The sequence below is a fragment of the Lacerta agilis genome, chromosome 14 (assembly GCF_009819535.1).
Source record: "Lacerta agilis isolate rLacAgi1 chromosome 14, rLacAgi1.pri, whole genome shotgun sequence".
Taxonomy (NCBI): domain Eukaryota; kingdom Metazoa; phylum Chordata; class Lepidosauria; order Squamata; family Lacertidae; genus Lacerta; species Lacerta agilis.
This window is the reverse complement of record NC_046325.1, coordinates 15,991,631-16,062,239: the sequence shown is the minus strand read 5'-3', so window position 1 is coordinate 16,062,239 and position 70,609 is coordinate 15,991,631. Positions and strand designations below refer to the sequence as shown.

Here is a 70,609-nt window from a genome sequence, read left to right as displayed (position 1 = left end):
ACTCCAAAATGCCAGCTCACCCTGCCGCTTTGTTTCTGATGAATTGCCACCACATGCTCATTGGAGCAGTGGAGGCTAAATATATCCCAGTGCAAATCTACAGAGGGAGAAACCAAAGGGCCTCATCTTACCATGCGTAGGTCTTTGCGGTAGTTGTTCTTGCGGATGATGTGGCGGAGGCTGCTAAGAGTGGCACGGGCGTTTTTGTTGATGGTGATCTTCTCGTAAGAGGTGGCTGGCTTCCGCTGGCCTGCGAGAGTGAAAGGTTAGGTAGCATGGATGGAACAAGAACCTTGAATCTCCAAGATGGAAGCAGCAATAGCAAATGACACACCAGTGCACTTAGGAGAAAAATACAATAGTTTGGAAGTCCTTACCATCAGCCCCAGTCAGCGTGGTCAATAATTAGAATAAAGCTAAAACGGTAAATGTCCCCTGGACAGTTAAGTCAAGTCAAAGGCAACTATGGGGTGTGGCGCTCAGCTTGCTGAGGGAGCCGGCTTTCCAGGTCACGTGGCCAGCATGACTAAACCGCTTCTGGCGCAACTTAACACTGTTACAGAAGCCAGAGCGCACGGAAATGCCCTTTACCTTCCTGCCGCAGCAGTACCTATTTATCTACTTGTACTGATGTGCTTTCGAATTGCTAGGTTGGCAGGAGCTGGGACAGAGCAACAGGAGCTCACCCAGTTGCATGGATTTGAACTGCCGACCTTCCTATGAGCAAGCCCAAGAGGCACAGTGTTTTAGACCACAGCACCACCTGCGTCCCTTCAAAATAAGGAGATGTAGTCCAGTAACATCTGGAGGTTCTCAGGTTCCCACATTATAGTCACCACACAAGGTAGGCCAGTATTTTCACCCCATATTGCAGCTGAAGTTGAGAGACACAGTGGCCTGCCTAAGACCTATCTAGTAAGCTCAGCTGTATTTTTCAGCTCGAGACTTGCAGTCCAAACTCACGTTCTAGATGGCAGCAGACACAAGTGAGGGGCAATGGGTGATCTTAAAGGATGGGAAGATTTACAAAAGAGGAGATTGTCCTTCAAAGAGTTTGGTCCCAAGCAGAATAGGGTTTTATATGTAATAATCAGCACCTTGTATTGCATGGGGAAACAGACTGAGATAGATGGTGTTATTTATTTTCCGCCTTTTCCCTTGATAGGACTCAAGGCGGCTTACAGATAAAAACAAGAACCGCTAAAAACACAGAAATATCGAACATTAAAATACAATTAAACATTGACAGAATTAAACCTATATACATCATAAAGGGGGGAGGGGTGTGTGCCACACGATCCCAACAGCTTGCCCCAGTCAAGATTTCCGCAGCAGCCTTCTGCACCTATTGGTTTCTCTGTGGTTTTCAAAGGCAGCACCGCACAAATCACATAGCAATAGCAAAACTGAGATACGCACGTAGGACCATAGCCAGGACTGACTATCAGGTAGGGTACACCTGGCAAAGCAGCTGAACTTTGGCAAAAGTACTCCTAGCCACAGCAGATTTGTGAACATCCAACAAACCAGATCCAGGAGGTCTTGCAAAGTGCAACACCATCCAAAACAGGACAACCTCCTATTCCTGAACCAGCTCCTACCCAATAGCACTGCTGTCTTGTCCCGATTTAAATTTCAGTTTGTTTACCATCATCCAGTCTGCCACTGGCTCCAGACACAGATTCAGAACTGTCTGACCTCCCCAGAATAGGGTGGCATGGAACTATAGAGCTGAGTCTCATCAGCATACCAAAGTAAACCCACTCCCTGGCTCCAGATGATCTATCTCCAAGTGATATCATGTAGATATTGAAGAGCATTGGTGATTTTATGACCCCACAGAGAAATATGCAGACCTTAATTTTCGATAACATTTCCTGTCCCCCAAATCCGTATTTCCAAGCATTTAGAATTTCATTTTTAAACAATGGCTGGAATGAATATGGGCACTTGGGACAGCCAGGCAGTGTGGGCAAAAGGGGTAAGGGTATTAGAACGCCCCTCCCCCTCCAGCCACAAAACTGCATCCCTCTGGCTCTCTACCAAATGCTGCACTATCCATGCACAAATTTTCTATGGCTCCAGAACTAGAAACTTAGTTTTTTAAAGAAACACATCTACACACAGCTTACTTGCTATCTGGTGGGGCTGCTTCCACTACCCTATTGTAATGCTTATTCACTAAACAGATATTTTACACCCTGCTCCCGTCTCTTCCCTCCAACCCCCACCCCACTCACTCCATTCAGCATCATTTTGCTCTAAACTAAGCCAACCCACCTGCACGCTTCTTGAGGACCACAACAATGCCCTTCCCATCAGCTGCAGGTTCCACCCCAACAGTCTTGCGATGAATCAGTCCATTGTAGCGGAAAGAGTTGCGGGCTTTGAGGTTGTTTGGTTCCTTTGAAGAAACAAGAAACGGTGTTACTAGGACTCCTGGGTTCCAAGAGGAAAAGAGGAGAGCTTAAGAGGTCTGGAACAATGGGTTTGAAAGTGAGGGATTTCTCTTTCTTTTTTTTTTTGCTTCACAAAGGGAAATAGAATTGTTGGAAAATAAAACCTAGGACAGCAAAGTTCTTTAGGAAGAAAATAAGCATTAGAATTTTCAACAAAGAGGATAGAAAGTCAAGGCTCCTGGTTTTTATTTTTTAATTGAGGGCAGCTCACCGTGCTATATATTTGCTTGTTCCTTTTGATAAGGAAACTTGAGCAGTTGCGCACTATCATCCATTGCAGATGGGCAGACATCGTGAAGAATCCTAGGGATGAGAAGACCAAGCAATGAGAATGTAAGTAAAAGAAATATGACGTGGTCAGAAGCCCAGTGCATATCCTTCTATGTCCTCACACTCTGCTGCTTTAGGTATTTCCCCTCTAATGTTATGTTCCTTTACACATTATTCCAGTCTTGACATCCTGGTACCTCTAAACGTCACACTCCTCTGCCAACACAATGTGCTGTTGTGGTTGAATGATTGAATTTATTATTTCGGTCACATACCAGTTCCAGCTCACACAGAAAATCAGGGAAGTCATAAAACACAATAGAGATAATTTGGCTGTTGTGGTTAGAATGCTGGACTAGGACCTGGCAGATCAGGGCCCAAGTCCCCACTCAAGCAATGAGCTCACCTTGTCAGTCATTCTCTCTCTCTCGCGCTCTCTCTCTAACCTCACCCACTTGTAAAGATGAAATGGAGATGGGAGAGGTGTGTATGCCACCTTGATCTCGTTGGAGAAAAAGTGGGATATAAATGTAGTAACAAAGAGGGGGCTATGCTCATCAGATTCCTAATACAGCACACTACAATACAGTAGACAAAAGGGAATTATTAGGCGTCAACCTCAAGAATAGGCTATTTGTTTAAATACCACATCTTCTATCAGTGAGTGGTAGTAGTAGTAGAATCCTGTCGTATCTGCTTCCCCCTGATATGTCACAGCAATGAAGGAAAGGGAAATATAAACTTAAAACTTAAAAGGAGGACAATAACACAGGTATGGTATTATCGGAGAAGAGATCATGTGATTAGGAAGATGCCTGCAATTGAGTTGCTGTTTACCATCAGACATAATCTACATCGTTAAACCAGGGTTTCTCAAAGTGGTGGATACTGAGCACGATGGGGTCAATGGGACTAGAAGATAAATAAAGACCTTGGGGTTGAAATGAAGTTCACAAGGGATAGTGCAAAATGAACAAACAACAAATTTCTTAGGAATTTTGAGCCTCAGATAAAAAGGGTGTGGGCATATAGAGTGCACTCCCCTTGCCATTGAGAAGACCCTGTACTTAATAAGATATCTAATTTTTACATTTTGTGAATCCTAGAGATGGCAATTGATGGTTACTAAATGTTGATTATATACCATTCATGCTTGATTCTATTTCATTTACATTTCTAAGAATTTGGGTTTGGGTGAATGACATCTTTCAAAGCTCATCAATGGGCCAATGAACCCTGCATTAATTCTCCTTACCATACAAGATTAACACAGAGTCATATTACACCTTTGTAACATGCCACACATTCATTCTAACCTCACACACACACACAAACTGGTCTCAGGAGCTGACAAGCATCCTCAACACAGTAAGGGAGGGAGAGAGAATCCCTTAACTGTTAAAAATTTAGCCCAATCTTAGCGCATACCAAAAGCAAAATGAACCTGCGCGCTGCCTGCCGGAATAAGGGTGAGAATTGGGCGACCCACAACCCCTTTTTGTGCCCAGACAATTGAAATCAACCTACAAGACTGAAATGGAGGGATTGGCCACGTGACAGCCCCGTCCAAACCAACCTCCCTTCCCCACCATCTGGTAGGCCTCAGACCCATACACTGCGGTAGAGGACCCCGAACCTGCTCTCACTACCCCCAATTCTCTTCCCTTCCCTCCAACCGGGATTCTCCCACTTCCCCTGTCCAGGACAAACACGAGGCCCACTCCTTACCTTCTTCTCGCGACGACGGCCGGAAACGGAAAAGGAGGTCTGGTGCCGGCGCGAGGGGGTTTTATACCAGCTCCCTCCCACCTCTTGGTGTCGCCCGCCTCTTCCGCTTAGCGGCGCAGGTAGTCTCGCGGGCAGTTCCGGCCCACGTCCGAACAGCTTTTCCATCCCGACTGTGGATGCAAAGCTGTAGAGGCGCGGGGGAGAGAGGGCGGTTTCGCCACAGAGATGTCGAGGGATAGAGCGGCGCCATCATGGCCAATGGTGGCTTTCACTTTTGAACGGCAGCCTTCCGGGGGCCTTTCGCGAAGCCTTCGGAAAATGGCGGCGTTCCTATGAGGAGAGCTTCGGAAATGCTCGGCGGCATCTCGGAAGCGCTCGGTTTTCCCTTCGGGCGGTTCTGCATGACGTCAGGAGCGTTCCGAAAAGGCGGCAGTGGACGATCGAGCGAGAAGCCGGAGCCAATCGGAAACCGCCGGGAGCGCCTTTCGGAGGCTCTGCTCGGGCTGCTCAGTTCTGCCGTTGCTGCCTCTGGCGGAGGGTGGCGAGAGCCTGACTCATTTTTGCGCATTCTACACTAGCGTGATGGGGAAAGGGGGGGGGGAATTGAGTTTTGAGGGACGCCTGTGCCGCCCCATTTGTTTTAAGTATTCATATACCACTTTTTAGTTATACAAAACGTAAAAAGTGTGAGTGGGAAAGGGGATTTTTAAAAAACACACGCACACCATAACTTAATAAACACAATTTGGGACAAAATAGAGACTTGCGGCACATCAGGAGATTAACAAATGTATTCTGGCATAATCTTTCCGTGGATCAGATGTGAAGTGACAAAATGGGTTGGGGTGTGTATATTTTTGCACATACCCTAGTAACTGTAACAAAGCTTAAGTACATGTACCTGAAATAACACAAAGGACCCCCCTTTTCTTCTGTTGTCTTACCTGTGATGAATTTTGTATTGCAGACTCCTTGCTGCAAGGACCTCTCCTTTTATCTTTTGAAAAGCAACGTGCATGAAGAAGGCAGATTGTGTTTTGATTTAAAAAAATCGTATTTCTTGAGCCTGAGGCATCCACCATCTGAGCAAGAGAAAGTGCACACACTGAACTGAATGCATGAGTTGACGCTGAATCCCAGAAGATGGGAAACCCTTTGGGTAGGCAGTTCCCACGTTGGGGAATTGAGCAGTTTGCTTGTTCTGGACAGATGTGTAGTATTGGGTGGAGGGGGTGCTTATTGAGCCATTGTTGTCAGTGGATGGTTCAATAAGTTTCTGCAGTGGCTCACTGCATCCCTTTTCCAGCTTGGGCTGGTGTTCGAGACACAGCCATTACCCGGACTGGGATGGCTTGATGACAGTAACCCATGTGTTGGTTAATCTCAAGATTTGACTCCTGGGTTGTGCACTGTGTAAGGCTGCCTTAAGGTTGGCTCGGAAAGTGCCACTTGTGCAAAACTCCACCGTTTAGGTTGTTAACGGAACAGCCTCCTGTAATCACGAAACACTTCTGTCGATGGAGCAACGTGATCTGCCTGTTTATTTATTTAAGACATTTATATGCCGCTTAAATAGTTACTTTTCTAAGCAGCTGTGCATAAAAAACCCCAATCCAGTGAAAACTGGGACAATAAAACAAACAAACAAAATCAGCATAAATCCAAACACTACCTTAAAGGTTCTGTTTGCTGACTTATAAAGCCCTGAACAATTTGGGACCTGGTTACCAGAGGTAACACCTGCACTGTCCTGTCTTCTGAAACCTCAGGATGAAGCCCTCGGTTGATCTCATGGCAACCACGGGAGGGCCTTCTCTGCCGTGGCCCCCAGTTGCAAGCGGTCTGATGACTTTTGTGTGTGGGTTCAACCATGTTTTTAGCAAAGGCTCATCCTCAGGGCCCAACAAATTCCACACTATCAAAGTTATGGCAGTTTGTGATGGGGGGGCGGGACAGGAAATAAGAGCCAATGTGGTGTAGTGGTTAGAGTGTTGGACTAGGACCTGGGAGACCAGGGTTCAAATATCTACTTAGCCATGAAGCTCATTGGGCGAATTTGGGCCGGTCACTGCCACTCTGCCTAACCTACCCCACAGGGTTGTGGTGGGGATTAAATGAGGAGGAGGAAAACCATGTGCCCCACATTGAGCTCCTTGGAGTAAAAGGTGGGATTAAAAACACAATAAATGTTTGAAGCGCAAGCAAATAACAGCAATATGTTCTTCATTAGTTGACTTAAGGTTCTGCTCCAACCTGTTAACTCATTGCCGTATCTCTTATTCTCTGAGAATGAAGCAGCAACAACAGCCTATAATGGGATATTTCCATCCCTCCATACACGTTAGAAGTGACTGGTTACCCCCCCCCCCCACAGCACTTTGCAGCACCCGCCCTCCCACTGCTTTGTCCCCCCCCTCCAGAACTCTTCTGTGATTTATTTTCCTGCCTCTTGTGACTTTTGTTCTGCCATGGACTTGTTCTCCCCTTGTTTCTTTTATGCCACCTTGTGACTTCTTTTCTCTCTCTCTTTCTGTGTAATCTTTCACACCTCCCAATGACTCTGTGTGTGCTTCCTTGCGGTCTCACGCCCTCCTCCTCTGTTTTCTATTTATTTTCTCCTCTCATGCAACCACTTCATGCTGCGATTTTTATTTTAAAACAAAATAAATCCCCCTCGCCCCCTAGAAACTAATTTCACACTTTCTTCTGCAATCCTTGCTCTGCAAATTGCTTATTTGCTGCTCCTTTGGGACAGGTCCCGACAGGGACTAAGACTGGCAAGGGGCACCCAGAAGGGGCACCTCTGCGCCCTCTGCTGCAAGGGAAGCTCTGCCGCTGACCCATGGGTAGATAGGCAAGCAGCTAGGAGACTTCATGATGGACAGCTGCCCATTAGAGATAATGGGGCACTGCCACACCAACCTCGCTTGCCATCGATGGGGCCCCACCTGCCTGCCTTCTGACTTGCAGGCATGCCAGGTGGTAGTCCTAGCTGTTGGCTTCCTCCTCCTTATTCTCAGTGCCTCCCAGAGTGGTTCCACCTACTGCTGCCCTCTCTGCCTTCTGCCCTGCCAGTCCTGCTGTGGCTTAGCAGATCCTGGAGGGAAGGAGAATGGCAGAGGGTGTGTGTGGGGGGGTTATGGGCCAAACTGGCAGCAGGCAGAGTGGTGGGCTCTGGAGGTATAAGACTCTGCTGAGCATCTCTGAGCCAGCATGATGTAGAACAGGGTTCAGCAACTTTTTTCAGCTGTGGGCCGGTCCACCATCCCTCAGACCATGTGGTGGGCCGGACTATATTTTGAAAAAAATAAAAAATGAACGAATTCCTATGCCCCACAAATAACCCAGAGATGCATTTTAAATAAAAGGACACATTCTACTCATGTTAAAACATGCTGATTCCCAGGCCAGATTGAGAAGGTGATTGGGCCGCATCCGGCCCACGGGCCTTAGGTTGCCTACCCCTGATGTACAAGTTAGAGAGCTTGGACAAGCACCTACCGGTAGGAGACCAGAGTTCAAATCCCCACTCGGCCATGAATTTCACAGGTGCAGCCACAATCTCTCAGCCTAACCAGAACAGGATTGTTCTGTGGATGAAATGGGGAGGAAGAGAACCATGTCTTGAGCTCAGAGGAAAGGTGGGATATAATTCGATAAGTAAATGATTTTGAAATTAACCTCAGCAGAGCTCCCAGCTGAAATGCTTGAAAGCCCTGTATCCAACCACTGCCCCATCAATCAATTCATCCCTTGTGCTGGCAAGCCACTGCAGCATCACAGGGAAAGAGGACCATTTGACCCTTCCAGTGGGTATGCGGGTATGCCTGGTGATGGGGTGGCTGTAATTATTGTTATTTTCATTTTTATTATTCATATCCTACCCATCAGGCTGGGTTTCCCCAGCCGCTCTGGGCGCTCCCAACAGAATATTAAAAACAATGATAAAACATCAAACATTAAAAATTTCCCAAAACAGGGTTGCCTTCAGATGTCTTCCAAAAGCCAGATAGTTCTTTATTTCCTTGATATCTGATGGGAGGATGTCCCACAGGGCAGGTGCCACTACCAAGAAGGCCCTCTGCCTGGTTCCCTGTAACTTCACTTCTTGCTGTGAGGGAACCGCCAGAAGGCCCTCGGAGCTGGACCTCAGTGTCCGGGCAGAACGATGGGGGTTGAGACGCTCGTTCAGGTACACTGGGCCATTTAGCCAGATCATCCTCCCTACCAGGGAACAGATTAAAACTACAAGTGAGGCACTAGCACAACCAGAGCCATTTCAAAGCAATTTATCCCACTGTGATACACACCCCATTCTCTTGAGTTCTGCGACATTCTAGGGGTGCATCAGGGCTTACCAATGTTTGGCTTCCTTTGGAAGGAAGCCACTGGGGGCTGACTGGTGTTATGTAATGTTTGAGTTTATTTACAAAAGTATAGGTAGAGCATAGGTGGTTTCATGGACTGGTTGGTCACAGAGGGATGCTGGGGTGAACTATCTGGGGAACCACCAAGGGAAGAAGGTTCAGAGCCCAGGGAGTGGTGGTGGGACAACCATGAGTAGTCAGAGGAAGGACTGGGAAGAGGTGTCAGAAGCTTAGGGGACTTAGACGGATGTAGGGAGGCAGGGACTTTCAGTCTCAGCAACGGAGACTCAGCAAGACTTCCAGGGATGAGCTGCTGTGCTCATTAAGCCTGTCACTCAGCCAAGTCTGTGCAGATCATGTTCTTGCTAATAAAGAGTTAACTCCAACTGGCCTGGTGTGATTTACTGCTGGCTGGTGCCTGGCAGATTGATACTGACTGGTGGAAAGGCACACATCTTAAAAAGGGGTAACATGCCTATGGGCTGCATTTAGCTCCCCACGTTTTTTTGTGGCCCCCCAACCCCTACCAATTTGTCATTTTATTTTTTTTAAAATGTGGCTGTCAACTGCTTCTACTGTCGTGTGAATGTGGCCCCAGTTGCACTGGCTTGACTGGGGGACAGGAAGTCCCCCCAGTAAATGAATGCAGTTGATCAAACCTTGGTAGATCTGGTGGGTTAGCTGGCAGGACTGCTCAGCTTCACCCTTTGATCTCGGATCTGAATTCATCTGTGGTCCTCTGAGACTTCAGGGCTGGAATTGCGCACATTTTTATTTTTATTTTAAGAGAGAGGGAGAGAGAGTTTGGGTCAGGAAGGACGGGGTAATTAACAAGCTATTGATTGCCCAGACGGGCTGATCGATTGGGAAGGAAGTGAGGTTGTGCTGAGCACGGGCCGCACAGTGCGAGGTTGTTGGAGGGGGTGCAACAGCGGCGCAGATGGCATTGATGCTCTGGCTGCTGCTGCCCCTGCTTTGGGGTGGGGGGCTCCCGTTTGAACTGCATGAGGCCATTGAGGAGCTGCAGAGCGAGAACACACAGCTCCAGGGCAAGATCCAGAATCTCACGGAAGCCCTAAGTGAACTCAGGCTCTTCATATGGAACCGATCGCAGGGTGAGACCCCCCAAATCTGGATCATGACCTTTCCTGCCCTTTCCTGGCAGCACCAACACTCCTCTATTCCAACCTGTGTTCCCAGCGTTATCCTCTCCTCTTTTATCTGATCCCATTCTTTTCAATATAGGTAAATTTGTAGTAGCTCTCTGTTAGCTGCATGCAAAGCAAGTTACTAGTCCTTACTGGTATGTGGAGGAGCTTGAAAAGCACTGAGCAGTTTCTGGTGAAAGATCGGAAGCGGGTACAGTGTGGGAGCCGATTGAGATATCTTGTGGTCAAGAGGACATGTGCATGCTCCTTGGGACAAGCAGAGATATTTTATTCTCTTAAGTGTGCCACATTTGGGGGAAATGTCAGAAATGTGCTTCTTCAAACAGAACATTTTACCAGTGGCAAGAAAGCAACAACTCTGTGCTGTGTTTAGATCCCATGCTGAGCCAATAAACTATGCGAAGCAAGAATATATATGTTTATTAATAGGCTTAAAAATTTTTATTGCAGAACTGAGGTGACCTTGAGATGGAAACTCTGCTGTGCTCATAATTAACAGCACTGATTTTGCTCACTAGGGAGGTGGATTCACCTGCCTGCTGCAACTATCCAAAGGGCCTCACCTTTGTTGACAGCAGATCTTAATAACTCCAGTGTTTACAGTGATTTTGAAATCCTGAAAATGTTCCCGTTTGGGAGAGTGCTGCTGCATGTGATGATAAAGGCAACCCAATGTATAAATATCAGAATGCAGCTCCTGTCAACTGTCTGCTATGATTAAGACTAGGTAATGACCAAGCTACGATGCCTTTCCTGGCTGATTGGAAAGCAATTTACTCTTTATTGAATAAGAGCAATCTATATGAAAATCTGTGCCCTCAAATATTTTCCATGTTGTTGATGTTTGAGCGATCCATATACATTAGGTCGCAGTGTGTGGGTACTGTAAATCAGTCCTTGGCTCTAGTTATGGGTTGGACGAGGGCCAACAAACTGAAGCTAAACCCAGACGCAGAGAGGAGGAGTGTGTGGGTACGCTATTGGTCTTCCCAAGGGAGTGGTGCTCACAGCGCAGGGGGCTGGTGCACAATGGAACTGGTTGGGTGGGAGGCCCAACAGTAGGTGGCGCCAGAGAGCCAATGACTGGCAGAACCAGAGTTGTAGTTCTGCCCCATTCTCTTCCCTGCTGAGTCCTACTAGTGAGTGCAACACTGAGACTAAGGAAGAGGGAGCTGGCAGGCGGGGCTTGGGGGCTGGCTGCAAGCAGACTGAGTTTGATGGAGCAGGGCCCCATCCGCCCCCATAGGCCAGCCTTCACTGCATTCTTATTGATCCACAGCTGCACCTGCATGTAAACAGATATAGCCTGGCCATGTTATCCCTGTGCTGGTAATCTCCAGTCTAGACTACTGTACATTGGGCTGCCATTGTAGGTTGTTCAGAATCTACACTTGGTGCAGAATGCAGATGCTACATTACTAAGTGGGCGTTGTTTTCATATTAAGTACAATGTTATGCCCACAACACTGCTCCTAGTCTGTTTCCAAGCCCAATTTGACGTTAAGCTGTTCGACAGAGGATTTCCTGTGAGGGGCTTCTTTGTGGTGGTGCCCCAGTTGTGGAATACACTCCCTGCAGAGACCCACCTGGTCCTTTCAGCCCCAGACATACATATTTTATTTTCCTGAGATTGTTTTCCTCAATCCTGCTTACTTTTTATGATTATTTTGTGGCCTTTTAGCTTATCATCTTTAGTTATATTTTACTTTTTATGAACCATCCTGGGAATACAATGGAAGGATGCTATTAAAATGCTTAAAAATATTATGCCTTATTAGTAATTGAGCGACTGTATCTAGTTCAGTTCACCATTAGCCATAAGAAACGCCAAGGAAATTAAATGTTAAGTATCAAACAAGGGAGCGGCTTTAATATTAATAGTTATGTTCTTCTTAGTCAAATCTGTTTGTGACTCAGCTAGTGGTATTAAAAATGTAGCAGTGTTCCTCATAACTTTGAAATCATTATTAAAAAGTATAAAAGCATAATTAAAAAGTATAAAACCTATCATTTGAAGGATAGATCAGATATAGAATTCTCTTAAATATATGTGAGGTATGCATTTATCCTTACAGCCTGGGATTGTATATAATGGCCCAGTTATTTGGTATTTGTCTTTTTTTCTTCTTTTTAAAGTATGCTAAAATAAATGATCAAAAAGAAAGAAAAGATCTGAGTCCCAGTTGTTGAGGAAGGAAGGAAATGCATGGAGAATGGGAATGTGGGAAGCAAAACGCTTTGTACTCCAATGCCAGAAATGTACTTTTCCAAACTAAAGACCATTCAGATCTCATCCACAGAAGCTGGATACTCTGAAGTGACGTCTTAAAGACCTGGGCCAAACATAGTTTGATCTCAGTCAGATCATACCCTCCAACATTTCTCTGGTGAAAATAGGGATATCCCGTTCCGCAATGATAATTTTACTATTTATACCCCACGCATCTTATTGGGTTGCCCCAGCACTCTGAAGAGCTTCCAACATATATAAAAACATAAAACAGTAAACTTTTTTTTTTTTAAACTTCCCTATACAGGATTGCCTTCAGACTGCTGGGGGGGGGAGAGAACTCCATACATTTCTCCAATGAAAATAGGGACATCCTAAGGAAAATCGGGATCAAATCAGAAACTGGGACTCTAAATCACGGATGTCCCTGGAAAATAGAGGGTCTGTCAGCTCCCTAACCTCTTTCTGATGTATTAGCCCTTGAAGTAATAAAGAAAAGCAGCTTAATGCTCTGTGTGTGTGGGTGTGTGGGTGTGTTTGTGCATGCCTGAAGAATGGTTAATTTCAAAACATGTCCTTTCCTTCAGGTTCTCATTCCACGGCTGAACACCTTCTCCGTGAGCACCTGCCTTGCCGCCCAGATGCCCACTGGCGAAACACAGCTGCCCCCCGCCTTCCTGAGCCTTCCTCGTGGCTCCTTGCTGCTATGCTCTTTATGGCAATGTTGTCAAAAGTCATGGGCTGAAAAAAACAACAACAAACCACTTTGATTTTCAGCATTGGTCCGCGCGCGTCTGTGCACAGTGCTCCTCTGCCTCTGCAGGGGGAGCTCTGATGTTTCTTGGGGCTTCCTTTTCCACTTTCTAGAAAGGAGATAACGCTTTCTGACCTTTTCTTGGACTTTGGCTCCTGCACCCGAGGGTTGCGGCGGGTACAAATTTTATTTGTGCTATCTTGCCTGTTGATTCTGTATTGCTTCTAACCCAGCCAGATGGGCAGGGTATAAATAATAAAAGTATTATTATTATTATTATTATTATTATATTATTATTATTAACAAAGGATGACTTAATGACTGTGAACAGGTAGTTGAATGGGTATAACGTAAAAGCTCAGTGATTGCTGAGCAGCCCTAAGTGATCGGGGGTGGGGGCCTATGAAGGGTACTTTGAATAGTAAGTTTAAGATGTTTCAGTGGATATTATCAGTAAGTGCAGGCTTGAGTGTTGATCAAAATGCTTTGGATACATTGGCTCAGGTTTTGACCAAAAGGAGCTAACTTGGGGAGGGGGGGGTCATTAGAAAGGGGTTGGAGTCCTTGATTTCTTGCAGTTTCTAAGCCTGGGGCTTAGATTGTAGATTTCTTGGCAATTATATTTTAATGCATCATTTCCCCCCCACCCCGGCTAACTCTCAGGATTTGCTATTTAAATGGGAATTATGTAGAAGACGCCCCACCAGACGTTGCTTCTTCTTCTTTTCTTTCCCCCAGGAAGAGGCTAATGGTAATCACATTTGGGCAATTTCAGGTTGGCACAGTTCAAGTTGATTCGGAACGAAAATGCTTCTCTCTATGTCACATTGGATTTTTTTTTTTTTAATGATAAGCAACTGGATGCGAAAATGGGCCAGATTTCCTGATGCAACTTGGTAGGACCTGCCGACAAACAATTCGGAATGAATGCTCAATAAACAGGCAGCATTCCATGGAGAGGAATGCTCCATGGAAGATGTCTGGAAGCGACCTTACAGAACAGACACCGAAAGCAGCTTCAGGTTCACTGGGGATAATTCTGGAACCTGACCTTATGACTGAGATAAAGCAAGACAGAAATGAAGCTGCATACCCTTTTACTAAAGTGGGCTTATTTGTGGTGTTCACAATTACTAAATTTATTGTGGAGGGGATGTTTGTGTGTGTGTTTCTGCCTGCCTGCCTATCTATCTATCTATCTATCTATCTATCTATCTATCTATCTATCCTTCTATCCTTCTATCCTCCTTTTCCAAGGAACTCAATACAGCAGAAACCATTCTGCCCACCACCACCACTTTTTATCATTACAACAACCTTGCAAGGTAGGTTAGGATGAGAGACAGTGGCAGGTCCAAAGCCATACAGTAAAGCTTCATGACTGAGTGGGTATTTCAAGCTGGGGTGCTAAAAGTCCTACTCTGACACTCTAACCACTGCCCCACTCTTCCTCCCTCTCTCCCTCCCTCAGATTCTAAGGGTTACCTTTTAAGAATCCATGCCAATGCCTGCTTGGAAGGAAAATTGTGGACTTTTAAAGCATGTCTTTAATAACAACCTGTTAACTGGAATTTTAGCAGCTCAAGCTTTCTCCTTATTTTATCTTCATTCCAGGAAAAGCACCATCCTGCTAAGTATTTGCTGGATGAAGCTGATCTTAAAAAACCAAGAGCCTAGAAGTTTCCCTCCTGGCCAGTTCTGAGATGTATGTGGGAGCTTCTCAGTGCCATGGTAGAAATCCCCAGCTTGGAGGTCTTGACTTGCCTGGGGATGGGCCTGAGCTTTGAAGTGGTGAATTTCTTACAGTGGGTGTGATTTCCTTAGGAAATGGCTGCTGTGGTCACAAAGCACAAATTTACAGCTTTCCTCAATCCTGGAACTGTAGTTTTTACGGGTGCTTGGAAATTATAGTTCTGTGATGGTAAACTACAGTTCCCAGGGTTCTTTTTGGGGGATGCATGTGGAAACAGCCGGGCTCTCAATACCCGAGAGCCAGTTTGCGTTACAGCAGCAAAGAAAGGGATCCCTATATGAACAGCTCCTTGATTTTCCTCCCCATCACATATGAGTAGCACCATCGGGGCAGGACCCTCACTCAGCAGAGGGAGCAGAACAACTGGGTTGGCTAAGCACATTTTGAAGAATACACATCACCAGCTGAAGAGGGTCCTCTCTTCCCCCTCCATAACATTAAATCCAGAGCATACACTCCTCTGTCCTTGAAACAATTTATTAGTGATTAGGAGCATCATACCTGAGTTGCTTGGGAATTCTAATAATTCTAATAATCCAAAATCAGCGCTGTGAAATCAGTGGATGAAATAAGTGCTATTTCGAAAGCACTATTTCCGTCTTGATTCAAATGGCATCCAATTGTATCCAGAGCTATGCCTTGATTGTCAGGAGCAAGTCAGCAGTAAAACGCCCGGTGTCAGAGAAGCTAACTCTTTATTCAAGGAACCAAAACAACACAGGCTAGTGATCGCAGCGACTCTTCCCAGTAGGTCTTGCCCCAATGAGGCAGTTGTGAGGACTGAAGGTCCCCACATTATTATTATTATATTATTATTATATTATTATTATTATTATTTATATACCCGGGGGTCTCAGGGCAGTTCACAGAATAAAATCAAGATACAAAACCACAAAATACACCGCTCTATAAGACTCCTCCCCAGGTTCCTTCCGCAGCAGCCTAAGGCTCTGTTGTCTTGTCTCTCTTTGCTCTGCCCTCTTCATTCATCTGTGTTCTGGGAGACCAGAGGTGGGGAGGAGCTGGGTGACAGGAGGAGGAGGACGATTCCCTGGCTTCTTCAGCAGCCTGCCTGCACTATGCCTCTTGACCCGGCTCTGTTTCTGAACTGCTCTCTGCCACAGCCTCTTCCTGCCCACTAAACCCTGTTACCTCTTCAGCTTCCGACATCTCCTTCTCCCAGTCTGCTCCCTCTTCTTCCTCTGACCGCGCATCGAGACCCACCACCAATCCGCTGGCACAGAGCCTTCTTCCCATGGGGGCTCCTCAGCTGGTCCTCTCCCCACTCCTCTGCATCTAGCCAGTCCATGGCATTGATCTCGGGAACCATCATGCCAGATTTGGTTGTGGTCTCTTGAGACGTGCCCAGATGCATAGAGAACTGAAGATCAACTTTCCAAAATACATATAGTAGATTATTACTACTTGTGCCTTCCAAAGGGGAGAGGCTGAAGCTGCTGGTGGGGCATTTGGTGGGTTTCCCACCATCATGTGGCACCTGTCTCCAAAACTGTTTTTCTTCTGCAGGTCATGCCTACAGTCCCCTCCCTGTTCAACCCCCAAAAAAAGCCCAGGGCAGGGAAGAAGAAGAATAGTGACCCATAATCACAACTAGTAATGTCATTAGACATTGGAGTTAACAGTAAGGAAGTGTCTTTTCCTGTGATAATTATAAGGTGTCTTGAGAACTTGAAGGTCCTTCTGGCCCCCAGCTCCTCCTTATTCTCTTAAACTCCCTGTCAAAACAACAACAACCCAGGAATGTGGACTTCCAGCTGAAGTGACCAAACAGCTGTACTGTATAAAAAAGGGAATTCATGCAGGGGAGAGTCATAACCAATGAGACTTGGTAGGGTGAAAGGCAAGGAGACAACCAGTAGAGGGGGCTAGAGCCAATGACAAGGGGAACCAGCTATTTTTTGTCCCCATCCTCCTTCCTATTGGCCCCTACCAGGGCAACACAGAAGAGAAGGAAGTCAAGAGTCGGGTGCTACCCTCTGGACTGGTTGTAAGTTGGTGGCTGACTGGGGGAGGGAGGAACTTTGGTTGGTGGGGCAGTGCGCCAATTACCCTAATGGACCAGTCTCCAGCGGCCATAACAGAGTGCATGCTTTGCAGGCAGAACTGGACAGTAGATGGTCTGGCTTCTTAAGGCAGCTTTTTTACGCTGCAGATGTTTCTCAGCCCTGCTACATGCACAGAAACGCCTTCTTCACACAGCACCATTAAAGATACAGAAGTGTCCGTCTGGTCATCGAGTTGCTGCCTCTAGATTATATTCCCACAACAACCTTGGGAGCCCCCAGCCCACACATCCCTGTTTTCTGCTTGTTTTCTGCTGTTATTTCAGCAGGCGTGTGTACTTCTCTCTCTCTCTCTCTCTACCCTGGAGACTGGAGTTCTGGCTCCCAGCCCATCCTGCTAGATCCTCTGTGTCCTAATTACTTTGCTGTGTTTTAAGTCCGTGCCGGCTGTGGTGCAAGTGGTTTGATTCTCTGTGTTGCTCTTAATGAAGGGGACACACAAAAAATCTCCTTATTGCCAGCTGGGAGTTAATCCCAAGAGACACAGGGTCCCAAATAGAAAGACTGTGAACCCAGGGCAGGGTGACACAGCAGGACGGGTGTGCGAGATGGGGAGATGGGGCCACACAGGGCACAAAGACACACAGGAATTGTACACGCAAAGGGGAAAACAGAATGTGCTGGGCAGACTGAAATTCTCTTTCTCTCTCCCTCTTTCCAAGGGATCTTCATACCTCCTGCCTGCCTATCCACTAATCCACACCTCTTTCTCTCTCATGTATTGACAGACAACGTCTACACCCACCTGTAACATAAAGCATTTCTCTGTATTGGCCTGTCCACTGGTCAGTCTTTCTCTACCCTTCCACACCTTCCTCTCCACACCCACAATCCTTCCGTGCCAATAGATAATTGTCTGTGGAGTGAAATATGACGGTGAAAAGCAAATTAATGAAAAGCTACAACAGCGGTGAAAACTATGAACTTTCTGCATTTCTTTGGTACCCTCTGCCCACAATATTTGTTTTGTTTGCTTAAATACATTAATACACACATGCAAGTGCTGAAGATCCAGATTTTGTTGTGGTGGTGGGGGAATATTTCACTTCTGAAATAATGATCTCTCTCTGTGTGTGTGTGTGACATCGATCAATCCACCCATTAACGTGCACGTCTTCTACTGTTGATCGATCCGTGCCCCATTATCCTCCACCATCATCTCCATACAATTTGCCTTCCTGTTGGCTTCCGTTCCCCTCTCTCCCCTCTTAACAAGCCCCTGTCAGCCTTTCAGCTCTTTGTCTCTCTCTGCCTCCATGTCCACTCCATCCCCTCTGACCCCAGCTGTTCCTTCATCTCCGCATCCAATTTTTCATCCTCTCCTCCTGGCAGCCGGGCGATTGCAGAAAGGGAAGACCAAAGCGGAGATGCTCCCCCTCCCTCCCCTTGCCCTCCCCCTTTATTAGATGCTAATCCCTGCCACTTGGCACTGGTGCCCCCTTGGCACTAATGAAGAGGTTTTTTAATCAGCCGCCACCGCACTTCTCCGCCTGATTCCTATCCCCCCGGGGATGGTGCCGCGCTGGAGGGTGCCGGAGCTCTTCGCTGCTTGCTCATTTATCACACTGCTTATGCCACCTCTCCACTCTGCACAGCCGGATTGGAGAGCAACTCCTGATTCTTCCCTCTGAGCAGCAACTGGGGAGCATTTTCTCACAAGCTGCACACTGCGCCCTTGGGAGCGGCACTTTCCTTCGCCTCTCCCTGCAGAGGGCTCCTTGGCTCCTTTGAAACCTTTGGGGTGGACATGCGCTCTGCGCCGTCTCTTTGCTGAGGAAAGAACTCCAGACCTTCTCTCCAATGACCGTGCAAGTGTGGGCCCCAAATCTGATGTTTTGGGGGTTGATCTCCAGCCATCAGGTCAGCTGAAGGACTCGGGGCAACAACCATACGCCAGCGAAACCTTCTTTGCGAATGATGTTCTTTTGAATCGGTTTGGCAGCCTATCCTGGGGGAAGAAAGTGGATCAAAATACTTGGGTGTTGAACATCAGGTCTTTTCTTCCGCTTGGGTGATTTGGGACTGAAGTGGACACTGTCTCCTTCTGTTGCTGCCGGATGGCATTTTGAGCTTTCCTCAGAGCGCACTTTTTCAACTCCCTCAAGCGACAGACTGAAAGGCCCTGTTCCATTTGAACCCACTGCTGCTTTTGCTCCGGGGTTGAGATTCACCAGACTACTTTGACAAAAGTACCTCCAGAAAGAACCTTTCCTCTCTTCCTTTTCTCTTCTCAGCCTGTTATTCTTCAGCTTTGCACAAACTTTGGGTTTTGTCATCCCTTTCCAGGCAACTGTTTGGCCAGGCAGATCTCAAGACCCTGAAGAGAATCGGCACGGCAAACTTTCGTCTTCTTGCAATTGTAGTGTGTATTTGAACAATAATCACCCTGCTAACTTGCAAGCGTGAACTGGAGGATATTTTTGAAGGAAAAGCGGCGATGGAGTCAGGACAGAAGGGAAGAGATTGGATTCCTTCGTGCCTGAGGGAAAGTGGATTAGAAAATAATTCTTAGACGAACAAACAGCCCTTGGAGCTGTCTGATCCCAAAGAGACACAGCTGACTGACTGGGTGTAGGGGGCAGAGACAGACAGGCTGGATCTGAAGACAGTTTCTAACAGAATTGGAGGGCCAGAAGGAAACTCTTCACAGGAGTGATTGGGATGAAAAATAAGGGACATTTCAGAGGGCTAGTTGGATTTTTGAGTGAGCAGAACCTAGAACTCTAAGCATCGCCCCTTCACCACAAGTGACAGGCATTGTGGGTTGTGAAGACTGCACCTTAATCTGGCTACTCCCAAAAATACCACTGAGGGGTACCAATCTAGAGGGGGGGAAGGGGTGTGAGGTGAGAGGTGCTCGAGACAACAGAACTTGCTAGTAGTAAGTCGTTTTTGGGGAGTCAGGGTTGCAGGCTGGGTCTTCCACACCTTTTTCCCTTCTCAGGGGCTTGAATTTGAGGGGTGGACGAGGCCTTTGAAAGCTCACAGAGCCTTTTCCTCTTAGCAGACAAGCAGAACTGGCAAACCTCAAATCACTTCATGCCTTGTGACAAACTGTAGAGTTGTTTATACAGTCCTCTCTGAGCTGCTAGAAAAGGGGCGAGCTGGGCGTCCACATTTCTTGACACCCCAACCCTAATGGGGAGGTTTTCACTCTTTAAAACTATTTCAGAACGGCTACTGTGCAGCATTTAGACTGCAGCAATTAGACTAAAGTTTAGACTATTTCCACTCTGTCTGTTTAGAAGAGACTTTGTTAGTCAAGGACATGTGAGGGAAAAATCCCAGATGGTTTGCAATTATTTGTGGACTCTAAAAGACTTATTGCACTGACTTTGAACCCATCACTTAAAAAACAAAACAAAAAAACAAAAACCTTAAGGGATTTAAGATTTTAATTTGGAATATTGTTTAATCGGGGCAATGGCCTACAACAGCTTTTTAACAAGACTTGGAAAGGGGTGCTGTTAATAATTAATTAATATAGCTATAAAAAGGGGGAAGGTTAGCAGTAGGAAAATTATGTGTGTGTTTTAAAGTTCTTTTTAAAATACTCAGCATAAACTAGCCAACCTGCTAATAATTACTTTATACACAGATCATTAATTAAAATCTGGAAGGTCTAGGTAGGAATCATGCTGCCTAGCTCCTTCTGTGTTCCTTAGTTCAAACTAATTTCTTTCTGAGGTATCTTGGGTCCCAGGACCCGCCTGGTTCTTAAGCACGACTCAAGTAACTAGTCCCTAAGAGCAAAACGCCAGGCTGAGTTCAAATTATGATTACACCATTTTGTGGTGTAGTGCTTCATAGTGGGCATATTGGATGGGCCACAGCATATGAATAAGGAGGAGAAAATCATGATCAAAAGTGACGCATTCTCTGTAAACGGAGGTTTGTTCAGAATTGGCTTCTCTCCACTAAAACAAGGAACCAGCAGATTTATCCAACAGTAGAACATAGTTTTCGGGGAATTGTGAGCGAATTGGGTGCGGCTTTGGGCCGCAAGACAGACAGACCCTCACATCTCTTGGGAAAACAGGGACGATGATTAAACTGAGCCGAAGGTCCCGCTCAATGCTCTCCTTGGGCCTCAACTCTTTGGCCCTCTGCTTTTCCGTTTCGGCCTTCTGCACCAGCTATTGGTGTGAGGGGACCCACAAGGTGGTTAAGCCCCCCTGCCTCTCGGCCGTCAAGAAGGGGAACTGCGTGCCCATCAACAGCAACGAGACGATGGATGGGAACGTGACCATGGACCCCCACGTGGTCCAGTACATCTGGGAAACGGGCGAAGACAAGTACGCTTTCCGGTATTTCCACACGGGCTTCTGGCTCTCGTGTGAGGAGCATCATGGAGGTATGAAACCAGCCTACATCTCAGAGGAGCAGATTCCATGACAACTGCTATTACTTTGACAGCTAGGTCCCAAGGCCCTCTCCTGTTAGATGGACGAGAGAGGGAGAGGGGGAAGAGGCTTAGGGAGCTGGCAGTGGGGATGTGGAAGGTGGCTGTCAAAGGCCAGCAGAGTTGCAGAATGAGATGAGGTCTCCACCTCTTGTGATCTAGGGCCAGTGGGCATGCATAACAGGCTGCCTGCATTGCACACCATGCAGTTAAAGCACACAACTTTCCCCGAAGAATCCTGGCAACTGTAGTTTGCTCATGACACTTGGCATTGTGGATTCTTTGTAGGGGAAATGTGCTTTAAAATAGTGGTGTAGATGTGGATTCCTAGGCCACCCCATATGTAGTTGGGTTTGTCCTACTCACCTCCCCACTGCCCTGCGGGTTCTTGGGCTGCATCCTGGCTCAAATGAAGCCACCTGCAGTTTAAAAGACAAGTGCGTTCCAAGCCTGGATGGGCAGTAAAGAGTGGGAAGTCCTCTTTCGCTGTGAGGGGAGAGAGAAATCTTGACAAACACAGAAGAATGACATAATTGTCGTGATCCGCACCAGCCTTTGGATAAACTGACGTCGTCTTCTTCCATTGTTCCACCCTTTTAGAGGAGAAGTGCCGGAGCTTCATTGAGCTGCCCCCCGAGTCGGAGAAAGGTGAGATTTGGGGAGGGCAAAACAGGCCATCTTGTTTAAGGGCGCAAACACAAACGGGAAATGGCAGAATTAATAATGCTGTTTTATGTTGAGATGTACCGGTGGCTCATCCGGCTGAGTCCCGTCTGCTGCGGACATCCAAGATGGTGGCTGTCCCTACCTCCTCTTGTGGGAGTGGGTGCCATAGTTTAACTGAGGTATTTATTCACACAGGGCATAGTTTTACTATGGAATCCGCTTCTATAAGAAGCAGCAGAGATGGCTGCCAGCTCTGAACCTTTCCTAAGAGGAGAGGGCTAGACTTATGTACAGCAAAGAGCTACCCACTTCCTGGAAATGACTGGCTTTTGTAATAGAATTTGACACCCCTCCCCCCAAATAAAACCCCACCATAGTGGAAATGCATAGGGCAGAAACATTCTGGACATTGCTAGTCAGCACAATATTTTTAAAACTTCTGTGCATTAGGTTTTCCTCTTGACCTCCTATTATTTATTTTAAATTATGTTCACCCCATAGTGCCTATAAAATATTATGATGTAGTATTGCATCTGTTGCCCGCTGCTAGATGTATGTTTCACAAACACTCGGAAATCACAGGTGGAACCTTTGACACGGGAGTGTTATTTAAAGCCTGGGAGCTAATTAAGTTATCGAAATTAATAACTCAGGCCGAACAATCCTATACTCCAGATACGGCAGGGGGCCACTTAGGTCACCATAATAACACGGGCATAACTCTCACCATACCCTGCAGTACTGGAGCAAAGGGTGACATCTTTAAAAGATCTTACAATATTGGCAACCAGTTGCAGTTTTGGAATATGAGCTTAATGCTAAATGCTTGCATTGGATCTATTTGTTATGCATGAACATTTTACTCCAGCATTGAATATTTTACATTAATTTCAATGACAATGGGAAAACCCCGTGCTCTTTGTTTACCACATTTAAACAAATATGCAGTGTTCCACAGCCCTTTAATTCGCAGGGAAGGAGTACAGCTCTGTGGTAGAGCATGCAGGTTCAATCGCTGGTGTCCCAGGTAGGGCTGGGAAGCCCTGCATAAGCTACTGCCAATCTGTGCAAACAATACTGGCCTGGATGGACCAACAAGTCTGATTCAGCATAAGGCGGTTTCCTGTGTTCCTTGTTTCTCTTCTCTTCTATACAAAAGTTGGCTTTATACCAACTCAGTGGGGTAAGGAACGACCATGAAATCAATTAAAGGTCCTCAGTTAAATGTGCCTACAAAACAGGTCACTGTGATACTCATTATTGCTGAGCACTATTCCCCCCCCCCCCCGTTATTTATTATGTATGAACCGATTCATTGTAGAGTTAACTCCATCCCAAAGGCTTTGCGATGTGTATCAACATGTTAAAAACATCACAAATGTTATAAACAGGAATTTAGGAAGCTGCTGCCATTTGTTGAGCAGGTTTTCACAGGGAAAGCTCCAGGACGAAAACCAGAGTGCTTTGACATGGAGCTTTAAAGCCCAGGCCTGTGCCTGGAAAAAGCAGGAAAGGTCCTTGAGTTAAGCTGCTGGTCCGTCTAGCTCAGTTTTTTCTACCCTGACTGGCAGTGGCCCTACCTGCAGATGCCGGGGGTTGAACCTGGGACCTTCTGCATGCAGAACAGATGCTCTACCACTGAGCTACGGCCCTTCCCCAGAACTCTGTGAGACATATAGCTCGTTTATAATGTCCCACTCACTCACCCATGTTACCTTCCAGGGGTGCTGTGGCTCTCCGTTGCCTCCGAATTCCTTTACATTATCCTGTTGACTGTGGGGTTCCTATTGATGTGTTTGGATGCCGTCTACTATGCCAACTTCATTGATGGGCTCAAGATCAATGCTTTTGCGGCTGTGATCACCGTTCTCTCAGGTATCTCGATCTACCCTGCGCCGCCGGTATCAGCTACTCTTCCCACTAGGTATCCCACACAGCACTCAGACCTAACACTCATTTTGTAAGGAGTTTCACCACTGAGCCTAACCCCCTCCATATAGTACTCGAGATCATGGTCCAGTCATTCCTGTATCATGCTCACATTATAACTAAATGTGTGTAAGGAAGCCTCTCTTTTTAAATGAAAAGTATTTGGGGAGTGATATTGAGTGGGGAAACAGGTGGCAGGCAAAGGATGAAACCCCCCAAATGAAAACAAAAGCCTGCAACCCCAAACTGTTGTAGTTTCTTTATACCCATTTGTGTGTAATGAGCCGTGTCCCCCTCCAAAAAAGGTTACTGCACATGCTTGGTGGTGCAAGCACCACCTGGTTGATGCTTGCCCATGACAGGACCTTCTCAGTGGTGGTGCCCTCCACCATTGCTGAGTCTTTGTCTGTCTCCCTCATTGTTGAGTTTCAGGAGGAATTTTAAAACATTCCTGTATACGCAAACATTTGATAGCTGAAAGATACGCTTCCTGGCAACCCTGAGATCACTGGCCGAAAGACTGTTGCTACACTGGGCTCTTTGGGGAGGAAAGATGGGATATAAATTAAAAAGCACCACAACATTTCTTATTCATGTGCGGTGCCCAGCATGGCACTCTGACAGCTTTGTAAAGGGTAATGCAAGGTAGCTGGCCCATTTCCCAGCATGTGATCAATAGTGTGCGTCCATTGCTAGAGGCAAACAATACAGTGAAATACTGAAGCCATGAGCTAAGCCAGGCCTCAAATGCCTGTCAGTTCATGCATTCAGCAGGATCAAGCCTTAGTATAGCTTTCCCTAGATGGGGATGGAATCTCAAGTTTGAGTGTTTTCTCAAGGACACAATTTCCCTAGCAAAGGAAAACAGCATTTCAGGGATTGATTGATTGATTGATTGATTGGCCCTACCATTAGGCAAAGTGTGGTGACTGCCCAAGGCAGCAGACACCAGGATTCTGAAATGTACAGCCTTACACTTGTAAGTGAAACCTCCATAGTCTGTCAAACTTGATTTCTGTTGGGCCTCCATGGCTCTGCTCCTATTCAGCTCAGACCCCAGAAAGTGGTACCATAGGAATTAAGAGCACTGTGGCTGGGCATATTCTGAGTATCTTTCTGACACCCCTTCCCAACAGGGCTCCTGGGCATGGTAGCCCATATGATGTACATGACCGTCTTTCAGGTGGCTGTGAACCTGGGACCAAAAGACTGGAGACCTCAGACATGGTATTATGGCTGGTCATTTGGGTGAGTAAAGCCAGCATGGGAGAGGAGTGGGGTGTGGGTAGGTTAAATGCAACCTAGGACAGGGCTCCTACACCTTTAATTAAAGCATAGCAGCAGGAATTTCAGCAGCTGTAGCTTAAAGGTACAGGAGCCCCCTTTCCTTTTGCATCCAGCCACTTGGGTGTTGGCATTTGCATTTGAGAGTGGAGTTGTTGCTCTGTCCAAAGATGAAAGGAGGAGGAGAGGATATGGGAAAGGAAGTGGGAAGGGGGGGAGAGACACAATGATGGACAAAGGTGAAAGAGAAGAAATATAAGATGGGAGAAGTTACTGGATGAGCTGACAGTAAATTATTGTGACTGAAAGCATTAGACCTGAGAACCTGTGTTTAGGGTTCCATTCATATTAGGGTTATTTGCAGTTCTGCTACTTCTTGCTTGCTGGTTGGAACTTGGGGGTCAACGTGACACATGTCCCAATCAGTAGTAATACTGCTCCTTCTGCCTTTTCATTCTGGGATTTTTCAGATTTTTCAGATGACAGCTGCTCAGGGGTCACCCAGCAGGGAATCCAAGGCTGAATCTCCCTTATTTACAACACCACCCCATGCTATATAGTAGCAATGTGCCCAATTACCATTTTGTCCCCTCCCCCTGCCCTGCTAAAACCCCTAAATCTGTTAATTTGAATTTTTTCAAGCAAACCCAAATTTGAATCGTTTGTTTTGACACTCCCTCTTCCCACCCCCAATTTTGTTTTAGCTCGGCTCTTTGGAGCAAACCTTTCAGCCTCTGTTTCCCCATCTGGTGTCCGACACCACAAGCAAAGGAAGCCTATGGAACAAAAAATTGGCAATACCTAACCATATTTGGTTGGTTGGATTGTTGATGTCAAAAGGTTTCTGTGAGGGTGAAGAAGAGAGAGGGTTCGGAAGCACTGAACACACTTGACTATGGGACAGCAGCCCATAACATCTCATTTATTGTTTGGTCTATGCTGGTCCTCTTCCTGCTATCTAGACACCAACAGAAGGAGCGTTACATGAATGGATACCCTTTTTTTGCCTTTACCTTACATGAATGGGTGAAGAATTGTGTCAGAACCGGTGTATACATGGAAAATGAGTTGTGGGTAGTCAGTTATCACGAGGGAACTGGATAGATTTGGCAGTGCAAGAATGACCTTGAGACCCATCCCTTTGCACCCCCTCCCCAATTTCTCTCCCACAGCATGGCCTGGCTCTCGTTCACCCTTTGCATGTCAGCCTCTGTGTTGACCCTCAACACCTACACCAAGACCATCCTGGAATTCAAGTACCGCCGGCGGATTTTTGAGAAGCACACGGCGTCGATGGGGAGCAGCAGAGGTCCCGGCTCTCCTGCTCTGGCCCCTGACCTCGAACGCTTCCTCTGGGATAAATATATCTTCAGCGTTAGTGACTCTCTAGACTTCTCCCCTAGCCCGCCGGGCCCAATGGCTCCCGGCAGCGGGCGCAAGGCCTACGCGGGAGGGTATGCTGGGCTCGCAGGAGGTCACAGTGGAGATGCTGGTGACGAGGATGACGGGGAGCCATGCTAGAGAGAGGGAGAGAGAGGGAGAGAGAGAGGTTGGGTGGAGAACAAGACCTCCCACCATCACATCCCTTCTCTTCCATTCGCTCACCCATCCATCTAACCGTTTGTCCCATCACAAATATGCCCTCCCCTTCCCTCTGCTTAGGCAACCAGTGGCCATTTCACAACCTGTGAAAACATTGGTTCTTTGAGGTTGCCATGACTTTTAGGTGGGTAAAAGGGCGAGAGCAGACCTATGGATCAGGCCCATTTCAAACTGTACAAGCAGTTACTTTTGGGGGATGGGGCGGTGAAGACATCATCATTATTATTTTGGCAGCCCTACCAGGAGGCAAGAGAAGGCAGCTGCCTCATGTGGGGCGGTAGAGCGGGAGGTGGGCAGGTCAAACCCAGAGGGCGAAAGTATTAGGAAGCCATTGTGCAGGAACCTCACAGGGACAAATGGAAGCCGTGAAATTAAATCAATGTTGCCTTCTTGTGGAGCGATCCTTCGGTTCAGCAAGGCAACACCAAGAGCTGGCCATGAGATTTTTTCCCTCTAAGGCAAAGGACAAGAGATGGGTCCCCTCCCAATACACTGGCATTTGAATCATTCTTAAAAACTGAGGGGCAGCATCCGCCACGGCACCTGAGGAAGGCAACTTCAGGGATCATGAAGAGGCCTGTCTCTTTACCTCTCAGAACCAGCTGCCTGAGGCGGCTGCCTCACTTTGCCCAATGACAAAATCCCAGAGGATTGTGTGTCCCGATTTTATTCCATTAATGCTGTTCGGATGTTTTCTTCTTTAGGTGCTGACATGCCTCTGGCTTATGGCCACAGATCATGGGGATACCTCTCAGATTGTGCACTGCAGTTGCTCATGGGGAGTGGCAGGAGATCTTGGCCCAATCCCACTGTGACTCCTTGAATTTCGAGGCCCTCTTATGCTTTCTGGCATGTTCTGTGAGGGCTGTGGCTAGTTAGGAAATAGCGACTGTGACAAACTTTCGGCCTTGTTATTTAGGTGCTGCGGCACCCACTTATGTCAGTAGAAACCAACAGGATTTCCTTCTGCTTGCTGCTGCAGTAGAATCGTGTGTATCAGTTGATACCAAGGGCTGTATATAACCATTTATTTATCCAAGGCTGTTTGTGGTGTATATTGGACTTGTTCCTCACTAATCCTGCATAGGGCCTGTCTGTAAACAAGGTTACTAGTATATTACTCAGCTTGCACTTCGCAAAGGTAGATACCGGGCTGCTTCCGTTCGTATTTTGTTCCTGAAAGGGAAAATTCCCACTCTCCTCCATTGCCATCAAATATTCCTATCTACAAATCCCAAGGTCAGCAGAAACTTCTGCAGCTCCCTGTTTTGTGGCACATGTGTAGCAGGCTTATTCTCTCACTGCTGTCAGGAGGCGTTTTGAGCTAGTGTCATAAGGACTTCAGACTTTTTTCCAATAACCAAGGCGTGGAGCACATGTATAATATACTAAACCCCAGCTTTCTCTGTTGTGAAAGCACCCTAACAACTCTGATACCCTCCCCACATCCTGAGGGGATGTCAGCGAGCGAGGCCCAAGTGTCTTTATGTATGTGGCGTGTACAATATGTTTGAGTAGTAAAATAGGTCTTGCCTTGCCCTGTTTTCACATTACCCATTTCAACCAGGCACTGAACTGTCATGGCTCCTTTACAAGGCTCTGGGCAGCCATGGCCCCTCAACATTGTCCCCACCTCACATGCCTTCCCCCCAAAACCCGTCTGCAGCTCTCCTGATTTATCTCATCGGCTTTGCTTCATATAATCTCCCCATGTGTGGGGAATGAGAAGATCAAGAGTTGTAAATTTCTGGTTGATTAAATAAATTAAAGGGTTAATCAGTGTCAGTCTGCTTCGTTTTATAAAGCTGGAGGGAAGAGGGGAGAGTAAATCCATCAAGCCCTGCTTTCTAGGCCCAACGGAGGCAAAGGTGGGAAGGAGGACACTTGGGAGGCGACGGTTCGAATCCCCGCTCGGCCATGAAGCTCAATTCACAGGCCAGTCACAGCCTCTTAGCCTAAGCTACCTCACAGGGTTGTTGTGAGGCTGAAACAGGGAGAACCATGTACTGCTTGGAAGATTAAAGGTGGTATATAAATTGTAATAGCTAACTAACTCACTAAAGTGCCACATGGGGAGGGGAACCTGTGCCGCTGGACCATTCCACCCATGAAGAAAGTTGCAATTCCCAGAGTGGTTTAATAATTGGTCTTCTCTGGGAATTGCAGCTCCCTTAACAAATGGCAGCACACGGCATTCCTTGGGGGAAGCCATGACTGTGGTATATAGCACAGTAATTCAAATGTGTGGTGTGGATTGTGGGAAGCAAGCTCCAAGACCAGCGTTTTATGGGGTTTTGGGGACAGGAATTGGCCCTTAAGATGAGCTGCCTGGATGCAGGCTGGAAGTTCAGCCTAGAAGCCCAAAGCTCTGCGGCTTCCAGGCTCGCTGAGGAAAACAACCCTGGTGGCATGGCAGGTAAAGTGCTATTGTAGCTGGGTGCTCTGCTTTGAAATAGCTTCTCTCCCACTTGCAGCTCCAAAGTGCCGGGTTCGGAAACCGCCGTTGGCTGTTTGTCTGAATAATAGTTGTTATATGGGTGACAATTGAATTATATGTTTTAGATCATTTCTCATATTAAAAACACAGCTCTTTCGTTTTTATCCATTTAATTTTTTTATTTCAAATTTATTCCCCCCCATCTTTTTTAAAAATCTTTTTTATTACAAAAAAGGGAAAAGAGAGAGGGAGAGATAGATAGATAAAGAAAGAAAGAGAGAGAGAGGAGCCGGTCAATAAATACTTGGAAGATGCTCAAAATAAAATAACATTCATAAAATATCATAATAATAATAATAAACACAATGATGACAATAATAATAATAAAATAATAATAATAATTAATAATAAAATGAACCAGACTTGTAACAGATAATAAATTAAAAAATAATAATAACTTACAAGGAAGAAACCTAATGGCTTTATAAATACTGAGGAGCAATGAAGGGCTCATGATAAATACCTGAAACAGGAGTGGGGAGGGTTAACTACAGCCATGAAGGGGTATCAAGAATGGGATGAACTTCTCCATCAAAAATAGTACTGCTCTATTCTGTTTTGGTCAGACCACACCTGGAGTTCCGAGTCCAGTTCTGGGCATAGCTGTCAACCTTTTCCTTTTTTTTTGCAGGAAATTCCCTTATTATAGCATTGGGAAACAGCAGGGTGGGTTGACAGCTATGTATATAGCGGCGGGGAACAGCAGGGAGGGTTGACAGCTATGGTTCTGGACACCACAATTTAAGGAGGACATTGACAAGCTGGAACGTGTGCAGAGGAGGGGGACCAAGATGATCAAGGGTCTGGGAAACAGGCCTTATGAGGAACGGTTGAGGGAGTTGGATATGTTCAGCCTGGGGCTGTCATGAGGACGAAGCAAGCTTGTTTTCTCCTGCTCCGAAGGGTAGGACCCAAACCAATGGATCCAAGTTACAAGAAAGGAGATTCCGACTAAACATCAGGAAGAACTTTCTGACAGTAAGAGCTATTTGACTGTGGAAGAGACTTCCTCAGGAGGTGATGGGACTCTCCATTCTTGGAGGTTTTTAAGCAGATGGATCGTCGTCTGTAATGTATTTTCTTGCTGAGATTCCTGCATTACTGGGGGTTGCATGACCCTCTGTCCCTTCCAGCTCTACAATTCCACGATTCTATGATCAATGCATTTTATAGAACTGTTCGGCCAAAATTCAAATGGGTACATTCAGAAGGATACACATTGGGTTAATAGTCTTTATTCCAAAACTATTTTGATGGTGAAATTGTTTTTTTTTAAAACAAAAAATAAAAAACTGGTCCTTTTTTTGTATCCCACTGCGACAACAGTATTGGCTGGTCTGACAAAAATGATCCAACAGAGGGCGCTGCTGGTAAACAAATCTGCCTTGAACTTTTGACGATTCCTTGTTTTTTTCAGGAGCATGAGAATTAATTTCACAATCTCAGCTTTCTGACTTTCCTTCCCAATGAAATTGTTTTTGAACAAAAACATGGCTTGTTTTATGTGTGATTTTTTTTTTTTTTTGCATATTGTTAAAACAAAAGGTAAGACTCGTTACTGCCTAAAGCAACTACTGACTACAAGAACATCTCTTCGGGGAAAAGGTGCCTCAAACTCCTAAAAAGCTTTTCTGTTTCTGAGATTTGATTGATCATCAGCTATAATTAATTGATGAAATCTGTATAAATCTGTATATATGTAACAATAGTTTTGAAGGGGGGGAAAGCAAACGTCATTTGCTTTTAGACAAGACACGCATGGTATTGCCTCGCTGTGTGAGAATGGGGAATGATGCCCCCTTTAAATGTTGCGTCCCAACGCCCTTTATGCTATCTTATCTTTAAAACAGTTATCATCTTTAAAAAGACAACAGCAACCACCCTGACTTACCCTATTAATCCATATGTGTGTGGTGCAGTGACACCCTGTATGAGGAATGCTGAAAACCATTGATTCTGTGCTAGATTGTGGCCACAGTTTTGGGGTGGAACTAGACTGCAGTTGGACAAGGGACAGGAACTGGCAGGGGCTATTGATGAAATCAGGATGGCTGCCAATGAGAGGTCAAGCCTCCCGCCTTCAATGAATCCTCTCCTCCCCTCCTCGGCCTACAGAACTGCAGCATCTTCTCACGCACACTTCTCAGTTCCCTGGGGGCACTGCCCAGACCTATGGGGCACAAGATGGTAGGGTGCCCTAGATTGCAGCACACAATCTAGTGGCGGGGAAAGAACAATCGTGGTGGGCAAAGTGCTTTTTGGGCAGAATATCCACCACGACTATACCTACAAGGGGTCTCCAATACTTGACACAGATCAATGCTTATCATACAGATTATAGTGTTCCATTAACAGGGAGCAGGAGAGGGCAAATATGTCCTTGGAAGAAGGGGAAGCCCCCCTTTCCCCACACCATTTCCCCAAGCCTTGGGGGAGAATGAGGGAGAATTGAGTCCTTCCAAGGGAAAGGGAAGTCACTTTTTGTTTCACGATGCACCCCCCACCGAGTAGGAAGGGTGTGTGAGTGGGCCATAGGTCTCGGCACCCCCCCTTGCAGCACCCCCCAGAAGAGGAATCCGGGGGCGCCCTGTTTCATAGACTTTCTTTCCTTCCTTGCACCCTCCTCCACCGGTATTGCTGAAGCAGCATCTAAGAGTTCCAGGTCCGTGAGAAGGCTTTCCAAAATACCCGTGGTGGTTCAGTTTCTTTGCCGTTCACAGCTTGTTCCGGATCAGAACCAGCACGCGAGATGCCCAGTCCAGGTAGAGGTGAAATGAGTGGACGATGGCGTGTCCTGCCTGAACCACAGACCAGTGGGTGCCGTGGGCTGGCAGGGTTGGCAGAGGGTCGTTGGGTCGCGAGAGGCTGAGCTTGGTCATCTGAGGGAGAAGCAGACAAGCAGATGAGTTGTGACACTCTGGAGCAAGGACAGAAGCCCCAAGGTAGCCCCTCCCTATTTCTGATGATGGGGCGACTTCCTATGTTCCTAAGGTGACAAAGCAAGGATCACCTCAGGCTTCCCAGTCCATTTTCCCCATCACTTTCCTTACAGCAAAAAGTCAGATCTTTTGGGGAAGCAAGTTTGCTGTGCAAGACCTCACCACCTGATTTTGCCCAAAAGCAGTGAATCCCACCCAAAAGCAGTCACAGCCTGGAAGCGATCATAGAGCCAGAAGGGACCTTGCAAGCGCATCTAGTCAACCCCACACAATCGGGACCACCCTCCAGGATTTGTTCCTTCCTCTCAAAGCCTTACCAGGTGCTCCAGTCTTTTGAGGAGGCGTTCCAGCCGGCTGTGCACTGTGGTGATGTCATGCTCCATGGGCCGCAGCAGCAGCGGGGCTGCCCTCCGCAGCCACTCAAAGTGGCGTTGGTAGCACTGCAAGTCAGAACTGAGCCGAGCCAGACCCACAGAGACCTGCAGGAGGAGGAGGAGAGAGGAGCATGACAGAGAGGGGCTGTAAGAGAAATAACTTTGGTGGGGTGGGAAAGCAGGCCACCTGCAGAGGCTGCCTTATCTGCACATATTCTGGAAAGATATTAGGGAAAGGGCCCGTGGCTCAGTGGTTATAGCATCTGCTTAGCATGGGGAAGATCCCAGGTTCAATCATCTGCATCTCCAGGTAGGGCAGGAGAGATTGCTTATCTTGAAACCCTGGGAGCCACTGCCAATCAGTGCAGACAGTACTGAACTAGAAGGACCAAAGATCTGATAAGGCAAGTTTCTTCCCCTCCTCTGCCCACATAGAAAACCTGGGTGCACCATTGGAGACAGGGAGCCATTTTGGAGCTGCAGAGGGGAACCGAGAAACAGCTCCGTTAAATGGGGATCGTGCCAAGAGAAGTTGGACGCCACACAGTTAAATGCACCCGGCTTCCCCTGGGAACTGTAGTCAACCCTGTAGTTAACAGAGCAACGTTTCCCAGCACCCTTAGCAAACTGCAGTCCCCAGGGTTCTTTGGGACAAGCCACGTGCTTTAAATGTACAGCGTGTACAAATCGTGGCTGTATGATGTGTACGCAGCCCAGGAGTCATCTCAAGCTGTCTGTGTGAGGGAGTTGGAGCCACAAAACCTGGCAAGAAACCTAGAACCTACTAAGAGTGGGGAAACTGCAGCTACTGCAAGACCAGCCATGGGAAGCCTGTATTCCATAAAGTAGCCACTATGAGAGATTTTGCTTAAGGCAAAAAGCTGTGGTGCAAAGGAGAACCAACTGGTCTTCCTGTGGGTGGTGGTGGTGGTGGTGGTGGGGCGATGGGAGAAGAGGGAAGAGGAAGCCTCTTTTACCTGGATGTTGGCAAGTTCCACCGCAGTCATGGACAACACAGGCAGCGTTTCTAGCTTGTGTTCTCCTTCTGCTGGGTAGCGGTTTTTCTGTACAGGGAAGAGGAACGGCGGGAATCAGACCACAAAATAGTGCAACTGAACAGGAACGTCAACCAATAAATAATAAACTGAGGGCAGGGCAGGGGGAGGATATGCCCTCCTATTTGTTTTATTTTCAAAACAACAAGACAAAATATCATATTTTTTCCTAAGATCTCTTAGGAAGATTCTCTCCCCCCCCCCCCCGAAGTGGGAAACAGAAGGAAGGTTCCCAAATAGCCATTTTCTGAATCTGTCTCATTTGGGTCAGGAGGCAAAAAACAAACAAACAAACAAACAAAAACCAATGTGCTGCCACTTCATTTAGAAGTCACCCAAAGCTCACATCTTTGGCAGGCTATAGCTCAGCAGCAGCAAAGCACCTGCTTTTTGTGTGGAAGGTCCTGGGGTTCAATCTCTGGCATTTCCAGCTCACAGGAAATGCTGGTGGCAGATTTTTGGCAAGCCTTTCCCAGGCAGAGCAGACAGCGCTGGAGTTAAGTGGGCCAATAGTCTGATTTGTTCTAAAGCAGCTTCAAGTTGGCCGCTTGACTTACAAAGTGGTTGAAGAGGTTCTTGGTGTCACTCAGCAGGTTCCTCGCCATATGGACAATGGAATCGAATTCGGCTCGGAAGTCTGTAGGCTTTGGACGGGGGCCCGGTGCTGCCCACAGGGCCTCACACAGACTCAGCAGCACCACTAAGACCTGACACAAGCATGCTGCAGAGAAAGTGAGAAAGCAATGAAGATCGTGGTTAGAAGGACGACGAAGGCCTGGCCTTTAAACTTGGGGAAGAGAGGAAGATAAAACACTTGCAAGGAGAAAGAAGTTCAGTCAGGAACAACCTTTCATCATCATCATCATCATCATATAGCTGCATTTTCGAAACTTACGCAATTAAAATAGAAATAACACAGACAGCAGTAAAGTGCTTTGTGTGTTTACTTATGATGGGTTAAAAAACATTCTCCCCAGCTGCAGCCTGAGGTGGTACAGTCCAGTCTCCCACCTCAGGACACTACCACCTCATCCTGTTGCATATGCAGACCAGGTGTTCTATTATCTTAAAGTGGGAGATTAAGAGCCAAGGTGTCTGGGATCTATCAGCGAAGGGGAAGCCTGGTGGTTCAGGGAGCAGGTGTGTGTCTGGAGATTATTGGGTGGGTTTGCTGGAAGAATTTACAACAGTGTCCCCGAAATCTTGATTCTGTTAGCAAGTACGCCCTTCTTCTCTTCTTTTCCTCAGAAGCCACTTACAATACCAAAGGTTATGGGTTCAAATCATGCCCTACCCTGCCTGCCATCCAGCCTTGACCTCTTGCCCACTTCCTTAAAATATTTGTGGAGCTGAATGTTGGACAGACGGACTTTCTGGCTGTGGGATAAAATGTATTTTTGTACACATTCTTTCTTCTGTAATTCAACCACCCACTCCTTCTTCCCATTTTTTCACTGGGCGAGAGAGAGGAAGCGTCGGAAAACATGTGCTGCTTAATACTTGAATAATATTTTCTTGCAATGCTTTCTTTTCCTTTTTTTTAAACTGCTTTGTCTCCAGGGCTTTGGGTGGTCTGATCCCTGTGGCTAAGAGCACAGACAACCCTTCGTCCAAAAACCTTCATGTTCTCAATTGTGTTCATTCATCCTCAGAACAAGCCCTATGATGTAGTGGTACTAAATTAGTCCCATTTCACAGAGGTGTCTCTGTGTGGGCAATAAAGGTGATTCTAAGGGGCTTAGTACTGCAAAAGTCTCATTGAGATATTGCAAATGGGACCTCGGCAACAGGTTCCCCACCCGTGTGTTTTAGATGTTCCAAGTGGTCACATTCACACCATATATTTAAAGCTTCTCCCCAAGAATCCTGGCAACTGTAGTTCACCCCTGGCTTCTGACCACCCCCGTTGCTAATTATCCACATACAATGGCGGACCTACATTTTGGGGGCCCTGAAGCTTGGACTATTATAGGGCCCCCTTCTCAAACAGCAGGAAGGTCTGGGTAACCACTGTTATCCTCTCCAATGGGGCTGTTCCATGACACATCACCAAAAAAATGCTGTACTGCAACACTTTACCTTTTCAACATCTCAAATTTTGGGACTGGTGAAATATAAACAACAAACAATTAAACCATTTGAGTTGTGCGCCTCAAATTGGTTCTACTAGACTCCAGAACTTCAAGCAATGTGGGCCAAATTTGCTTCTGGGGGCCCTCTGGGATTAGGGGCCTGGAAGTTTAAACTTCATTAGTTTCATAGTAGATCTGCCCCCTGCCCACATGTGCAGATGCAGTTTCTGCAGGGCAGACAAAATAAAAATAAAAAACAACACGAAATGTGCAGCTTGGCCAATGTAGGTTTTATGCCTGCAGGGTGGGCATGGGTGGTGTGGGGCAGGAGAAGAGAGAGGATGGTGCTGCAACTTTTCAACGTCGTGTGTGGAAATGCCTTGGCTTGGCTGCAGAGGGAATTCGGAGGGGAACAAGGAATGGCCCAGAGGTGCCCCTGGAAGGCTCCTGGCAAGAGTTCTGAGCATACAGCTGGTTGGCAGGCAGGATGGGGAAGGAGGGGTTGGTTGGGTTAGGGAATTCCTGCCCTGCGACAGAGTCATCCCGGCGCCTTTGCCGTGAGGTAAGGAAAAAAGAAGCCGTCGGTATTCGGAAATAGTGATGCTGTTGCAGGAGGGAGGGGTAAAGGAGGGGGTGAGTCAAGGTGTTTTCATGGAAAAGCCATCCTGTGTTGTCTTAGAGAGCAAACTGCATATTTTCCCTTTGCCAGGAGCTGGGGAATCAAGTCTGGATTTCAAAGGGTTCCCCCTCGCCTCCCAGAACCGAAACCATCTACCAGTTTGCCAGTGCAACCAAGTAGGTCAATTTGTTAGGAGCGTGGCTATAAAATCATGGATCCTTCGCTGGGTTTTCACAGAAGCCGACTCTTTACGAAGACATGTAGGGTTGGTTGGTAGCCAACTCTTTTCTTTTTTTCTTTCGTTTACTGGGCCCTATTCCCCCTACTACTAACATGAGTTTGGCCAAACTGCGAGAGGCAGTGAAGGATAGGCGTGCCTGGCGTGCTCTGGTCCATGGGGTCACGAAGAGTCGGACACGACTGAACGACTAAACAACAACAATTCCCCCTACTACTGTGCTTCTAACAGAGCTAGATCTGCAGCAAGGACCAAGGCCTACCTAACACTTATCCCTATGCTGCAAAAAGCTTCACCTGCTGATTGCTGTGTATCGAGCGGATGTGAAAAGAATATGATTGGGCCAAGTAGTTAGTTGGCAGCCCTGGTTTCATTCCATCCTCCAGCAGAATCACTGAATGTTGCTTCATTCTGGCAGTGGGTTTATGCCCAGCTTCACACCGGAAGCCTAAAATGCAATTGTTACAATACCAACATGGGCAGAACGGACATCTGATTTCAAAGTAGCTATTTCATTCTGCCCCACATCCTGCTAAAAGGATTTGAAGGGGGCTGAAAGCAAAGCCCCTGGCCTGCTTCTTTGGGTATAAGCCCTACTGAACTCAATGGGGTTTACTTGTGAGTAGATGCTTGGCATTGCGAGGTGCCTTGACTGGAATTGCTCTGCTGTGCTCCTCTATTCATACTTGGTCAGTTCATCCCTTCAGTAATAGAGGGGGGGGGGAAACAGCCTACCCTCATTTTTAACATGTTGGCAAGAATCCCACCATGTAACTTTCCCCATTGCGTTTGATTGGAGAGGTCATACCTGGCATAATTCCCCCTTCTGTTGACACAGGGGGCTTCTCTCTATGTGGCCTTTGAGCCTCTCCCCTAGCCATAGCCCCATCTTCCCAGTCCTGCCTTGCAACCAACCACCACCACCCCTTTTGCCTAACTGGGGCATGTCCTGAACTCCAATCATGTCTCTTGTCTGCCTGGATGGCAGACATAAAGGGAGGATCTAGGCACCCCACCCCGGGAGCTAACCCTTACAGGTACCAGAGGCTTTACAAGGTGGCCATTTTCCAAAGCCAGCCTGGGCAAAGAGATAGGGCAGGCCAGAATTTAATCGGTGAAGCTCTTCCTATCATGCAAGGGTCCTGCCGGGGGGGAAAGCTGGCAACCTCACACCTATGGGCGTAGAACCCTGTTTCTTCTGACACAGAGGAACAGGAGGCAAGCTCTCATTCAGCCGGCATTAGGGAAGGGTGTGGTTCCAGGAAGGCTTAAAGCACCTTTTTAAAAATATAAATAAAACCAGGATGTTGCCTGCCCCTGAATTCCCATCCATCCATCCATCCAGCCTGCCTGCCCCTTAACAGCCTGCACTGTATGCCCTCCAATTTCAAGCTAAGTGGTAGAGCACAGTTTATGCATGCACAAGAGCCCAGGCTTGGTCCTGGGGCATCTGCACTTAAAAGGGCTTTCAGCCAGCTGGGCTGAGGGGAAGACTTCCCTCCAGCCAGAGAGCTTCTGCTGCCCAGAATTAGACAACAAGTATTGTAAGGGGCCCAGTACCAAGTTAGGCTTTTGTCCCTCTAGGCCAAGATCGTCTCCTTTCACTGGTAGCAGCTTTTTCCGGGCGGTGTCTCAGGTGAAAAAATACCTTCCACATTATTTGTTCCCTGCTGGGTTTTGTTAATAGGAGATGCCAGGGATTGAACCTGAAACCTTCTGCACATCAAGCAAGTGCTCTGCCACTGGGCTATGGTTGGGCACTAGATGGCCTGGTGAACAAGGCAGGTGTGTCCATTTCCTCCTGCAAAAGCTTGCTTTCTTGGCCTCAATATATGGCCAACAGACTTTGCAGCCACAAAGATGCAGAAGGAAGAAGAAGAAGAAGAAGAAGAAGAAGAAGAAGAAGAAGAAGAAGAAGAAGAAACAGAGGCAAAATGGGAAGTAATTACATCAGGATCAATTAAAAGATGGAACGAAAGCAACATAGATAGCATTGGTCGTTATCGCAAGGATAGAATCCTTGATTATACACTGAGGCTGATTCACATAATCCAATTCCAGAGATACTGAATGTGTCTGTGGGTCCACATGCAGCCTCCCTCCACGAAGTGAAGAATATATCTTGGACCAGAGGAGCCTTGGACTGACTGCCAGCCAAGGCAGCTCCTCTTTCCTTATGTCACTGTGTTTTCTTATGTCATCATATTGACACCATGTGCTGTAATTGTTTTCCTTCATGCTTTACGGCTTTGCTAGCTGCTCGATTGGAGTATTTGGCTTTATTGCGACGAAAGGTGAGCTAGAAAGAACTTGAAAACAAACAAGATACCAGAGAGAAAAAGAGGCCACTGGGTAAACTCGCCCAAGGACCTGGTCAGGTTTCGTGTTTACTCTGCAAACTCAGAAGCCAGCGGCTGGAGAAGTTCTCCCACCGCCCACTGCCTCGTAAAGCACTGAGACTGGAACTCTGTTAAACAGCCTTTCCTCAACCAACTCGGCCTTTAAAACCACTGACCCTTGAACCCGCTCCAGTTCCTCTTGTTGCGAGTGAGCGAAGCCGAAAGATCAATGAAGGTGACACACGGTGCTAAACCCACTGGGTGATACATTTCTGGGCCCGCCACAGAGACTCATGCATAAATATTGCGGCAGCTGTCTCTGATGATCAATAGGCGGGAGGGCACACGCAAGGAGGGGGAACGATGGGAAAGAGAGAGAGAGATGAAGTTATAGAGCGGGTTAAGGGGACCGATAGGTAAGTGTGCATGAAAATGGATGCCATGCAAGGGTTAGACAGCTGAGCAAGTTGCACATGGGCTGGGATGGGTTGACGGGCAGATCAACAGACGGTGCTGTTGTGTGGCACATGGTGGCAAAGGCAGCAAGCCCCCACTCCTCGGAGAGCATGGTTGAAAAGACATTTCTGTTGCCTGCAATGTTTTTGCTTTGGTAGCTGAGCCCCTAAAACATGCTACTGGTTCAGGTTAAAAATGTAAAGACTGGCGACGCTCGAACAGGCACTTGGATAAAGGAAAGGATGGGTAGTCGCGAGTTTTATTTCTCAGCTGCTTTTTGGCCAGAGACCCCCGGTGCTAATCTGTCTGGGAGGTTTTCCCATCAAGTGCCACAATGGAGGTTCTGAGCAAGTTCCCAGGAAAACAAGATATAAAGTGGACACTGGACAGTCCTTGTGCCTCACAGAGCTATGGTTCCCAGAACCATTAACATACTACAGTTCCCATTATTATTATTTTTTGGGGGGAGGGGGAGTCAGGTGCTTTAAATGCATGGTGTGTAAGCAGCCTTAGATTTTGCTGGAAATTTTTCCCTGAAATTCTTCCCAGCCAGAACAGAGACAAGAATTGAGCTGCAGCAGACAGAACAAGCCGGCGTCACGTGACGGACCATGTAGTCCCCCAGGTGGCGGTTGGTTTCACAGCTCTGGGATTTACAGCCCTGGCTTGGCAGGATGAAGCCTCGTAAACTGGCTCAAAGAAGGGGAAGCGTGAGAGGTGCAGCTAGTTAGGAGAGCTATACTGGTGGTTGCAGCAGCAGCAGGCGACCCAACACAAACACACCTCACACACACAACCGTGTGTGCAGTTGCTCACACACCTCACCTCGACGGATGCTCATGTGGCTGCATGCACAAGCATGCACCAGATGCATAGACACAGCCATGCATTTTGGGTATACATCCAAACACAAACACACAAGAGCAGGAAAACCTATTAGCCAAAAATAAAAGACAGGGATGCTTCTAGATGGGAGCTTATTGTAGAATTGGTGCTGCTCATGCACTCAAGTTTTGGGCAGCGTCCACCTGACATTTTTAGCATCAAAATAACAATCTAGCACATCTCTCTTTTTTGCATTTAATTTGGATTTCTCCATATTGTGGAAAATCTGATAAACAAAAACAACCCATTATAAATCAGCATTTGCTGCTGCCATTGAAGCTCATTGGTGCATTTTTTTTTTTTTGCAGGGTGTTTGGTTTGTCACGTGTGGTGGTATTTCAATGGACGGGCCTCTAATGCCACACCCCTACGACTTCTATTTGCTCCTCACCTGAGCACAACCTAGCAATTTTGTTTGCTGCAGCCCAAACACTACAAGTGTACCTATTTGCACTAACCGCCATATGCAGAATCTTAACAACACTGTAAAGGTGAGCTGTTCTCTCAAGATCTCCACATAGTGCATGGCAGATTGAAACTGCAGTACACAGATGGGGCTTCTTCTTCTTCTTCTTCTTCTTCTTCTTCTTCTTCTTCTTCTTCTTCTTCTTCTTCTTCTTCTTCTTCTTCTTCTTCTTCTTCTTGTTTTAATACAGAGATCTTGCGCAAGGCCTCTTCATCACTCTTGTGCAAGTCTTAGTCAGGTAAATTTCACTCTTGCACAAGCTCAGTATTAAAAAACAAAACCCCAAACCAAACTAGAAATGAATATTGTGTACCTCCCACCCAAAAGCACAAGCCTCTGTTTTGCCAATTGAGAAACATGATAACTAAGGGTGGTAAAATTTGGTCTTATCCACTTCCTAGGAAAATTTTCTATAGAAAGGTCTGTGTGCCCAGGACAGTAGAAGGCAGCAAGAGGGGAAAGTAGTGGCGGAGAGAAGCGATAGAGGGGCAGGACAAGAAATAACTCCAGGCACCTCTGGTAAAGAGCCATCTACTGGTGTGGGTGGCAAACAGCAGAAAAGCAATGAGCATTCATGACTGATGCTGTGTACACTTTACTGGTCTAAAATGCAGCCAGGTCGCTCCTTTCCTCAATTCTGATTGAAGTTGGTTCGCAGGGGAAATGCATCAAAACACGGCATTTAATGAGATATGACAGGACAGATAAGGATTTTGGCTAACATCATGTGTACACCACTTCTCAAATCAACAGTGGGAGTGCACTGAATGCAGAGTATACAAGAGTGTCTCTGGAACCACACATTTAAAGCACATTATTGCTCCCCAAGAATCCTGGGAACTGTAGTTCATTCATCACATAGCTAAAATTCCCAGATCTCTGAATGAACTACAGCTCCCAGGATTCTTTGGAGAAGTCATGTGCTTTCAAGGTATGGCATGTACGGTGGGCTAAAATATGGGAATGTGGGGAGGCTAGCATGACAAACATTGACACACACAAAAAACAGATCTGAGCAACCTGTTTGTGATATAAGACAGCCCCCCCCCCAAATAAAAAAAATATCTGGAAGCACCCATATAGGGACATAGAGAAACATGTGTCTAAGCTCTTACACACAGACGAACAGCTATGCAATAACAACAGCAATAGCTACACACACAAAGACATCCAACTGTCATTAAGAAGCTAAACATAGCTGCCTACCTGTAGCTCAGAGGAAGGAACACACAACAACTGAACTAAACCAGCACATGGAGAAATGGCAACATTGCTCACAAGCAGTTATGCCCATTCATGTTTTGCACACCCAAAATTTCAAAATTAAACTACATATGGGTATCAGATATGTAAATGCACGGCCACAGAGACATGTGTCTCTATCAAACATGCAGTCCGTAACATCAGGAGTTAAGCTCCTCATTCTCCCCCATGCATGGGGCTGCTGTTAACACAATTTAGGTCGGGGTAGGCAAGCTAAGGCCATGGGCCACAAGCGGCCACAGGGGTCGTTTAACTGGCCCACGAGCCTCCCCCAAACTGAGCCGCCCACTCGGTGAGTCCCTGTGCGCTGTGCTAAACCGGCGCGGCGTGGGGACTCTCTTCCACGGTGCCGGAAATCGCATCTGCGCAGACGCAGATGCTGGAAATCGGGGTCGCACACGCACAATCTGGCCCACAGAGGGATCTCTGCTGGAGTGAACTGGCCCAGGCGAGGTAAACCTTGTCGACTCCTGATTTAGGTCAACTTAGCTCAAAGGCACTTTAAAGTCTGCAACTGTTTGCCAAAAAAACACATGGAAAGGGCAGATCCTAAAACTATCTGGCAGAAAGAAGAAGAAGAAGAAGAAGAAGAAGAAGAAGAAGAGGAGGAGGAGGAGGAGGAGGAGGAGTTTGGATTTGATATCCCGCTTTATCACTACCCTAAGGAGTCTCAAAGCAGCTAACAATCTCCTTTTCCCTTCCTCCCCCACAACAAACCCTCTGTGAGGTGAGTGAGGCTGAGAGACTTCAGAGAAGTGTGACTAGCCCAAGGTCACCCAGCAGCTGCATGTGGAGGAGCAGGGAATCCAACCCAGTTCACCAGATTATGAGTCCACTGCTCTTAACCACTACACCACACTGAGAGGAAGCCAGGCAGAGAAAGAGTGATATCTTTTATTGGACTGGCTGCTCTCATTGCTATAAAATGCACTTGGGCTTTTGATCTTTTCATGGGGTCAAATGTACAGGTTCAGTCAATTTCATAATATCTGACCCAACTGCAGAAGACTTTTGGGCAATGTGTTAAATTCATGGATTTGGTTCACGGGACAGATGATACTTGAGCCGTGTACTCATCCCCATTCACTCTGCATCCAGGTAGCTGGTTTGTGATGCTTTGTACAGTGATACCCCGGGTTACGTAAGCAATCCGTTCTGGGTCACGGTACGTAATGCGGGTGTATCACGAACGCATGGGAAAAACCCAAAAAACCCAAAAAGCGTGATTTGAGCACTTCTGCGCATGCGCGAAGTGCGCAGAACACTTCTGCGCATCCGGGGATCATGCACATTCCGGAAACACTTCCGGGTTGTGGGCATTCGCAACTCGAACGTCCGCAACATGGGGAGTACGTAACCCGGGGTTCCACTGTATACATGACATCACCCACAATCCACTTCCATCCTGTACTTTACTGAGACTACTGTACCTCAAAGAGTCCCCTCGTCCAATTTGAAAATGTAAAGCTGCATTCATGTTATTGGCTTAAAGCACAGCTAGGTTGCCCTTTTTCTCAATTTGGGAGCCTTTTTAATACACCCAAGGATACTGATTGGTACGGCCACATGCAAATATGATCTGAAACGCAGCGGGGAAGAAATGGCCTTGTTGCATTTTAAGCTGACAGTGGGTAAACAGCCAGAGCAGGGGTAGGCAACCTAAGGCCTGGGGGCCGGATGCGGCCCAATCACCTTCCCAATCCGACCTGCGGATGGTCCGGGAATCAGCGTGTTTTTACATGAGTAGAATGTGTCCTTTTATTTAAAATGCATCTCTGGGTTATTTGTGGGGCATAGGAATTCGTTCCTTTTCTTTTTTCAAAATACAGTGGTGCCCCGCTAGACGAATGCCTCGCAAGACGAAAAACTCGCTAGACGAAGGTATTCGTCTAGCGCAGTGTTTTTCAACCTTTTTTGGGCAAAGGCACACTTGTTACATGAAAAAAATCTCGAGGCACACCACCATTAGAAAATGTTAAAAAATTTAACTCTGTGCCTATATTGACTATATATAAAGTAATTCTCTTGAATAGGAATCAAATAAACACAAAGAAAGTATTTTATAATTACTTTATTATGAAATAGTAAGTAAACAGAAATATGAAAAATTATAAAATACTTAAGCATAGTGAAGCAATCTGTGGGGCTGGAGAACAGACCCCCCCTTTTCGTTGCCCTCGGCGGAGAAGGGAATTAATTCGCCGTGGGGACGGGGAAGGAGCGAGCAGAGCAGGAGAGGAGGCGGCGGCGAACAAAGGCCAGTCCTACGCTGCCCACCCCCGTCGCTGCCGCCTCATTCAAGCGCGCCTTTTACCACCCTACCGGCGCAGGAGAGGCGAGCTCCAGGCCGCAAGCTCCTCCTCCTCCTCCCGCTGCCGCTCGCCTTCCCCACCTGGTGTGCCGGCAGCTCCGCACTTACTTGTCGAGCCAGAAGGTCCACGGCGAGTGCAGCGGGATCCCCTCGCCGGCGTCGGGCTCCAGGCCGCTCAGCTGCTGCTGCGGGTCGGGGTCGAGGTCGGCCTCGTCCTCCGCCTGGTGCTGCCGTGGCGGCGGCGCCGCCGGGCTCGGGGGCTCGGGCAGGCCCAGCTGCCTCTCGGGGGGTGCTGAGCGCCATTGCCCTGCGCTTCCTTCGGCCCAGGCTGAGTCAGCGCCGCCTCGCTCGGCGAAAGCCCGTCTTGTTGCGCACAGCCAGCAGGCAACAGGGGTCCCTGCCTGCCCGCTGCAAATCGGGCACGCCGAGCAGGCAGGCCTCGCTCACTGGCTGGCTGGGGGGGCGGGTTTTTCGCCTATTTATAGCGCCCTTGGCGCGCGGGCTTGGCTGAGCGGCGGCTCCCTGCTCCGAGCGGCTTGCCGTCTCCTCTCCCACTCCATTCAATCTCGTCACAGTGGAGGGAGGCACAGCTGGTCCTTTGAGCAGATCCCGGGGTGGGTTTTTGTCACACTCTCTTCGCTGCCCACTTTTTAAGTCACGGCACACCAGGCAACATCTCGCGGCACACTAGTGTGCCGCGGAACAGTGGTTGAAAAACACTGGTCTAGCGGAAGGCTGCCCCGCAAGACGAATTTGTCTATGGGGCTGCCTTGCAAGACAAAAAAAATCTGTCTTTTTTTTTTCCGTCTAGCGAAAGCGTGGCTGTCATTGCCGCTTCGCTAGACGAAAAACCCGCTAGACGAAAATTTTCACAGAACGAATTATTTTTGTCTAGCGGGGCACCACTGTATAGTCTGGCCCACCACATCAAAAGGCAGGAGATTTTGTACAGGTGTTCTTCCCTCTTTTTTGAACTTTTAAAAAGAAATCTGCCCACAGGATGGTAATACCGCATGCGCATCTTGGACACACGTGACTGCCCTCTCGCAATCGCTCCAGGAAGCTTATGCATGTGGTGAACATGCCTAGAACCATCTAGGAGAAACCTCGCTCCCCACTGGTGCTGGAAGGAGAGGACAATAAGTGTGCATGTGCAATGCAACCTGACTTCTACTAAGTCAGACCACTGGCCCCTCTGGCTCCATGGATGGCTCCTCTAGCTGCACGCCAGGGATGGGGAACCTGTGGCTTCTGCTCCAAATCTTGTTGGGACTCCAACTCCCATCAGCCCCACCCAGCATGGTCAACAGCCAGGAACAATGGGAGTTGCAGTCCAGCCACATCTGGAGCACAACGAGTCCCCCCTCCTGGCCTACCCTAACTGGCAATGACTCTCTAGGGTTTCAGAGAGGGATCATCATTGGAGAAGCCAGGGATTGAACCTGGGACCTCCTCCATGCAAAGTGTGTCCAATGCAGGCTGATGGGGTGGGGGCAGAGGTGAAGAAGGCAGGCCCAGAAAAGAACCATTAAAGTCAGCCCCGAGCAGACAACTGAATTTATGAAAAAGCACTCCAAGGAATTTGGAGACTCTTGTTCTCTTATCACACATATTTCTAGGGCTGGTCTACACACGCAGCAGAGCCAGGCGAGGTTGAGGTGGTGGTAGAATGCTTGCTGAGGTGGCAGAATGGACTTGACCACTTCAGGTTGCAGGCAGGAAGCCACATTTCCAAATGCTCCCATGGGGGGGGGGAGAGAAACGCTATCCTCGTAAGCAGGAAACAAGGTACAGCAGGGAGATGCCTGAGCCAGAACGTTTATCTTCCATGCATACGGTTTTGGGCTCCCCCTCCCTCTCCCCTGAACATTTGCAGTGAGTTTTCATATGGAGGGGCAGTCAAAAACAGCATTCTGCTTCCATGTGTAGACCAGGACAAGAATACAACACTGGGCAGGGTGTGGGAGGGGTAGGGGCTGAGTAGAGAATCAAGCAAATCAAACTAAGGCAGATTACAGTAAATGAGTTGGGGGGTGTTGTTGTTGTTGAAGGATGCATCTTTTGAGATCCCCCAACTCATACAAATTAGCCCATGGCTTGGAAAACAGAACCAGCAAAGGTGAATAACAGTTGTAAAGCAAAGTCACTATAAGCAAAGGATGTTAACTTTGCATCGCCTATTGGACAAAACAATGATAAAACACGAATCCATATATTATATTATGACCAAGAACACTTGTTAAATTCACTTCGCTGCGTTGACCCCCAAACTCAAGTTTTATATCCTGCAAACCTGTTGCCTGAGGCAACCACCTAATTCCACGGCCATTTAATTGCTTCATTTTCGTCCCTGCTATTAAATTTAAAAAGTATCGCCCTGTTTCTCATCTGAGTCTGCTTGGCTATGGCTGTTCTTCATTTGCCTCGCTCTGCAAAATTTGATGCCTGCTGACACTGTCTCCCCATAAAGGTTTGCCCTTCATCTTGAAATATTGCTTAATGTTTATAGAGCACTTGTAACGCACAAATTGCTTAACGGTCCTGAGCTCATTCATTGGTAAACAACCTTCTGAGGCAGCCATCATCTTACCTACCTCCCAGGGTTGTTGTGAGGCTAAATGAGATAAGGATTGTAAAAACACTGTGCCCACTAAAAATGTCCATAAATGTTCAGTAACAATGGCTAGATGCAGACAGCTGGTGCCAGAAAACAAATAAACAAATAAACGACTTAAGTGTGACTTTTTAAAAAATAAATCAGGATGGGATGTTTTTCTGTCTGCATGGCAGGAATGAGGAACCTGTTGCCCTCTGGGTATTGTTGGACTCAAAACTCCCTGTTGGACTCAAAACTCCCATCACCTCAACCAAAATGGGTTTAAGACTGTACGAAGGTAGATCTAAGATTTATTATTAGGAAATACTGGGTCACAGGTGATCAAGTATAAAATACATATACCACCACACACATGCATCTACTATATGTATTTTGGAAAGCTGATCGTCCTCTGTGCATTGTAACTAAGTTTTATATGGGGGTTACTGAAATCAAGGGGCAGGATACAACTGTGTATATTTAGATACAATCAGATGCCACTTTGAATCAAAATGGTGCATCGAAACTGCAGTGACTTCTGGCAGGGTGTCTTACTATTCCTAGGAAATGCTGGGTTCAAGGTTGTTAGTGCTGTAGTCTCTAAAGGAGGTGGGGAAAGAATAGGGAGAAACCCCTGGGGGGAGGGGGTGTGTGAAAATCAAGGGTTGTCATTCACGCATCTCTTTTCAAACATCCATGCTTTTCTATGAGCACAAATCATCATGCACACAAAATGAAAAGGAATTCTGGGGAGGTCAAAATAAAAGAGGGTTTGGGCTAGTCTGACTATTTCTGCCCAAGAGGACAGAAGTAGCTGCACTCTCTTCCGAGGACTATTTGCCACTTTCTCTTTCAAACTGCTTAGCAACCTACAGCAAGCTCAGTGTTCTTCACCCATTGGTCGTAATATGTTGTTGGACTACAACTCCCATCTATGTCAGCCAATGGCCAGTGATGATGGGAGCTGTAGTCTGACAACATCTGGAGACCCAAGACTGAAGAATGCTGATGATCACTGAGCAATAGTTTGACTGAAGCAACACTGGTTGAGCAAAAGCATGGTAATATGGGCACATCCAGCATTTAATTCCAATAAAAATAATGTGCCAATAGCAAACCCACTTTCTGAAATAGCAGGGTACATTTTCAACTTTTCAAAATGGCACTGGTACTGGGAAGAGGCACCTAGCGTTGTCATACAACTATGGGCAACGTTTAACTGGAACTGGTTGCAGGGCAAGAATGTCCATTCAGCTGCAATCTCCAAACCCATTTACCAGGAAGTGAGCCCCACTGAAGGTGGTGAGATTTATTTCCAAGTAAACATATGCAGGATTATGCTGCTGCAAGTCCAGCATTTTCGACATTCCAGTGTGAAAGCAAGGAAAATGCTGTTTACCAGGAATGAAGACTGAAGGGTACTCGGGTCTGCACAACCAACATGCAAAAACAGTGTCATTTTCAGAACAACGAAGCACTGTAATCTGTAATGAGGTTCTATCTAATGTCAGTCCCGCTCAAAGTTGACATAAATGAAGAAGATGAACTTAGGCAAATAAATTTTAATGAGTCTTAATTGAACGCAGCCCATAGATATGGGTGTAAGTTGTGCTTGGGGGTTCTCTGCAAGAAAAGGTGGTTGGAAGCAGACCACCTAGCCTAGGTTTGTCTGCTATTGGCTGTAGTTCCCCAAGGTCTCAGGCAGAGAGGTCTTTCATGCCATCTGTTGCCTTAAGTCCTTTTAACTGGAGATCTGAGGGGCTGGGGATGCCTGCAGATCATGTGGTCTACCACTAAGCTACGCTTCCTGTCCACCTAAAGCCAAACATATTGCTTTGAATGAAATAGAATTTCATCACAACAGTTGGGGGTTCCTGGCTGATTCACACATGCACATCCACCATTTGACGACCTGTACCATGGCTCCTGCCCACCTAGCAGTTCGAAAGCACGTCAAAGTGCAAGTAGATAAATAGGGACCGCTCCGGCGGGAAGGTAAACGGCGTTTCCGTGCGCTGCCCTGGTTCGCCAGAAAGCGGCTTTGTCATGCTGGCCACATGACCCGGAAGCTGTCTACGGACAAACGCCGGCTCCCTCGGCCTATAGAGCGAGATGAGCGCCGCAACCCCAGAGTCGGACACGACTGGACCTGATGGTCAGGGGTCCCTTTACCTTTACCTTTTACCATGGCTCCAACAGCCACAACAGGGGATGCTCATTTGCTCAGCACAGTGTTTCTCCATGGAGCCTGTTCACACAATTCAGCTGCATGTACTCTGTGTTGAACAAACAAGTGATGACATATTGAGCAATGCATGCATGTATGTATGTATGTATGTATGAGTCAGCTTTTATTTCCAGGTTAATGGGGAAAGCACTTATGCCTTTCTTCAAGAGGAAGATGATGGATGACTCCTTGCGTGTATAAAGGGAACATCACAAATCACAGTTATAGCAGCTGATAGAACTTTCATGCCCCCTGAACCAATGCTTTTCAATGGAGGCAGTTCAGTCACCAAGTATATAGTAATCAAGCAAAATAAATGCACGTGAGACCGAGCCCAGTGCGTTTAGGATCGGGGAGTTACAGTGTTTATCCCAAGCAGATGTTTATAAGATCTAGGGATGCTGCATTAGAAATCTCCCTTTAAAAAGGTATAAACATCTAGGATTCTCTAAGAAGCAGCTTGTCCAATACAGTTGATATGTAACATTCCAGAAAAGTAATCTGAAAAGCCCTATAGCTGGAAACAGCTTTATATGCCTAAATAATAAGCCCTGCCAGGGTCTTGAGAAGGTCAAAGGAGGGGGAAACCAAGGCAGCGAGGGGCAACCAGGAAAATTAGGTTCCGGTGAGAGATGTCCCTACCAAACAGGGTCAGAGAGGAAAGAAACAATTCCAAAATCCTGTCGGGCAATACCTTTATTTGATTTAGGACCAACCAAAATGTCACAAAATGAACTGGTCCTAATAAAGGTATTGACCAACCATGGGATTATTATTTTCCTTATGGACAAACGCAGCTCCTTTTGTCTTTTTTTTGTAATACTATTTTATTCCCTGGCACCACATCCTCATTTCTAGTGTAGTGAAGTGGCTAAAGGACGAGCAAGTTTAAGTTGCCAGCTCAAATCCCACCATACGCATGAACTTACAGTACTAGGTGGTTTTCGGAAACAGTGGTGTACTGGCCTATTTACCAGATTGCTGGACAAATTATGGGGGGGGGGGGCCTACATGAAGCAGTTTAAAGCACTCAAAAAGGATGTCGTCGTCATCATCATCATCATCATCATCATCATCATGGTATAATAATACATTCATACCATCTACAATAAAGGCCTCTGCATTCTGCCTCTGCTCAGGAGCAGTTCCTACCATTTCAGCAATATCTGATCTGGCCAGATTTCATGGCAAGTCCCAGTGTCAACACAACATTGACAGCATTGGCACAGCATTGGCACAGGTACTTATCCTTAAATGTAGCTGGTCCACCTAGGAAGCCGATTCAGATATTTTTGCAGTTGCATGGATCCCTAATTTGGGGATTAGGGAAATAGCACATTTGGCAGCAACTGCATGGTGCTGTGGTGAAGTTCTTTGCAGGCTGTTGCTTTTACAGTGTTCAAATTCACACTTCTGCTTCCTGCAGCACTCCAAAGAATAAGGCTAAGAGCCCTGCCGGAGGACACCAAAGGCCCGTCCAATCAGCATTCTGTTCTCAGAGTGGCCAACTAGTGGCTTATTATGGGAATCAATAGGCAGCAATATTCTCTTGCTTGTGATCCTCAGCAACCGGCACTCGGAAGCATCCTGCCTCTGATACTGGAGAGGATGCAAAGCCATCGTGGGTTGCAGCCAGCAAAATCCTTATCCTCCATCCATTTGTCTAAACCCAGCCCCGCTTTAAAGTCATCCAAAGCTGCTGGCCATCGCCACATCCTGTTAGGGCCAATTTCATAGTTTAACTATGTGCTGCTGCTGTGTGAAAAGCTACTTCCCTTTGCCTGTCCCGAATCATGAAGCTTAATGGATGTGGCATGTGAAAATAGGTCCTGGCCCCATATTTGAATGAAGAGCCAGCAAAGGAAGTGCTGCGGCTGTGAACTAGGCAGTTAGCTCAGTGGTTAGAGCAGTGTTTCCCAAACTTGCGCCTCTAGCTATTTTTGAACTACAAATCCCATCATACCTAGCTAGCAAAACCAGCGGTCAGGGATGAAGGGAATTGTAGTCCAAAAACAGCTGGAGACGCAAGTTTGGGAAACACTGGGTTAGAGCATCGCAGGGGTTGGACTAGATGATCCTTGGGATCCCTTTCAACTGTATGATTCTCTGATGCTAAGCAGCTGGTTCACGTAATGCACGGGGGGGGGGAGGGAGGACATCTGAGAGAAGGGGGTAAAAATGCATGGGGAAATCTATTAGTGGGGAGATGAGTTGATAAGAGAATGCAATTAGAAGGTGGAAGGACTTTATCTCATCATCTTACCCTACTTCCAATATACAGTATTATTCCCATTTTGTCTTTACAATAGGTGAGGCTAGGTTAGCCTGGCACATGACTGGACAAAGTTCTAGGACTAATGAGGGTTTTGAACCTGGTTCTCCCACCAGTCCAAATCATCCTGCTAGAGCCCATTGGTTTGAGAGGCTGTTCAGCCATACAAAAAAAGTGGTTTAGAATGAGCCATGTTTGTGATGCGGGGGACTGCATAGATGCCACACACTGAAAGCACACACCTACACACAAAAAGGAATCCCTGGAACTTCGTCCATCCCTCGCAAAACTACATTTCCCAGCACCCTTAACATATCACTTGTTGGTTCCCTCCTTTTGCCTTTTGCAGTCTTTTGTTTCTCTATTCTCTCTTGCACTTGCACCTTGGTCTTAAAAGCCCTTTCCTTGGAAATCACTTTGTTGTTTCCAGGTTAAATGTATTATTAGGACTGCAATCCTAGGCATGCTCACCTTGGACTTAGTTCTGATCAAACTTCCATGGAATTGGACTGCAAGACTGTGATGCTGACTAAGTGAGTCATGGAGGGGCAGCAGCAGCCCCCCCCATAGACAAATATGTATTTTGGGTGGGTGGGGGAGAGAGGGGAGAGAAAGAGAAAGAAAGGAAGAAAGAGTGGAGGAGTAGCCTAAATTCCATCTACCCAAGAAGGAACAGACCTACTCAAAAGAAAAGAGTACGGAGTAGCTCCGACAGAAGAGCATGAGACTTGTGCTCCCAGGTTCAAAGGTTTGAGCCCCACAAAGATTAGTCCAACCCCCGCATTGCAGGGGGTTGGACTAGATGACCCTTGAGGTCCCTTCTACGATATAATTCTCTGATAAGTGAGATCTGTGCATAAAGAAAAATGGACACAGTTCAGCCAACGTTAAGGTGAATCAGCGAGAGTGCTTAATTCCCCCCCCCCCTTGGATATCAAGGCTAGTCCTACTCAGAGTAGACACATTAACATTAATGGATAACTTGGGTTCAGTAGCCTAGATTGCCTCCAGGATGTTTTAAGGCTAAAAAAAAGGCTAAGCAGAAGAGCATGTGGAAGGAGGCTGAAGGAAAGTGGCTGATCTTCCCAGCAGAGAAGATACACAGCTTCCTGGGATACATAAGTATGTAGATCTGCAAGGCACAGATTGATTCGTACTTAGCTAGCTAGACTTAGAATTGTATCCCTCTTTCCCCAAACCTCCCAACCCCACAAAGAGATATTTGTACATCCTAAGGAACAAGGACTCAGAAAGTTCTGGCTATAAGCAAAGGTTAAGGGAAACATCTATGTATCTAAGACAAAAATCGACCGTCCCACAAAAAGCAATAACCTTGAATTTATGAGATCATAAATCATGTGAAGTGAACGAGGAACATACATTATCTGTCAATATGTACATTTCAAGATAGATGGTGCTGTTAAGACAGACGTCTTCAACAGCTCAGTGGGAAATTGTTTTAAACAGCATAATATACATATTATATATTTAATTCATAACACTGGGCGGGAGAGAGAGAGAGAGAGAGAGAAACTTACTTTTCATGTTTTGGAGACGATGTGAGGGTTTCTTTTCCCTGAGTTAAAATTCCCTCCTCTTGAAAAGGAAAAAAAAAGTCCTCCTTTGGTTTTTAGTTTGGTGTTATTCTTGCAAGGTTTAATTTGGAAGTTGCTTGTTTTGTGGGATTTTTCCTTTTAAAAAAAAAGAGTTTTCTTTGGGTTGCAAATTTCCTCCACACCACACCTGTTCTCTGCCTTTTGCAGGAGGTTCGGTCCTTTGAGGTAGATGAGTTCACACGTACACACACACAAAAAAAGGTGCAAGATGGCAATAGCCTCTCCGGCAGATAAATAAATAAATAGATAAATAAATAAATAATAACAAAACAAAACCAGGCACAACTATTTTTTTAAAAAAATGTATAATCTCCCAGATTGCCCCTTGTTCAGTTTTTTTCTTTTTTAAAAAAGCTTTTTTTTAAATAAAAAAGGGTAAAAGGACAACAGAAAATTAATTTTGTAAAAAGTTGCCCAGACCAGCTTTTAACTGTTCAGTATTTGTATATGTGCATGTGTGTGTTTTACATCACTTACAAATTGGTCTTTATATACACCCCGGCTCTTGTCTAGGCGCGTGTGTTTTTTTTTTTTTCAAATGGTGACACATCTTGACTCACACACTTTTCCATTCAAAAAAAAAAAAAAAATCCAAGAAAGAGAGAAAGAAGAAGAAAAAAAAACCCCATAGGGCACAGGAAAAACTCCTCTGAGTTAACCTTGCGTTTTGAAGTGGGCGGCCCAGGATGACACATATTCTCTGCAATGCTGTGCGCTGTCCCTTTAAGATGGATTTTTAAGGTGTGTGTGTGTGTGTGTGGAAGAGAGAGAGAGAGAGAGAGAGAGAGAGAGAGAGAGACTGGATTTGGAGGGGGGGGAGAATGTGAGTTGGGTGTTTGATGAGGTCATGCTCCAATCCCCACCTCTCCAAAACTCCACAGGTTCTACAGTGTCTCTGACTTTTTTTTTTTTTTTAAAGTAGAAGCCCCCTACCCACCAAAAAAACCTCACAGCCCTCAGTAACTTTAACTGAAAGACAGATAAGGAAAGTAGAAAGTGCAAAAGCTGGAGATCAAGAAAGGAAAAGATGCAAAGAGCAAACTCAATGAGGACCCCTCACAACTATCTGCATGCAGACACTCCTGTGCTTGAGAGATTTATCAATAGAAGGACTAAACCCAACCCAGAAGTGTCTTCTTCGTACTACCAAACCCAAGAGAGCAAAAATTCTCCTGTGTTGTGAGCTCTTTTGGAGGTCTGGCGCTGGAGACCTTTTCAGAACCAAGGGGCAGGAGGGGTTGAACCCAGACCCACATAGATCTGAAAGTGTAACACAGTCATGTTGCCCCGGGTCACCACAAAGGTGCATTCATCGGAAGTAGTAATAACCATTTGCTGCTGTTCCTCCCCACCGTCGAAGATGGGCTGCTTCTGAATATGGAGGCTTGAGCTCTGCCTAATTGACACTGTCTATAAATATGACAGCCCCTTTCAAAGTTTCCCGCCCCAGCTGCAATGGCAACATCTGATAGCAGGGAGTTCCATAGGTTATCAGAGACTTCCATGCATTGCACAAAAAAACTCCTTATCTGCCAGCCAATTCACTTCACGTTATGACTAAATTTCTAGTGCTTTGACAGGAAGGGCAAGATCCAGAGAAAGTGAAGCATGTTTACTTGGAAGGAACTCCCACTTGACATTACATTCTTCTGTGGATTTCAATGGGGAATGCTAACTACATGCTTAAATCTTTCCTCCTAAACTCAATTGGACTTTAAACATTGTCTGGATTGTGCTCACGAGTAAATGCTTTAAAAAAGAAAAGAAAAGAAACTGCATATTGAAAACGGACAAGCCATAATTTCTGTAGCACCATTACAATACTTTCTGTTGATCGCTCCCTTTTTAAAGTTTACCTTAAGTCTTACCTTTGAGTTGAATTTCACAGACACCTTTGGCCTTTCGGCATGACACAAACTCCTCTTTTACTCAAGAGTATTATAAATACATAATTTATCAACTTTGTCTTTCCAGAAAGTCATTGTTGATGGACAGAAAGACATATTTATGAAAGCAGCATAGGCAGAAAACGAAACTGAGACAAGTGATATGAAGAGAAGAGACCAAAGAAGATTCTCAGATGGCAACACGTGTATTCCTTTTTTTACGCTTTTAAAATCCCTCAGAGAGCCCACGATAGCATACACGGTCCCATCCTTTTATTACAACAAGCCTGTAAGGTATATTATGCCCTAGTATATTTCATGATAAGGCCAGGAGTCTGAACCTGTGTCCCCCAGGTCTAAAACAAACCAGTACTTCTTCCAAAGTAAATTCAAATGCAAACAGGTGGTGGCATTAATAATTGTATGATTGACAACATCATACCATTAACCAAGTTGAGGCTCCCGAGAATATGAAATGTCCTGCCCACAGGAGCAAACCAGACCCTTGCGTGTGGCCACAGTGGTGGTTGAGAGAAGTATTAATGCAAAGCTGACTCTTAGGAAACACTTTTTAAATATTCAGCATCCAGCCAGTGGACCCTACAATAAATGTTGTGGCGTGGAGTGCTCTTGTTCATGGTTCTTTCCTTCCTTCCAGCCGGCCAGCCATCAATGACCCCTTCCAAGGCACTCCATTCCCTTCCCACCATTTCCCCACACCTCCTTAACATTCTGTGGCCACTGAGCATGCCCAGTTTTCATTGGACTGCCCCCCATTCCCGACCCAAAGGGCGAAAGCCTGTATAATACTCAGTGTTGCCGTTTAAAAGATTTTCAAGCGGGGCCTTGATTATTTCTCCGGGCACTGAGTGCACCTTTCCTAATGAATACTGGCCCTCAAGTCCCAAATGCACCATTAGGAAGATTCCCCCGTCGAGGGCGCAGAAGCTGCGCCACCGAAGTGTTGTGGGGCTTCATGTTTTCGAGATTTATGGCTTGTGGACATGGGGGTTTTCACCTCACGGTCTCCTCACAAGCTCAGAAGGCAAGGCAGTGCAAAGCTTGATTTAGCGAAAACGGGAGCAAAATCATGAGCTGGTCAGTGGCCAAGTCTGCGCACACACCAAACATTTAAATCACCCCCCTCTAAGATTCCTGTTTGTTAAGGGTGCTGGGAACTGTAGCTCTGTGGTGGGTAGACTACAGTTCCTATGGTTCTCGGGGTGCTGGTGGCAAGAGATGTGGTTAAAATGTATGGTGTGGCAGCAGACACCAAGAAAACCTGTTTATCCCAGGCTCCAAAGCTTAGTGACCTGAGCAGCCCGCCCCTTCTTCCTTCCTCAAACTTTCGCCTCCACTTCAAGGAATTTCATAGGGGGGGAAAGGTTCTTCCTTGTTTGTGTTGCCTCAGGCAAGAGGTGGGCCCAGCCTCTCTCTCTCTCTCTCTCTCTCTCTCTCTCTCTCTCTCTCTCTCTCGCATAAGGCCAAACCTGACGGACAAGGTCCCACTGCCAGTTTCCCCATGTGGGGTGTGTGCCAGGGTCAAAGGGTCACTTGCACCCTTCTGCCGATTTCCAAACCAAATCAACACACCTCCCCACAAACACGCACATTCCAGGAGAGGCTTCCTTTCCAGGGAAAGGGCAGGCCTGGGGGAGACACAGCTGCTCCTGGGGTGGCTGTTTACACAGGAATCCCTCGCCTTGGCCCTGAGCTGCAGCGAACTCTGGGGTGGAGGCGGAAATCTAAACAGCAGCCCCCTTGTCTGAGCTCAACGGTAGAAGGAATCGAGTCCCTAGAGCAGGATGGCTCAAAGTCCACATTGGAACATGTGCAGAGGGTGAACCAATAAAGGACAGCAGAGCGGTAATTGGTGCTAATTGAGCTGTTGAGCTAGCTGACCATCGTTGACAAAGACTCCACATTCAGGGTACCTGGTGGTGAGTCATCGGGCAGTCTTCCTTTCTAGCAAAGGATCCTTGGAAGGTTTTCGTGGACTTGCAGTTTTCAGACTTGGAAATCCTCATTACTGCTTCCATAATTACACAACCGCCAACAGCCAATCAGAAAACAGAGGAGAGGTCCTTCTAATTATATCAAGAGGTGAGGGGCCTTTCTCAGCTGAAGAAACTCATTCCCTTCTTGGCAAACACCTGTCTCGTGGTCTGCATTCCTATAGGGTAGCTGTGACTCCAGCCTTAGCAATCATAGAACCATAGAGTTGGAAGGGACTATGGGGGTCATCTAGTCCAACCCCTTGCAATGCAGGAATCTTTCTGCCCAACGTGGGGCTTGCACCCACAACCGTGAGATTAAGAGTCTTATGCTCTACTTAGCTATTTTAAAAAAATGCAAATTTATTACTATTAATCTGGAATACTGGTCATGATGCTACTTAACTTGGCTATTCCTTGAAAGAGGAGTTAATGACACATGTGAATTCAGCCTACTGGTTCCAGCATGTTGTGATCCACGGATCTCTTGCAGGGTGGGCATTTTCAAATCACCCTTTTTTTTGCATCATGTTAACTAATAACGTAGAACATAAAGTTGCCACATTATTTGTTTATTTATATTTCTATCCCACCTTCACTGAAGTTGGCATATGGAGTTCCTAGGAGAGTCTCTCATTGAACACCCAAAAACCTGCCTAGCTTTAGTGCAGTTGCCACATCACACACCTTCAGAACAAGGGCATGGGCAAAACAACAGGGAAAGAAGACAGGGAAAAGAGTATGCAGGTAACATATTCAGGCAGGTGACAATTTGGATGCCTCATCTTGAATCTTGGAAGCCTCCCTTCCCTGATCTCAGCTCTCTCTGTGTAGGCTGACTATTGGTAATCAGCAATAAGAGAAATGTACTTGGCACATGCTCAGAAGCAATCTCATCCTGATTACAATGTCATATGTTGCTGCATTATACTGAGTCAGTCGACTGGACCGTTTAGCCCAGGGGTCAGCAACCTTCGGCTCTCCAGATGTTTCAGACTACAATTCCCATCATCCCTGACCACTGGTCCTGTTAGCTAGGGATCATGGGAGTTGTAGGCCAAAACATCTGGAGAGCCGAAGGTTGCCTATGCCTGGTTTAGCCCAATGCTGTGCACTTTGGCTGGCAGGGCTCCAGAGCCTCAGGCATTTCCCAAAACTTACAACCTGAATCTTTTAGTCTGCAATGCCCTGGCCACTTTCCTGGGAGTAGGTTCCACTGAGTTTAATGGGGCTTATGTCTGAGTGGACATCTGTAAGATCGTGTTGGCTAGCAGGAGATTCCAGAGATTGAACATGGGGCATTCTGCACACCCTGTTAAGTGTGCTTACAACTGAGGTATGGCCCCTTCTCATTCATATGCTTCCTCCACCTACCCACTACCCAAGGGGTAAAGTGGATTGAATACTGGGTCTGGGGTATGGAGATATGGCCTGACACTGCCCCCCCCACCCTCCAGTCCTGTCAGCTATTAACTTTCAGAGGCTACATTTCAATGCAGCTATATTGGAAGATCTGGTATGGTATGGAAACAGCAGATCTCTCCGCCAGAAGAGGTCTGGGAACAGCTTCCCCAGCAGATCTTCAGCAGATCCTGCTGGTGCCTCACCTAGCAGATCAAGACCAATATGGGTGCCCCAGGTGAAGGTTAGTGGGTCATATATTAGGTCGTTTGGGTGTGTGGTTTATTTCCTCTCTGGGGTTACATAATTGAACCAGGAATTAAAGGAAGATCCACAGAGACACACCCCAAAGACGCCATTTTTCACAGGCATCTGTTGTAAGAAACGAGATAATTATGCTGCCTTTTGAAAAGTGCTGTTTAAATAAGTGTTACAGGCAACAATTCTATGTACGTTGACTTGTCCCACTGGATGAAGTGGGACTTATTCAAACATTGCCATCTCCAGGTAGCAATGGGATAGACTTCTGTCTAAAATCCTGGAGAGCTGCTGCCAGTCAGTGCAAGCAATACTGAGTTCAATGGACCAATGCCTTGATTTAGCATAAGCTAGCTACCTATGTTTCTCTTTCCGAATAAATGTTTAGGGAGCAGAGAAGGAGTTGTGTTTTGGGAGACGGCAACTATGAAGCAAGAGCTGGCAGGAAGATGATACCAGAAGGGTCGGGTGTAGGGAGGAGGAGCAACTGGAAAGATTTAGGGTATGTATTAGCACAGTCTCTTTTTGCAGAGTCAGCAGCAAAAAAATGCACAGGCTACGGCCCAACATATAAAGGACTTTGTGACAAATAAGCTTCCCAGACCCTCGCTACTTACACACTAGTGTTCTCAGTTGGACAACCTTGCACCCTGCAGGTGTTCAGGAAAATGAGAAAATGGCAAATGGTCTAATAACAGAATGTAGCTCTCTCTCTGCTTCCGTCCGGAGCAGAAATAGTCAGGTAGAACAGACCTTTATTTTGAACCCCCAAGAAGTCCTTTTTATTGTGCGTTCATGATTATTTGTGTTCATGATTGTATCAGGGCAGTTATACGTGATCCTGATTTCAATTGTTTGTGCCTGTAAAAGTTTTTTTTTTGGCAGACATACTGCTTCATTTCCAATTCATGCATGTCCCATAACTGAAGTTCTGCAACTTTTCACACCTGACAGCAACAATTCAACAATTGGGCAAGCATCGCAGAGCAACCAATGAAGCTCAGTGATGTGTGGACAGTCCTGCCAGTCCACCCACCAGTCTGGAGGGACCCCATAACACAATACAGTAATCATCCCAGGTCACTGATGGGGCTGATGGGAGCTCTGGTTCAACATTTCATGGCAGAAGGTTGGCTCTCTCTCAACTCCAACATGGGACCCACTTTTAATTTCTGACAGCGATTAGAATCTAGACAGGCAGGCAGCAGGGCTGAATTGAAAGTGTTTGATTGGACCTATCACTGCAAAAGGGAAGGGAAGGGAATAGTTTGCAAGCTTTGAGTAAATTTGTTTTTCCTTCCTTTTTAAGTTTGCTTTGAAACCTGGTTTCTGGAATTCTTTGGGGACAGAGGAGCGGAGCCTAATCTCCACCTAATTTTTAAAAGGAAAAGCACCGCCTCTTAAATCTTCCTGGGTACCATTGTGCCATGAAATAATCCGTTCCTTACTCCTAGATGCATGGGAATCTCCTGAGGCTCTTTACTCATTATATGAAAATACTGCATTCTGCACATGCTCAGAGGCAGTCCTTCCGCCACACAGGACAAGTAGTTTTAGGAAGGAAGTCTCAGATGACACCAACACTGTTAGCAGGTATGCTGTAAATAATGAACCTTGACTTTGGAAACAGGTTCTGGGGGGGGGTCTATCTCAGGCAAAACACAGTTCAAATTAAGTCTTGAATCTGACGAGAAAGTTAGCACTTTTAGGGAGGTAGCATGCCTCATACCTTGAGGGAAAGGACTGGGATAAAAAGGGAGGAAGTCTCGGAGCCAGGATTTCTCTAGGTGCCATCCTGTCCCTGAGTCAGTCCCGGATAGCCCGAGGATTCGAGACGAGGTAGCTGGGTCAGTCACCTATCCCAATGGCTAAATTGTGGTTTTGAGGCTAGGAGATGAAAGTTTGTGATCGGAGACTCTGAATCTGCAGCTCTGACTCTCTTCGGGTCAGTTGCACAAGATCACAGAATAATAATGCCCCCCCCTCCTGTGTCCAGTTCTCTGAGTCAAGGCAGGGTGCCCTTTTAACACTCTCATTAAGTGGAGTCACTAGCCACTCGTCAAAAATCATTGACTCCTCTTAAAACACACACAAACGCACAACGCCCGGGGACCACTGGTCTTCCGGACCTAGCAAAGTCGATGTGTCAGCTTGACAGAAGAACCCACAAATCACTGATTGTGTCACAGGTCGGGCGGGGGGGCAGCGGACTATGTCACACTGCTGACATAACATTCGGGGGCTGATGGGATGAGGAAGGACGCCGTGTTCTCTAGGAAGAGAGAAAAAGGGTGTCAGAGGAAATAAAGAGCCAGCTTACTGGGGGTTTCTGGGAAATTTTCTGGGGCTAAGGATTAATATCCAGAGAGAGAGAGAGAGAGTGTTGCAGGTGCCTTTTCACTTCCTCTGTGCCTGGCAGAGATGAGAAGATGTGGGGAGGGAGCCAGCCAGGCTGGCTGGGAGGGGATGGGGGGAGCGGGAGTAGAGGGTCGTAATTGGGAGAGACAGTGACACAAACTCCACACAAAAACTGTGCGGTCATCACCCGGTGCGGTCCGTCTGGGAAAGCAGTATACGGTGGATGGGAAATCTTGCCTCTTCCCAGAATCCTCTGCTCTAACCCACAGAGTCGTAGTCCCCTCACGAAAGAACCCAGGAGTTCTGGCTCCTTCAAAGCTCTTTTTACAATTGCATCCATGCGCACGCACTTACCCTGCTTAGACAATTAGTCTTCATTTTTCTTCAAAAAATGTCCTGGCATCAGCTTATTTCCCTTGCCCCTGATATGGGGGGGGGGAGGTTGATGGAGCTCCCTACAACCGGTCCCTTTTATGTTTCCTAGCAACCCAGGGGCCTTGTTGTGAACCTGCAAGGGGTGGGTGGGTATTGTTACAAATCTTCCTCTTCAGCAAGTGATTGGAAAGGGTCCTTTGGGGTGATGGGAGAGACAAAGTAACCTAGTAGATACAGTGCTGGATTTGGACACAGGTTTAAATCACTGTTCACACACAGAGCGTACTTTGGGCCAGCTGCTGTCTCTCAGTCTATCCTACCTCACAGGATTGTTAAAACGATGAGGAGAAACCATGCTTGCCAATTTAGGTTCCTTGAAGGAAGGAAGGGTGGGATTAACAAAGAGTAATACATAAATAAGCTCCACAGGTGAGGCCCAGGTGGGGGAAATTTTTGTCCTCTAGATGTTGCTGAAGCAGGGGCGTTGCAGGGTGGGGGCGGGGGGGCGGGCCGCCCCTAGGTCAAGGGGAGGTGGGGTGACACTTTGGCCGGCCCCTCTCACCCCGCCCCGCCGAAAGGAAGCAGAACAGGCGCATTGAAGCGCTCGCTCTGCTTCTTTTTGCCCTTCCCGTCGTTTTTTTTCGGCGGGGGGGGGCCGACCAGCGAGGGGGGGGTGTCAAACCTGTCACCCCTTCCTCGCTGGCCACCACCCCCCGCCGAAAAAAACCCGCTGGGAAAAGGAAGCAGAACAGGCGCATTCAAGCGCTTGCTCTGCTTCTTTTTGCCCTTTCCGCCGCTTTTTTTCGGCGGGGGGGGGCCGACCAGCGAGGAGGGGGTGTCACGCTTGCCACCCCCTCCTAGCTGGCCAGCACCCCCCGCCGAAAAAAAGCCTCGGAAAGGGGGAAATTCCCCCTTTCTGCATACACGTGCATCGTGACGTCATGATGACGTCACGACACACGCGTCGTGCCCCTCCCCCAGGGGGGTGCCTCTGCGCTGCCGCGGCCCCAGCAGCACTGAGGCTAGCTACGCCACTGTGCTGAACTACAAGTCTGATCAGCCCCAGCAAGCAAAGTTAATGACCAGGGATGATGGGAGTTGTAGTTCAGTCCTCATATGGAGGACCAAAGGTTCCCCACACCTAGTCTATGGGAAGGTCCCATAGATGTTGCTGCTGAGTTTATGAGCCCATAGCAGTTCGAAAGAGGACATTCACAAGACTGCAGCAGCCATGGTTGTTTTTAGGCCCTCATTAACCTGCTGCGGAGCCACTTTTTGCACATAACCACCGCTGCAGCTTTCCAAGTTCTTAAAGTTGAGCGCAGAATCCAATCTGTCTCAGTGCATAGCAGAGCACCCTCCACATGGACTGTAGTCAGGTGGCTAGAATTCAGTGTGGACTCAAAATAAACCTATAAGTGAGCCCTAACCAGAGTGTGAGAATCAAAGCACTTTGGGGTTCAACACTCGGGCTCACCAAGCAGAATCCTTTCACGAAATCCAGCCCACTGCAGCAAGCAGAAGCAGACAAGATGCACTGAACTGTAGTGCTTACAGAGCAAAGTAGATTTCAATGGCTCAAGAAAGCAAGCCAAGCAACATGCTAGGAGGAGTTATGGGTAGAGGAGACACTCTCAGCCCAAAGCCCAGCAAATCGGAATGATGTCAGATCCTTTCACTCCCAAAATGGGGTGCTGAAGGAAATTCTACCTGTACAACAGTAGGTTTTTGCGACATCTATGAGGAACAGACATGTGATAAGGTCCCCACAACTGCCGCTCCTGCTGTTGAGGCAATTTGGCAACAGTTGCTCTGAAACGAACAGCTCACTTTCCACCACGTCTTGCCTGTGAAACGCTTATCACTCAGATTTGTAGCCTCTGTTCGTTTTATCCCTTTGACTCAGGGAGAGTAAGTGCTTCTTAAATTCATTTATATTCGCAACAACTCTGTGAAAGCAGGTTGCTATTATCCCCAATGAACAGGTTAGGCAACTGAAGCTGGGAGTCAAGTAATTCTCTAAAGAGTGTCCAGAGATTTCAGGCCTGAATGCACACTTGAACCTAGGCATCCAAGCTTCAGATGATCCTTGAGGCTGGGGGGAACACAGCCCTCAGGCCACACCTGCCCTGGTCCTTTCCGCCTGTATATCCCCACACTGCCACCATGTGGCAACTCACCCATGAGCCATTTACTCCAGGGAGAAAGCGGGTTATTATTTCTATGATGTTTATTAAATATGTTTATATCCTGCCTTTCCCCCCAGACCAGGACTCAAGGCAGTTTATACAAATTAAAACAATACAGATTAAATACAAAAAGCTGGAGATCTTCCATGGGACGAAACAAAAACTGCCATCGAACCAGGCGTTAACATTACCTAGGAATATGGGTGCCCCTTTTAAAATTATATTTTGCTAAGGGCTTTGCTGCCTATGAGACGGGTTGCTATATGCAACTAACAATACATTCCCCATTGGGGCATCTCCATACTGGGAAAATCTGCATCAGTTGAATTGCCGCCTGAATCTCTGACATGTTAAAGACAGGGGAGTCCTGCCAGGGGCGAGGCGGGATTCAGGGGAATGTGCCAAAACATTATAGGGATGGGTGTGTAGATGGGAGACAATTCCTGGAGGATCTTAATCCCCAGCAGGAGCGACTTCTAGGTCCTCCTTTACACCCAGCAGGAGGTGCTGCCGAAACATGGCTGTGGTGCCCCCCAAATGGAAGAAACAGCAGTTTCACGGGGGAGCATGAAACCCCCTCCCCAATGGTCTCCAAAGGAAAGAGAGCATAAATGCCAGGTCCTTGGAAGTAGCTTCAGCGCCGTGAATGGGGCCTGTGTGAGATGACAGCGTCGTAAACGCTCTCCATAACAACGCAGGGAAGCAACGGAAAACACAGGTCAGATACGTCTCCCGCAGGGGAGGAGGTGGGGAAGGGCAGGTGTGTGGCAGGCAGAAAGGAGAGACCTACACATGCATGCCCCAAAGCTGTATGGGGTGGGAGGGAGACATTTCTGCCCCTTGCCCTATGTGGTCATCCAAATGCTCAGTCAAGCCAGGTACACCTTTGCTATCCCTAGTAAAGCATCCCCGTCCATGACACTTTCGTAAAACAAACTACCCCTGCCTGCCACAGGGATGCTGTTTTTTCCCCCCTGTAACAAAATGGACAGTGTCTTATCTCACAGAGTTACATGCCATTGTGCAAAAGTATCGGGTTTCAGCTGGATTTCCCAGTGCCTGAAGGCAAGGTGGTTCTCCATCCTACAGTGCCTGTTCACTGGAAATCTTGCCTACAAGTCCAGCTCAAAGGTGCCTTAGGCCCTGAGGAAGAAAATGCATCCCCTTTCACACATGGTCAGGAAATGAGGGGTGCTGACTTGGGGGGGGGGGTTGCACTGAAAACAAACTCAACCCTTTTTGGTTCCTTCAAAATTTGAAGAGCCTGATTTGAATTTCACGTGGGATAAGATCTGGCAGAAATCCAGAGATATGCAGGACCCCAATCACACACTAAAATCCCACCAGTTTGATCTTATCAAGGCTTTCCTCAGAATTCCTCAGATGTTCTCCTGAGGTGTTCACTGGAGGCAAAATTTTTGTGGCCACTCTGTGGGATGCCCTCTTTCCTGCGCCAACAGGGATTATCCACACTTAACTATTGCCCCAGTTTTTCAAATGTCCGCACTATAACACTCCATGTCCAAGTGGGGGGTTGTTTTTTTATTTTTGCCTTGAGTTTTCCCTGCCAAAACCTGCTCTTTAAAGCTAAATCTGGTTCAATTTTCTACATTCATAGAATCACATAATCATAGAGTTGGAAGGGACCCTGAGGGTTATTTAGTCCAACCTCCTGCAATGCAGGGATCTCAGCTAAAGCATCCACGACAGATGGCCATCCAACTTCTGCTTAAAAACCTCCAAGGAAGGAGAGTTCCACCACCTTTCGTGAGAGTCTGTTCCAGCTCTTACTGTCAGAAAGTTCTTCCTGATGTTTAGTTAAAATTTCCTTTCTTGTAACTTGAATCCCCTAGTTTGGGTCCTAGCCTCCAGTGCAGGAAAAAACAAGTTTGCTCCATCTTCTGTGTGACAGCCCTTGAGATATCTGAAGATGGCTATCACATCTCTTCTCAAGTCTACTCTTTACTCTAAAGATGCCCAGCTTCCTCAATCATTCCTCATAAGGCCTGGTTTCCAGAACCTTTATCACCTTGGTCGCCCTCCTCTGCACACCTTCCAGCTTGTCAATATCCTTCTTAAATTGTGGTGCCCAGAACTGGACACAGTACTCCAGGTGTGGTCTAACAGAATACAGTGGTATTATTACTTCGTTTGACTGGGACACTACACTTCTTCTGATGCAGCCTAGAATAGCATTAGGGTTTTTTGCTGCTACATCACACTGTTGACTCATGTTAAGCTTGTGGTCCACCAAGACCCCTAGATCCTTTTCATATCTACTACTGGCAAGCCAGGTGTTCCCCATCTTATACTGGTGCAGCTAGTTCTTCCTGCCTGTGTAGAACCTTACGTTTGCCCCTATTGAAATTCATTTTGTTAGTTTTGGCCCAGTTCTGCAATCTGCTAGTGTCATATTGAATCCCAATTCAATCTTCAGTGGCACCCCTCCCAGTTTGGTGTCATCTGCAAATTTGATAAGCATCCCCTCAATTCCTTCATCCAATTCGTTTATAAAGACATTGAACAACAATGGACCCAGCATACAACCCTCAGCACCTGTCACTTTTTTCTATGATGATGAGGAACCATTAGAGAATACTCCTTGGGTTCAGTCAGTCAACCAGCTACAAATCCACTGAATAGTTACCTCGTCTAACTCATGTTATTGCTCAGTCTGAATGCCACTTGTGGCTAAGAGAAGTTGGACGCAAACTGCTTGGAAGTCGCATAGCTAGTTAACGTGCCAGAGTCTCAATCGTTATTCAAGTGAGGCCACACAGACACATTTATCTTGAACCTTCCAGAGGGACTACAAGAGCCACCACAGTGTAGGCCCTGCTCCTTACACTGATCAATGACTCTTAAGTAAGGGATTTTAATGGACGGGGGGCCAAAGACCCAGAGAAAACCAGGACAGATTTTGCAAGCAAAGAAATGCCATGTGTTACTGACTTTCAGTCTTCAGTGGCGGCATGCTCACTACAGTGGCCAGAATCCAAATTCCTTGGCCTGGAAAGCTCACTGGGTAGCTTCGCTATCACTTTCCATGAGTAAAAATGTGAGCTAAAGTGAGATGTCTCAGGGGCTGATACAAGGACATGTAAGTACTTTGTAAAGGACAGCCACAGAAATATTTTTTTAAAAATAAACTTTATTTAGATTTCTTTTTAAAATACAAAGAATAAACACACAATTAACAAATATCACAGAAATAATTTTTAGCAACCTACCTTCATTCAATGCCTTGCTACAGTCTAGTGGGAATCAGAGGGCCACCCTGAATTTTTCTGAAAGTAGCCTCATGAGTCTGGAAATAAGGCTGGAGGGGTTGTGGGAAGCGGTGATGAGGTGCTTAGAAACAATTTTTTTAAAGAAAAATTGCCCTCCAAAAGCTGTTTTTTGTTTTTGCTTTTTTGCCCAGCAGGGGTGGAGATTATATGGAAGCAAAACAAACAAACAAACAAAACAACTGAGGGTGTTTGTGTGGGATTTCAATTGCTTCCCTTCCCACCTACCATTCCTCTGCTCCCAAAAACAGCCTTCTAAGGCTGCTTTTCAAAAACATAAAGAAAAAGTTACACACAGCTACATATAACAGCTAGCACAGTCCAGAGACTTGAGGCTTGAAACACTGGCTGACAGGAAGTATATGGAGTTGTGTACTGTATGCTCAAATCTCCCAAGCCTGGAGCTGGAAGAGACACATTCCAAATCTGGAGGTATGCTGTCAGGTATTTGACCTTGACCTGGGTCTGACAGCAGGATCAAAACCCATAATAAGTTGCTTCCTGTGGGTACCAGTTTTGTGGAGAAGTGGGGGCTGAGCAATCAGCTGCTCCTATATCTCCTGTTTCAGACTGAGTTCTGGACCGACCGACCATTTTGCCAGTACCGGGGACGGGGGAAAGCGAGTGTGATATAACCCTGCTATCAACTTCTCAACCAACTTCGAGACCAGGGAAGGAGGAAGTTTCATGAGGGAAGAACAACAAAACCTTGGGGGAAATGGAGTCTAGGCTTCTTTCCACGTGCCTTTTAGACGGCATTGAATAAGAAGCTCCTGTTCTCCTTCGTCATCGCATAACAAACACAGCCTCCTGCAAGGAAGCTGAGACCAGGAATTGGTGCAATCTGGGCTTTTCAAGGGGCTGTCCCAAACCGGGCTCTGAGAAATGTCAGTGATTCAGTGAGAATGACCAAGTGCTTCGCTGCAGTTTACAAACAAACAGTTTGGAAATCCTGAACCTCGGCCAAGGAATGAAAATCCCAGCTCACGTCAACGCTGCACAGTAAACGGAAGTATCGTCTGAGTTCGCAGTGACCACAAGGTGCAGAGCTAATGAGTGTTCATTGCTTGCTTCCCCTAAGTGCCCTCTGATGGGAACGGAGGCTGGGATTTCTGGCCCTAGCCAACATTCCTAACTTTCGGTCCTTCCAGCACCCCTGCTGGGGTGAAGTGTCAGATTAACAGTCTTTTTGGACCAACTTTTGGGGTAAAAACAAAATAAAAAATTATCTGAAGGCAAGAGGATGGGAAGAGAGAACTAGCAAGGGAAGCTGACAATGTAACATAGGCTCAATCTGCACACGAAAGCTCATACCAAGAACAAACTTAGTTGGTCTCTAAGGTGCTACTGGAAGGAATTTTTTTTATTTTTTATTTTGTTTTGACTATGGCAGACCAACACGGCTACCTACCTGTAACTGGAACTTTTGGGCTAAAGTTCAGCTGGGAAGCTTCTTTGGCGAAGACAGCCTCTTAGATTCATTCTTTCATATATTTATTTATTTGATGATTATATACAACTCTACATCCTGTTCAGTGTACAACCAATGTATACAGTCTGTGCTATTTTTTCTAGAAAAAGAGGTGGTGGAACTCACCATGAACGCTTCCCTCTTTCTCTTACTTAGAATGGCAATGGCACTCACCTGAGAGGTGCCAGAACTGAGTTCTGGTGAGTTCCCCCTGAAAAAGCCCTGTATAATAATGCAGAACCAACAATAAAACAAATAAAATGCTTGAACCACACTAAAACTTCGTTAGGGGACCCGGGGAACCCTACTCCCTCCAGAGAGCTACAATTCCCAGAGTTCCCTGGAAAGAAGGATTTGAGTATTAAACCACCCTGCAAACTGCAGTTCTCTGAAGGGAACAATGGGCTCCTAACAACTCTCAGCACCCTTAACAATCTACAGTTCCCTGAATTTTTTTACAGGAATCTAGGAGTGATAATTGGTATGATACTGTTTTAAATGCATAGTGCAGATTGAGCCTATGTTACATTGTCAGCTCCCCTTGCTAGTTCTCTCTTCCCATCCTCTTGCCTTATGTCTAATTCCCTTTTCCTGTGTCCACCCGGCAGCAGCGTCATGCATTTGCTCAGGGAAGCAGCAGAGATAGCAACAGACTTTATTTGAAAACTTACCTTTGGAGCTGTGCAGAAGAACAGGTGTGCATTAGGAAGTAACATCCACATATATATTAAATATGATGATCATTAACATAACTGTTCAGCCGATGGGAATAAAATTTTATTTATTTATTAATAAAAATTATTGGTCTTTTTTTTTTACAAAGGAAACTCAAAGTGATTTATAATACAATGTATAAACAAGCATAAACATTAAAACCAGCATAAAATAAAGGAAAAAGAAAAAATAACGCACAATCCTACTTTTAAAAGACAGGATTTTAATATCCCACCCACTCAAGGAGGCCGCAGGTAGAGTGGTACCTCGGGTTACATACGCTTCAGGTTACATACTCCGCTAACCCAGAAATAACGCTTCAGGTTAATAACCTTGCTTCAGGATAAGAACAGAAATCGTGCTCTGGTGGGTGGCGCAGCGGGAGGTCCAATTAGCTAAAGTGGTGCTTCAGGTTAAGAACAGTTTCAGGTTAAGAACGGACCTCCGGAACGAATTAAGTACGTAACCAGAGGTACCACTGTAATTAAAAGCCAAAGGCCTAGTGAAAATGAAATATTTTCGCCTCACGCCTAAAGCCATGGAACGATGGTGCCAGGCGAGTCTTCCTTGGGAGAGCATTCCACAAGTGGGGAGTCACCAATGAAAACTGAGGATAAAACATCCTTCTCATACAGCCATTGTATGGTCAAAGATGGGGAGGAGGAGGAGGAAGATGTGGAAAAGGGGGGACCAAATCAATTTTGCAGGATCAAAGCCACTCTGGCAATCCAGTAAGAATAGCGAAAGTAAAATGCAGTAAATAATAATAATTAAAAAGTCAGCATAAAACTAGTCTGGGAAATCCTGGCACGAAGGATCAGAAGTAGCACCATCAACACAAGTGTTGGGGTGTCATGTGTATTGTGAGGAGGCGAGATGTAATAACACAAATAATTTTTTTTTTAAAGCCTGACGTGGAACCCCTCTTTGTCTGGCACAGAAAAGATTGCAACGTCAGCACCAGCTGAGCCACTTCAGGGAAGACATTCCATAACTGGAGCACCACTGCTGCGAGTGAAGAGCCTACCTCTGACACAAGGAGGCCTTCGGAGAAGAGCCCGAGCAGAAAAACCTTACAAACAGGGAGGGTTATCTGAGGAGCCTCATACAATTCTTATGGGTTTTCCTTTGAGGAGCTCAGTGGGGGTGAACCCACTTGCTACCAATGCAAAGTCTTGCCTGCCGGTCTCAAAGTTTGGTTCACACAGAACAATTACAACTAGCTCCGGGTAGATTTTGGAGGCAAGAACGTTACAGAGCTGAATACTCTCCTTCTTCACGTTTTTAGGGGCCAGGAAGTCAGTATTGGCACTAGGCTCAAATGCACCAAAGTCTCTTTTTGGGGGCGGGGGAAAAAAAGGAAGCCAAACTGAAGAATACAGTCTTACAAAAGCAGGCACACAGGTCCATGCTCTCTCATGTCTTGCCAAACATACACACAGAGAGAGGGGGGGAGGGGGGAGCCTTCTCAGGTAGACAGTTTCTGTCTGTCCATTGGAAGGCTTGTCTGTCCAGCCCTCCAGCCGGGCGGGCCCCAGACGTACAGTTTCCCCCAGTGTGACTCAGGCATAAACACAGCCCCAGGCCAAGGTGTGTGTGCTGTGAGGTGGCGTGAGGGGGTGTGTAAGTGTGTGTGCAATCGGAACTTTACCATCAGCTCAACCGAGCGAGTGGCGCATTCCATGTGTGTGTGTGTGTGTGTGAGAGAGAGAGAGAGACAAACGTTTAAACTGATGTCTCACATGCTCCCCTTC

The 70,609-nt window shown here is 46.7% G+C and overlaps 3 protein-coding genes across 4 annotated transcripts in view; 1 reads left to right on the top strand and 2 right to left on the bottom strand.

Annotated features, from left to right (window-relative positions):
* The window catches only part of RPL28 (ribosomal protein L28), a 5,086-nt gene extending 526 nt beyond the window's left edge, over positions 1-4,560 (bottom strand). Inside the window, exons 1-4 of the mRNA XM_033170285.1 lie at positions 4,458-4,560; positions 2,671-2,762; positions 2,281-2,404; positions 132-250 (exon numbers count right to left, since the gene is read on the bottom strand). Coding sequence (XP_033026176.1) covers positions 132-250; positions 2,281-2,404; positions 2,671-2,751 — 324 coding nt within the window. The 5' untranslated portion in view covers positions 2,752-2,762; positions 4,458-4,560. The remainder of the gene's footprint in view (positions 1-131; positions 251-2,280; positions 2,405-2,670; positions 2,763-4,457) is intronic.
* A 16,243-nt stretch (positions 4,561-20,803) lies between these two features.
* On the top strand, positions 20,804-26,632 carry LOC117059354 (germ cell-specific gene 1-like protein). Of its 2 annotated transcripts, XM_033171017.1 has the most exons (5): positions 20,804-21,168; positions 21,817-21,864; positions 23,605-23,757; positions 24,948-25,059; positions 26,268-26,632. In XM_033171017.1, exons 1-5 carry the CDS (start codon positions 20,859-20,861, stop codon positions 26,614-26,616), a joined length of 972 nt encoding a protein of 323 aa, XP_033026908.1. In that variant the 5' UTR covers positions 20,804-20,858; the 3' UTR covers positions 26,617-26,632. The 2 variants fall into 2 exon arrangements, with proteins under 2 accessions (XP_033026908.1, XP_033026910.1); XM_033171019.1 differs by lacking the exon at positions 23,605-23,757.
* A 5,073-nt stretch (positions 26,633-31,705) lies between these two features.
* Positions 31,706-53,133, bottom strand: IL11 (interleukin 11). Its single transcript, XM_033171047.1, has 5 exons — positions 52,845-53,133; positions 34,120-34,283; positions 33,485-33,571; positions 32,451-32,612; positions 31,706-32,073 (listed from the first exon to the last, which is right to left on the bottom strand). Exons 1-5 carry the CDS (start codon positions 52,849-52,851, stop codon positions 31,909-31,911), a joined length of 585 nt encoding a protein of 194 aa, XP_033026938.1. The 5' UTR covers positions 52,852-53,133; the 3' UTR covers positions 31,706-31,908.
* Positions 53,134-70,609: the final 17,476 nt, after the last annotated feature.

Bases quoted from the DNA above. Each gene is read 5' to 3' on its own strand.
- LOC117059354 (XM_033171017.1), top strand. From the start codon at position 20,859: ATGATTAAACTGAGCCGAAGGTCCCGCTCAATGCTCTCCTTGGGCCTC. The intron at 23,758-24,947 runs GTATCTCGATCT...CCTTCCCAACAG, and splicing joins TGTGATCACCGTTCTCTCAG to GGCTCCTGGGCATGGTAGCC. The intron at 25,060-26,267 runs GTGAGTAAAGCC...TCTCTCCCACAG, and splicing joins TATTATGGCTGGTCATTTGG to CATGGCCTGGCTCTCGTTCA.
- IL11 (XM_033171047.1), bottom strand. The intron at 32,613-33,484 runs GTAAAAGAGGCT...CTCCTCCTGCAG, and splicing joins TGGAACTTGCCAACATCCAG to GTCTCTGTGGGTCTGGCTCG. The intron at 32,074-32,450 runs GTAAGGCTTTGA...CTTCTCCCTCAG, and splicing joins TCAAAAGACTGGAGCACCTG to ATGACCAAGCTCAGCCTCTC.